The following is a 72,089-nucleotide window of genomic DNA, read 5'->3' on the forward strand; positions in this document are numbered from 1 at the left end:
TGAACTTTGATGAATTTGCAGAAAATTACACATTGGTGCATTTTTGACTTATTTCACTGAGAGAAAACTTTTTTCGTCTTAGTCTTATTTTTGACTTCTTTCACTAAGATCAACACTGGAATTGTTCAAAACACTAAAATATACTGCTTCTCAGTACTTCTATGCTGTTTCAAAGATTATGAAGCTGAACTTTCATGAATTTGCAGAAAATTACACATTGGTGCATTTTTGAATTTGTCTTACTTTTTGACTTCTTTCACTGAGATCAACACTGGAATTGTTCAAAACACTAAAATATACTGCTTCTCAGTACTTCTAGCTGTTTCAAAGATTATGAAGCTGAACTTTCATGAATTTGCAGAAAATTACACAGTGGTGCATTTTTGACTTATTTCACTGAGAGAAAGTTTTTCGTTTAGTCATATTTTTGACTTCTTTCACTGAGATCAACACTGGAATTGTTCAAAACACTAAAATATACTGCTTCTCAGTACTTCTATGCTGTTTCAAAGATTATAAAGCTGAACTTTCATGAATTTGCAGAAAATTACACATTGGTGCATTTTTGACTTATTTCACTGAGAGAAAGCTTTTTTCGTCTTAGTCTTATTTTTGACTTCTTTCACTGAGATCAACACTGGAATTGTTCAAAACACTAAAATATACTGCTTCTCAGTACTTCTAGCTGTTCAAAGATTATAAAGCTGAACTTTGATGAATTTGCAGAAAATTACACAGTGGTGCATTTTTGACTTATTTCACTGAGAGAAAGCTTTTTTTTCTTAGTCTTATTTTTGACTTCTTTCACTGAGATCAACACTGAATTGTTCAAAACACTAAAATATACTGCTTTCTCAGTACTTCTATGCTGTTTCAAAGATTATAAAGCTGAACTTTCAGATTTGCAGAAAATTACAAATTGGTGCATTTTTGACTTATTTCACTGAGAGAAAGCTTTTTTCGTCTTAGTCTTATTTTTGACTTCTTTCACTGAGATCAACACTGGAATTGTTCAAAACACTAAAATATACTGCTTCTCAGTACTTCTATGCTGTTTCAAAGATTATAAACCTGAACTTTGATGAATTTGCAGAAAATTACACATTGGTGCATTTTTGACTTACTTCACTGAGAGAAAACTTTTTTCGTCTTAGTCTTATTTTTGACTTCTTTCACTGAGATCAACACTGGAATTGTTCAAAACACTAAAATATACTGCTTCTCAGTACTTCTATGCTGTTTCAAAGATTATAAAGCTGAACTTTCATGAATTTGCAGAAAATTACACAGTGGTGCATTTTTGACTTATTTCACTGAGAGAAAGCTTTTTTCGTCTTAGTCTTATTTTTGACTTCTTTCACTGAGATCAACACTGGAATTGTTCAAAACACTAAAATATACTGCTTCTCAGTACTTCTATGCTGTTTCAAAGATTATAAAGCTGAACTTTCATGAATTTGCAGAAAATTACACATTGGTGCATTTTTGACTTATTTCACTGAGAGAAAGCTTTTTTCGTCTTAGTCTTATTTTTGACTTCTTTCACTGAGATCAACACTGGAATTGTTCAAAACACTAAAATATACTGCTTCTCAGTACTTCTATGCTGTTTCAAAGATTATAAAGCTGAACTTTGATGAATTTGCAGAAAATTACACAGTGGTGCATTTTTGACTTATTTCACTGAGAGAAAGCTTTTTTCGTCTTAGTCTTATTTTTGACTTCTTTCACTGAGATCAACACTGGAATTGTTCAAAACACTAAAATATACTGCTTCTCAGTACTTCAGCTGTTTCAAAGATTATAAAGCTGAACTTTGATGAATTTGCAGAAAATTACACAGTGGTGCATTTTTGACTTATTTCACTGAGAGAAAGCTTTTTTCGTCTTAGTCTTATTTTTGACTTCTTTCACTGAGATCAAACTGAATTGTTCAAAACACTAAAATATACTGCTTCTCAGTACTTCTATGCTGTTTCAAAGATTATAAAGCTGAACTTTCATGAATTTGCAGAAAATTACACAGTGGTGCATTTTTGACTTATTTCACTGAGAGAAAGCTTTTTTCGTCTTAGTCTTATTTTTGACTTCTTTCACTGAGATCAACACTGGAATTGTTCAAAACACTAAAATATACTGCTTCTCAGTACTTCTAAGCTGTTTCAAAGATTATGAAGCTGAACTTTCATGAATTTGCAGAAAATTACACAGTGGTGCATTTTTGACTTATTTTCTTACTTTTTGACTTCTTTCACTGAGATCAACACTGGAATTGTTCAAAACACTAAAACATACTGCTTCTCAGTACTTCTATGCTGTTTGAAAGATTATAAATCTGAACTTTGATGAATATGCAGAAAATTACACAGTGGTGCATTTTTGACTTATTTCACTGAGAGAAAGCTTTTTTCGTCTTAGTCTTATTTTTGACTTCTTTCACTGAGATCAACACATGAATTGTTCAAAACACTAAAATATACTGCTTCTCAGTACTTCTATGCTGTTTCAAAGATTATAACGATGAACTTTCATGAATTTGCAGAAAATTACACATTGGTGCATTTTTGACTTATTTCACTGAGAGAAAGCTTTTTTCGTCTTAGTCTTATTTTTGACTTCTTTCACTGAGATCAACACTGGAATTGTTCAAAACACTAAAATATACTGCTTCTCAGTACTTCTATGCTGTTTCAAAGATTATAAAGCTAAACTTTGATGAATTTGCAGAAAATTACACATTGGTGCATTTTTGACTTATTTCACTGAGAGAAAGCTTTTTTCGTATTAGTCTTATTTTTGACTTCTTTCACTGAGATCAACACTGGAATTGTTCAAAACACTAAAATATACTGCTTCTCAGTACTTCTATGCTGTTTCAAAGATTATAAAGCTGAACTTTCATGAATTTGCAGAAAATTACACATTGGTGCATTTTGACTTATTTCACTGAGAGAAAACTTTTTTCGTCTTAGTCTTATTTTTGACTTCTTTCACTGAGATCAACACTGGAATTGTTCAAAACACTAAAATATACTGCTTCTCAGTACTTCTATGCTGTTTCAAAGATTATAAACTGAACTTTCATGAATTTGCAGAAAATTACACAGTGGTGCATTTTTGACTTATTTCACTGAGAGAAAGTTTTTCGTCTTAGTCTTATTTTTGACTTCTTTCACTGAGATCAACACTGGAATTGTTCAAAACACTAAAATATACTGCTTCTCAGTACTTCTATGCTGTTTCAAAGATTATAAAGCTGAACTTTCATGAATTTGCAGAAAATTACACAGTGGTGCATTTTTGACTTATTTCACTGAGAGAAAGTTTTTCGTCTTAGTCTTATTTTTGACTTCTTTCACTGAGATCAACACTGGAATTGTTCAAAACACTAAAATATACTGCTTCTCAGTACTTCTATGCTGTTTCAAAGATTATAAAGCTGAACTTTCATGAATTTGCAGAAAATTACACAGTGGTGCATTTTTGACTTATTTCACTGAGAAAGGTTTTTCGTCTTAGTCTTATTTTTGACTTCTTTCACTAAGATCAACACTGAATTGTTCAAAACACTAAAATATACTGCTCTCAGTACTTCTATGCTGTTTCAAAGATTATAAAGCTGAACTTTCATGAATTTGCAGAAATTACACAGTGGTGCATTTTTGACTTATTTCACTGAGAGAAAGCTTTTTTCGTCTTAGTCTTATTTTTGACTTCTTTCACTGAGATCAACACTGGAATTGTTCAAAACACTAAAATATACTGCTTCTCAGTACTTCTATGCTGTTTAAAGATTATAAAGCTGAACTTTCATGAATTTGCAGAAAATTACACAGTGGTGCATTTTTGACTTTTCACTGAGAGAAAGCTTTTTTCGTCTTAGTTTTATTTTGACTTCTTTCACTGAGATCAACACTGGAATTGTTCAAAACACTAAAATATACTGCTTCTCATACTTCTATGCTGTTTCAAAGATTATAAAGCTGAACTTTCATGAATTTGCAGAAAATTACACATTGGTGCATTTTTGACTTATTTCACTGAGAGAAAGCTTTTTTTGTCTTAGTCTTATTTTGACTTCTTTCACTGAGATCAACACTGGAATTGTTCAAAACACTAAAATATACTGCTGTCAGTACTTCTATGCTGTTTCAAAGATTATAAAGCTGAACTTTCATGAATTTGCAGAAAATTACACAGTGGTGCATTTTTGACTTATTTCACTGAGAGAAAGTTTTTCGTTTTAGTCATATTTTGACTTCTTTCACTGAGATCAACACTGGAATTGTTCAAAACACTAAAATATACTGCTTCTCAGTACTTCTATGCTGTTTCAAAGATTATAAAGCTGAACTTTCATGAATTTGCAGAAAATTACACATTGGTGCATTTTTGACTTATTTCACTGAGAGAAAGCTTTTTTCGTCTTAGTCTTATTTTTGACTTCTTTCACTGAGATCAACACTGGAAATGTTCAAAACACTAAAATATACTGCTTCTCAGTACTTCTAAGCTGTTTCAAAGATTATAAAGCTGAACTTTGATGAATTTGCAGAAAATTACACAGTGGTGCATTTTTGACTTATTTCACTGAGAGAAAGCTTTTTTTGTCTTAGTCTTATTTTTGACTTCTTTCACTGAGATCAACACTGAATTGTTCAAAACACTAAAATACACTGCTTTTAGTACTTCTATGCTGTTTCAAAGATTATAAAGCTGAACTTTCAAGATTTGCAGAAAATTACAAAATTGGTGCATTTTTGACTTATTTCACTGAGAGAAAGCTTTTTTCGTCTTAGTCTTATTTTTTACTTCTTTCACTGAGATCAACACTGGAATTGTTCAAAACACTAAAATATACTGCTTCTCAGTACTTCTATGCTGTTTCAAAGATTATAAAGCTGAACTTTGATGAATTTGCAGAAAATTACACATTGGTGCATTTTTGACTTATTTCACTGAGAGAAACTTTTTTCGTCTTAGTCTTATTTTTGACTTCTTTCACTGAGATCAACACTGGAATTGTTCAAACACTAAAATATACTGCTTGTCAGTACTTCTATGCTGTTTCAAAGATTATAAAGCTGAACTTTCATGAATTTGCAGAAAATTACACAGTGGTGCATTTTGACTTATTTCACTGAGAGAAAGCTTTTTTCGTCTTAGTCTTATTTTTGACTTCTTTCACTGAGATCAACACTGGAATTGTTCAAAACACTAAAATATACTGCTTCTCAGTACTTCTATGCTGTTTCAAAGATTATAAAGCTGAACTTTCATGAATTTGCAGAAAATTACACATTGGTGCATTTTTGACTTATTTCACTGAGAGAAAGCTTTTTTCGTCTTAGTCTTATTTTTGACTTCTTTCACTGAGATCAACACTGGAATTGTTCAAAACACTAAAATATACTGCTTCTCAGTACTTCTATGCTGTTTCAAAGATTATAAAGCTGAACTTTGATGAATTTGCAGAAAATTACACAGTGGTGCATTTTTGACTTATTTCACTGAGAGAAAGCTTTTTTCGTCTTAGTCTTATTTTTGACTTCTTTCACTGAGATCAACACTGGAATTGTTCAAAACACTAAAATATACTGCTTCTCAGTACTTCTAGCTGTTTCAAAGATTATAAAGCTGAACTTTGATGAATTTGCAGAAAATTACACAGTGGTGCATTTTTGACTTATTTCACTGAGAGAAAGCTTTTTTCGTCTTAGTCTTATTTTTGACTTCTTTCACTGAGATCAACACTGGAATTGTTCAAAACACTAAAATATACTGCTTCTCAGTACTTCTATGCTGTTTCAAAGATTATAAAGCTGAACTTTCATGAATTTGCAGAAAATTACACATTGGTGCATTTTTGACTTATTTCACTGAGAGAAAACTTTTTTCGTCTTAGTTTTATTTTTGACTTCTTTCACTGAGATCAACACTGGAATTGTTCAAAACACTAAAATATACTGCTTCTCAGTACTTCTATGCTGTTTCAAAGATTATAAAGCTGAACTTTCATGAATTTGCAGAAAATTACACATTGGTGCATTTTTGTATTTCACTGAGAGAAAGCTTTTTTCGTCTTAGTCTTATTTTTGACTTCTTTCACTGAGATCAACACTGGAATTGTTCAAAACACTAAAATATACTGCTTCTCAGTACTTCTATGCTGTTTCAAAGATTATAAAGCTGAACTTTCATGAATTTGCAGAAAATTACACAGTGGTGCATTTTTGACTTATTCTGAGAGAAAGCTTTTTTCGTCTTAGTCTTATTTTTGACTTCTTTCACTGAGATCAACACTGGAATTGTTCAAAACACTAAAATATACTGCTTCTCAGTACTTCTATGCTGTTTCAAAGATTATAAAGCTGAACTTTCATGAATTTGCAGAAAATTACACAGTGGTGCATTTTTGACTTATTTCACTGAGAGAAGTTTTTTCGTCTTAGTCTTATTTTTGACTTCTTTCACTGAGATCAACACTGAATTGTTCAAAACACTAAAATATACTGCTTCTCAGTACTTCTATGCTGTTTCAAAGATTATAAAGCTGAACTTTCATGAATTTGCAGAAAATTACACATGGTGCATTTTTGACTTATTTCACTGAGAGAAAACTTTTTTCGTCTTAGTCTTATTTTTGACTTCTTTCACTGAGATCAACACTGGAATTGTTCAAAAACACTAAAATATACTGCTTTCAGTACTTCTATGCTGTTTCAAAGATTATAAAGCTGAACTTTCATGAATTTGCAGAAAATTACACAGTGGTGCATTTTTGACTTATTTCACTGAGAGAAAGCTTTTTTCGTCTTAGTCTTATTTTTGACTTCTTTCACTGAGATCAACACTGGAATTGTTCAAAACACTAAAATATACTGCTTCAGTACTTCTATGCTGTTTCAAAGATTATAAAGCTGAACTTTGATGAATTTGCAGAAAATTACACATTGGTGCATTTTTGACTTATTTCACTGAGAGAAAGTTTTTTCGTCTTAGTCTTATTTTTGACTTCTTTCACTGAGATCAACACTGGAATTGTTCAAAACACTAAAATATACTGCTTCTCAGTACTTCTATGCTGTTTCAAAGATTATAAAGCTGAACTTTCATGAATTTGCAGAAAATTACACATTGGTGCATTTTTGACTTATTTCACTGAGAGAAAGCTTTTTTTGTCTTAGTCTTATTTTTGACTTCTTTCACTGAGATCAACACTGGAATTGTTCAAAACACTAAAATATACTGCTTCTCAGTACTTCTAAGCTGTTTCAAAGATTATGAAGCTGAACTTTCATGAATTTGCAGAAAATTACACATTGGTGCATTTTTGACTTATTTCACTGAGAGAAAGCTTTTTCGTCTTAGTCTTATTTTTGACTTCTTTCACTGAGATCAACACTGGAATTGTTCAAAACACTAAAATATACTGCTTCTCAGTACTTCTATGCTGTTTGAAAGATTATAAAGCTGAACTTTGATGAATATGCAGAAAATTACAAATTGGTGCATTTTTGACTTATTTCACTGAGAGTAAGCTTTTTTCGTCTTAGTCTTATTTTTGACTTCTTTCACTGAGATCAACACTGGAATTGTTCAAAACACTAAAATATACTGCTTCTCAGTACTTCTATGCTGTTTCAAAGATTATGAAGCTGAACTTTCATGAATTTGCAGAAAATTACACATTGGTGCATTTTTGACTTATTTCACTGAGAGAAAGCTTTTTTCGTCTTAGTCTTATTTTTGACTTCTTTCACTGAGATCAACACTGGAATTGTTCAAAACACTAAAATATACTGCTTTCAGTACTTCTATGCTGTTTCAAAGATTATAAAGCTGAATTTTCATGAATTTGCAGAAAATTACACAGTGGTGCATTTTTGACTTATTTCACTGAGAGAAAGCTTTTTCGTCTTAGTCTTATTTTTGACTTCTTTCACTGAGATCAACACTGGAATTGTTCAAAACACTAAATATACTGCTTCTCAGTACTTCTATGCTGTTTCAAAGATTATAAAGCTGAACTTTCATGAATTTGCAGAAAATTACACATTGGTGCATTTTTGACTTATTTCACTGAGAGAAAGCTTTTTTCGTCTTAGTCTTATTTTTGACTTCTTTCACTGAGATCAACTGGAATTGTTCAAAACACTAAAATATACTGCTTCTCAGTACTTCTAATGCTGTTTCAAAGATTATAAGCTGAACTTTCATGAATTTGCAGAAAATTACACATGGTGCATTTTTGACTTATTTCACTGAGAGAAAGTTTTTTTCGTCTTAGTCTTATTTTTGACTTCTTTCACTGAGATCAACACTGGAATTGTTCAAAACACTAAAATATACTGCTTCTCAGTACTTCTATGCTGTTTCAAAGATTATAAAGCTGAACTTTCATGAATTTGCAGAAAATTACACAGTGGTGCATTTTTGACTTATTTCACTGAGAGAAAGCTTTTTTCGTCTTAGTCTTATTTTTGACTTCTTTCACTGAGATCAACACTGGAATTGTTCAAAACACTAAAATATACTGCTTCTCAGTACTTCTATGCTGTTTCAAAGATTATAAAGCTGAACTTTCATGAATTTGCAGAAAATTACACATTGGTGCATTTTTGACTTATTTCACTGAGAGAAAGCTTTTTTTGTCTTAGTCTTATTTTTGACTTCTTTCACTGAGATCAACACTGGAATTGTTCAAAACACTAAAATATACTGCTTCTCAGTACTTCTATGCTGTTTCAAAGATTATAAAGATGAACTTTCATGAATTTGCAGAAAATTACAAATTGGTGCATTTTTGACTTATTTCACTGAGAGAAAGCTTTTTTCGTCTTAGTCTTATTTTTGACTTCTTTCACTGAGATCAACATTGGAATTGTTCAAAACACTAAAATATACTGCTTCTCAGTACTTCTATGCTGTTTCAAAGATTATAAAGCTGAACTTTCATGAATTTGCAGAAAAATACACATTGGTGCATTTTTGACTTATTTCACTGAGAGAAAGTTTTTTTGTCTTAGTCTTATTTTTGACTTCTTTCACTGAGATCAAATTGGAATTGTTCAAAACACTAAAATATACTGTTCTCAGTACTTCTATGCTGTTTCAAAGATTATAAACTGAACTTTCATGAATTTGCAGAAAATTACACAGTGGTGCATTTTTGACTTATTTCACTGAGAGAAAGCTTTTTTCGTCTTAGTCTTATTTTTGACTTCTTTCACTGAGATCAACACTGGAATTGTTCAAAACACTAAAATATACTGTTCTCAGTACTTCTATGCTGTTTCAAAGATTATAAAGCTGAACTTTCATGAATTTGCAGAAAATTACACAGTGGTGCATTTTTGACTTATTTCACTGAGAGAAAGCTTTTTTCGTCTTAGTCTTATTTTTGACTTCTTTCACTGAGATCAACACTGGAATTGTTCAAAACACTAAAATATACTGCTTCTCAGTACTTCTAAGCTGTTTCAAAGATTATAAAGCTGAACTTTCATGAATTTGCAGAAAATTACACAGTGGTGCATTTTTGACTTATTTCACTGAGAGAAAGCTTTTTTCGTCTTAGTCTTATTTTTGACTTCTTTCACTGAGATCAACACTGGAATTGTTCAAAACACTAAAATATACTGCTTCTCAGTACTTCTATGCTGTTTAAAGATTATAAAGCTGAACTTTCATGAATTTGCAGAAAATTACACAGTGGTGCATTTTTGACTTATTTCACTGAGAGAAAGCTTTTTTCGTCTTAGTCTTATTTTTGACTTCTTTCACTGAGATCAACACTGGAATTGTTCAAAACACTAAAATATACTGCTTCTCAGTACTTCTATGCTGTTTCAAAGATTATAAAGCTGAACTTTGATGAATTTGCAGAAAATTACACATTGGTGCATTTTTGACTTATTTCACTGAGAAAAGCTTTTTTCGTCTTAGTCTTATTTTTGACTTCTTTCACTGAGATCAACACTGGAATTGTTCAAAACACTAAAATATACTGCTTCTCAGTACTTCTAAGCTGTTTCAAAGATTATAAAGCTGAACTTTGATGAATTTGCAGAAAATTACACAGTGGTGCATTTTTGACTTATTTCACTGAGAGAAAGTTTTTTCGTCTTAGTCTTATTTTTGACTTCTTTCACTGAGATCAACACTGAATTGTTCAAAACACTAAAATATACTGCTTCTCAGTACTTCTATGCTGTTTCAAAGATTATAAAGCTGAACTTTCATGAATTTGCAGAAAATTACACAGTGGTGCATTTTTGACTTATTTCACTGAGAGAAAGCTTTTTTCGTCTTAGTCTTATTTTTGACTTCTTTCACTGAGATCAACACTGGAATTGTTCAAAACACTAAAATATACTGCTTCTCAGTACTTCTATGCTGTTTCAAAGATTATAAAGCTGAACTTTCATGAATTTGCAGAAAATTACACAGTGGTGCATTTTTGACTTATTTCACTGAGAGAAAGCTTTTTTCGTCTTAGTCTTATTTTTGACTTCTTTCACTGAGATCAACACTGGAATTGTTCAAAACACTAAAATATACTGCTTCTCAGTACTTCTATGCTGTTTCAAAGATTATAAAGCTGAACTTTCATGAATTTGCAGAAAATTACACATTGGTGCATTTTGAATATTTCACTGAGAGAAAGCTTTTTTTGTCTTAGCTTATTTTGACTTCTTTCACTGAGATCAACACTGGAATTGTTCAAAACACTAAAATATACTGCTTCTCAGTACTTCTATGCTGTTTCAAAGATTATAAAGCTGAACTTTCATGAATTTGCAGAAAATTACACAGTGGTGCATTTTTGACTTATTTCACTGAGAGGCAGTATATTTTAGTGTTTTTGACTTCTTTCACTGAGATCAACACTGGAATTGTTCAAAACACTAAAATATACTGCTTCTCAGTACTTCTATGCTGTTTCAAAGATTATAAAGCTGAACTTTCATGAATTTGCAGAAAATTACACATTGGTGCATTTTTGACTTATTTCACTGAGAGAAAGCTTTTTTCGTCTTAGTCTTATTTTTGACTTCTTTCACTGAGATCAACACTGGAAATTGTTCAAAACACTAAAATATACTGCTTCTCAGTACTTCTAGCTGTTTCAAAGATTATAAAGCTGAACTTTGATGAATTTGCAGAAAATTACACAGTGGTGCATTTTTGACTTATTTCACTGAGAGAAAGCTTTTTTTGTCTTAGTCTTATTTTTGACTTCTTTCACTGAGATCAACACTGGAATTGTTCAAAACACTAAAATATACTGCTTCTCAGTACTTCTATGCTGTTTCAAAGATTATAAAGCTGAACTTTCATGAATTTGCAGAAAATTACAAATTGGTGCATTTTTGACTTATTTCACTGAGAGAAAGCTTTTTCGTCTTAGTCTTATTTTTGACTTCTTTCACTGAGATCAACACTGGAATTGTTCAAAACACTAAAATATACTGCTTCTCAGTACTTCTATGCTGTTTCAAAGATTATAAAGCTGAACTTTCATGAATTTGCAGAAAATTACACATTGGTGCATTTTTGACTTATTTCACTGAGAGAAAACTTTTTTCGTCTTAGTCTTATTTTTGACTTCTTTCACTGAGATCAACACTGGAATTGTTCAAAACACTAAAATATACTGCTTGTCAGTACTTCTATGCTGTTTCAAAGATTATAAAGCTGAACTTTCATGAATTTGCAGAAAATTACACAGTGGTGCATTTTTGACTTATTTCACTGAGAGAAAGCTTTTTTCGTCTTAGTTTATTTTTGACTTCTTTCACTGAGATCAACACTGGAATTGTTCAAAACACTAAAATATACTGCTTGTCAGTACTTCTATGCTGTTTCAAAGATTATAAAGCTGAACTTTCATGAATTTGCAGAAAATTACACATTGGTGCATTTTTGACTTATTTCACTGAGAGAAAGCTTTTTTCGTCTTAGTCTTATTTTTGACTTCTTTCACTGAGATCAACACTGAATTGTTCAAAACACTAAAATATACTGCTTCTCAGTACTTCTATGCTGTTTCAAAGATTATAAAGCTGAACTTTGATGAATTTGCAGAAAATTACACAGTGGTGCATTTTTGACTTATTTCACTGAGAGAAAGCTTTTTTCGTCTTAGTCTTATTTTTGACTTCTTTCACTGAGATCAACACTGAATTGTTCAAAACACTAAAATATACTGCTTCTCAGTACTTCTAGCTGTTTCAAAGATTATAAAGCTGAACTTTCATGAATTTGCAGAAAATTACACAGTGGTGCATTTTTGACTTATTTCACTGAGAGAAAGCTTTTTTCGTCTTAGTCTTATTTTTGACTTCTTTCACTGAGATCAAACTGAAATTGTTCAAAACACTAAAATATACTGCTTCTCAGTACTTCTATGCTGTTTCAAAGATTATAAAGCTGAACTTTCATGAATTTGCAGAAAATTACACAGTGGTGCATTTTTGACTTATTTCACTGAGAGAAAGCTTTTTTCGTCTTAGTCTTATTTTTGACTTCTTTCACTGAGATCAACACTGGAATTGTTCAAAACACTAAAATATACTGCTTCTCAGTACTTCTATGCTGTTTCAAAGATTATAAAGCTGAACTTTGATGAATTTGCAGAAAATTACACATTGGTGCATTTTTGACTTATTTCACTGAGAGAAAGCTTTTTTCGTCTTAGTCTTATTTTTGACTTCTTTCACTAAGATCAACACTGGAATTGTTCAAAACACTAAATATACTGCTTCTCAGTACTTCTATGCTGTTTCAAAGATTATAAAGCTGAACTTTGATGAATTTGCAGAAAATTACACAGTGGTGCATTTTTGACTTATTTCACTGAGAGAAAGCTTTTTTCGTCTTAGTCTTATTTTTGACTTCTTTCACTGAGATCAAAACTGAATTGTTCAAAACACTAAAATATACTGCTTCTCAGTACTTCTATGCTGTTTCAAAGATTATAAAGCTGAACTTTGATGAATTTGCAGAAAATTACACAGTGGTGCATTTTTGACTTATTTCACTGAGAGAAAGCTTTTTTCGTCTTAGTCTTATTTTTGACTTCTTTCACTGAGATCAACACTGGAATTGTTCAAAACACTAAAATATACTGCTTCTCAGTACTTCTATGCTGTTTCAAAGATTATAAAGCTGAACTTTCATGAATTTGCAGAAAATTACACATTGGTGCATTTTTGACTTATTTCACTGAGAGAAAGCTTTTTTCGTCTTAGTCTTATTTTTGACTTCTTTCACTGAGATCAACACTGGAATTGTTCAAAACACTAAAATATACTGCTTCTCAGTACTTCTATGCTGTTTCAAAGATTATAAAGCTGAACTTTCATGAATTTGCAGAAAATTACACATTGGTGCATTTTTGACTTATTTCACTGAGAGAAAGCTTTTTTCGTCTTAGTCTTATTTTTGACTTCTTTCACTGAGATCAACACTGGAATTGTTCAAAACACTAAAATATACTGCTTCTCAGTACTTCTATGCTGTTTCAAAGATTATAAAGCTGAACTTTCATGAATTTGCAGAAAATTACACAGTGGTGCATTTTTGACTTATTTCACTGAGAGAAAGCTTTTTTGTCTTAGTCTTATTTTTGACTTCTTTCACTGAGATCAACACTGGAATTGTTCAAAACACTAAAATATACTGCTTCTCAGTACTTCTAGCTGTTTCAAAGATTATAAAGCTGAACTTTGATGAATTTGCAGAAAATTACACAGTGGTGCATTTTTGACTTATTTCACTGAGAGAAAGCTTTTTTCGTCTTAGTCTTATTTTTGACTTCTTTCACTGAGATCAAACTGAATTGTTCAAAACACTAAAATATACTGCTTCTCAGTACTTCTATGCTGTTTCAAAGATTATAAAGCTGAACTTTCATGAATTTGCAGAAAATTACACAGTGGTGCATTTTTGACTTATTTCACTGAGAGAAAGCTTTTTTCGTCTTAGTCTTATTTTTGACTTCTTTCACTAAGATCAACACTGGAATTGTTCAAAACACTAAAATATACTGCTTCTCAGTACTTCTATGCTGTTTCAAAGATTATAAAGCTGAACTTTGATGAATTTGCAGAAAATTACACATGGTGCATTTTTGACTTATTCACTGAGAGAAAGCTTTTTTCGTCTTAGTCTTATTTTTGACTTCTTTCACTGAGATCACTGGAATTGTTCAAAACACTAAAATATACTGCTTCTCAGTACTTCTATGCTGTTTCAAAGATTATAAAGCTGAACTTTCATGAATTTGCAGAAAATTACACAGTGGTGCATTTTTGACTTATTTCACTGAGAGAAAGCTTTTTTCGTCTTAGTCTTATTTTTGACTTCTTTCACTGAGATCAACACTGGAATTGTTCAAAACACTAAAATATACTGCTTCTCAGTACTTCTATGCTGTTTCAAAGATTATAAAGCTGAACTTTGATGAATTTGCAGAAAATTACACATTGGTGCATTTTTGACTTATTTCACTGAGAGAAAGCTTTTTTCGTCTTAGTCTTATTTTTGACTTCTTTCACTAAGATCAACACTGGAATTGTTCAAAACACTAAAATATACTGCTTCTCAGTACTTCTATGCTGTTTCAAAGATTATAAAGCTGAACTTTGATGAATTTGCGGAAAATTACAGTGGTGCATTTTTGACTTATTTCACTGAGAGAAAGCTTTTTTCGTCTTAGTCTTATTTTTGACTTCTTTCACTGAGATCAACACTGGAATTGTTCAAAACACTAAAATATACTGCTTCTCAGTACTTCTATGCTGTTTCAAAGATTATGAAGCTGAACTTTGATGAATTTGCAGAAAATTACACATTGGTGCATTTTTGACTTATTTCACTGAGAGAAAGCTTTTTTCGTCTTAGTCTTATTTTTGACTTCTTTCACTAAGATCAACACTGGAATTGTTCAAAACACTAAAATATACTGCTTCTCAGTACTTCTATGCTGTTTCAAAGATTATGAAGCTGAACTTTCATGAATTTGCAGAAAATTACACATTGGTGCATTTTTGAATTTGTCTTACTTTTTGACTTCTTTCACTGAGATCAACACTGAATTGTTCAAAACACTAAAATATACTGCTTCTCAGTACTTCAAAGCTGTTTCAAAGATTATAAAGCTGAACTTTCATGAATTTGCAGAAAATTACACAGTGGTGCATTTTTGACTTATTTCACTGAGAGAAAGCTTTTTTCGTCTTAGTCTTATTTTTGACTTCTTTCACTGAGATCAACACTGGAATTGTTCAAAACACTAAAATATACTGCTTCTCAGTACTTCTATGCTGTTTCAAAGATTATAAAGCTGAACTTTCATGAATTTGCAGAAAATTACACAGTGGTGCATTTTTGACTTATTTCACTGAGAGAAAGCTTTTTTCGTCTTAGTCTTATTTTTCACTTCTTTCACTGAGATCAACACTGGAATTGTTCAAAACACTAAAATATACTGCTTCTCAGTACTTCTATGCTGTTTCAAAGATTATAAAGCTGAACTTTGATGAATTTGCAGAAAATTACACATTGGTGCATTTTTGACTTATTTGACTGAGAGAAAGCTTTTTTCGTATTAGTCTTATTTTTGACTTCTTTCACTGAGATCAACACATGAATTGTTCAAAACACTAAAATATACTGCTTCTCAGTACTTCTATGCTGTTTCAAAGATTATAAAGCTGAACTTTCATGAATTTGCAGAAAATTACACATTGGTGCATTTTTGACTTATTTCACTGAGAAAACTTTTTTCGTCTTAGTCTTATTTTTGACTTCTTTCACTGAGATCAACACTGGAATTGTTCAAAACACTAAAATATACTGCTTCTCAGTACTTCTATGCTGTTTCAAAGATTATAAAGATGAACTTTCATGAATTTGCAGAAAATTACACAGTGGTGCATTTTTGACTTATTTCACTGAGAGAAAGTTTTTCGTCTTAGTCTTATTTTTGACTTCTTTCACTGAGATCAACACTGGAATTGTTCAAAACACTAAAATATACTGCTTCTCAGTACTTCTATGCTGTTTCAAAGATTATAAAGCTGAACTTTCATGAATTTGCAGAAAATTACACATTGTTGCATTTTTGACTTATTTCACTGAGAGAAGGTTTTTTCGTCTTAGTCTTATTTTTGACTTCTTTCACTAAGATCAACACTGAAATTGTTCAAAACTAAAATATACTGCGTGTCAGTACTTCTATGCTGTTTCAAAGATTATAAAGCTGAACTTTCATGAATTTGCAGAAAATTACAAATTGGTGCATTTTTGACTTATTTCACTGAGAGAAAGCTTTTTCGTCTTAGTCTTATTTTTGACTTCTTTCACTGAGATCAACACTGGAATTGTTCAAAACACTAAAATATACTGCTTCTCAGTACTTCTATGCTGTTTAAAGATTATAAAGCTGAACTTTCATGAATTTGCAGAAAATTACACAGTGGTGCATTTTTGACTTATTTCACTGAGAGAAAGCTTTTTTCGTCTTAGTCTTATTTTTGACTTCTTTCACTGAGATCAACACTGGAATTGTTCAAAACACTAAAATATACTGCTTCTCAGTACTTCTATCTGTTTCAAAGATTATAAAGCTGAACTTTCATGAATTTGCAGAAAATTACACATTGGTGCATTTTTGAATATTTCACTGAGAGAAAACTTTTTTCGTCTTAGTCTTATTTTTGACTTCTTTCACTGAGATCAACACTGGAATTGTTCAAAACACTAAAATATACTGCTTCTCAGTACTTCTATGCTGTTTAAAGATTATAAAGCTGAACTTTCATGAATTTGCAGAAAATTACACAGTGGTGCATTTTTGACTTATTTCACTGAGAGAAAGCTTTTTTCGTCTTAGTCTTATTTTTGACTTCTTTCACTGAGATCAACACTGGAATTGTTCAAAACACTAAAATATACTGCTTCTCAGTACTTCTATGCTGTTTCAAAGATTATAAAGCTGAACTTTCATGAATTTGCAGAAAATTACACAGTGGTGCATTTTTGACTTATTTCACTGAGAGAAAGCTTTTTTCGTCTTAGTTTATTTTTGAATTCTTTCACTGAGATCAACACTGGAATTGTTCAAAACACTAAAATATACTGCTTCTCAGTACTTCTATGCTGTTTCAAAGATTATAAAGCTGAACTTTCATGAATTTGCAGAAAATTACACATTGGTGCATTTTTGAATATTTCACTGAGAGAAAGCTTTTTTGTCTTAGTCTTATTTTTGACTTCTTTCACTGAGATCAACACTGGAATTGTTCAAAACACTAAAATATACTGCTTCTCAGTACTTCTAGCTGTTTCAAAGATTATAAGCTGAACTTTCATGAATTTGCAGAAAATTACACATTGGTGCATTTTTGACTTATTTCACTGAGAGAAAGCTTTTTTCGTCTTAGTCTTATTTTTGACTTCTTTCACTGAGATCAACACTGTAATTGTTCAAAACACTAAAATATACTGCTTCTCAGTACTTCTATGCTGTTTGAAAGATTATAAAGCTGAACTTTGATGAATATGCAGAAAATTACAAATTGGTGCATTTTTGACTTATTTCACTGAGAGAAAGCTTTTTCGTCTTAGTCTTATTTTTGACTTCTTTCACTGAGATCAACACTGGAATTGTTCAAAACACTAAAATATACTGCTTCTCAGTACTTCTATGCTGTTTCAAAGATATGAAGCTGAACTTTCATGAATTTGCAGAAAATTACACATTGGTGCATTTTTGACTTATTTCACTGAGAGAAAGCTTTTTTCGTCTTAGTCTTATTTTTGACTTCTTTCACTGAGATCAACACTGGAATTGTTCAAAACACTAAAATATACTGCTTCTCAGTACTTCTATGCTGTTTCAAAGATATGAAGCTGAACTTTCATGAATTTGCAGAAAATTACACATTGGTGCATTTTTGACTTATTTCACTGAGAGAAAGCTTTTTTCGTCTTAGTCTTATTTTTGACTTCTTTCACTGAGATCAACACTGTAATTGTTCAAAACACTAAAATATACTGCTTGTCAGTACTTCTATGCTGTTTCAAAGATTATAAAGCTGAACTTTCATGAATTTGCAGAAAATTACACATTGGTGCATTTTTGACTTATTTCACTGAGAGAAAGCTTTTTTCGTCTTAGTCTTATTTTTGACTTCTTTCACTGAGATCAACACTGGAATTGTTCAAAACACTAAAATATACTGCTTCTCAGTACTTCTATGCTGTTTCAAAGATTATAAAGCTGAACTTTCATGAATTTGCAGAAAATTACACAGTGGTGCATTTTTGACTTATTTCACTGAGAGAAAGCTTTTTTCGTCTTAGTCTTATTTTTGACTTCTTTCACTGAGATCAACACTGGAATTGTTCAAAACACTAAAATATACTGCTTCTCAGTACTTTATGCTGTTTCAAAGATTATAAGATGAACTTTCATGAATTTGCAGAAAATTACACATTGGTGCATTTTTGACTTATTTCACTGAGAGAAAGCTTTTTTCGTCTTAGTCTTATTTTTGACTTCTTTCACTGAGATCAACATTGGAATTGTTCAAAACACTAAAATATACTGCTTCTCAGTACTTATATGCTGTTTCAAAGATTATAAAGCTGAACTTTCATGAATTTGCAGAAAATACACATTGGTGCATTTTTGACTTATTTCACTGAGAGAAAGTTTTTTTCGTCTTAGTCTTATTTTTGACTTCTTTCACTGAGATCAACACTGGAATTGTTCAAAACACTAAAATATACTGCTTCTCAGTACTTCTATGCTGTTTCAAAGATTATGAAGCTGAACTTTCATGAATTTGCAGAAAATTACACAGTGGTGCATTTTTGACTTATTTCACTGAGAGAAAGCTTTTTTCGTCTTAGTCTTATTTTTGACTTCTTTCACTGAGATCAACACTGGAATTGTTCAAAACACTAAAATATACTGCTTCTCAGTACTTCTATGCTGTTTCAAAGATTATAAAGCTGAACTTTCATGAATTTGCAGAAAAATACACATTGGTGCATTTTTGACTTATTTCACTGAGAGAAAGTTTTTTTGTCTTAGTCTTATTTTTGACTTCTTTCACTGAGATCAACATTGGAATTGTTCAAAACACTAAAATATACTTTCTCAGTACTTCTATGCTGTTTCAAAGATTATAAAGATGAACTTTCAGATTTTGCAGAAAATTACAAATTGGTGCATTTTTGACTTATTTCACTGAGAGAAAGCTTTTTTCGTCTTAGTCTTATTTTTGACTTCTTTCACTGAGATCAACATTGAATTGTTCAAAACACTAAAATATACTGCTTCTCAGTACTTCTATGCTGTTTCAAAGATTATAAAGCTGAACTTTCATGAATTTGCAGAAAAATACACATTGGTGCATTTTTGACTTATTTCACTGAGAGAAAGTTTTTTTGTCTTAGTCTTATTTTTGACTTCTTTCACTGAGATCAATTGGAATTGTTCAAAACACTAAAATATACTGTTTCTCAGTACTTCTATGCTGTTTCAAAGATTATAAAGATGAACTTTCAAGATTTTGCAGAAAATTACAAATTGGTGCATTTTTGACTTATTTCACTGAGAGAAAGCTTTTTTCGTCTTAGTCTTATTTTTGACTTCTTTCACTGAGATCAACATTGGAATTGTTCAAAACACTAAAATATACTGTTTCTCAGTACTTCTAAGCTGTTTCAAAGATTATAAAGCTGAACTTTATGAATTTGCAGAAAATTAGACAGTGGTGCATTTTTGACTTATTTCACTGAGAGAAAGCTTTTTTCGTCTTAGTCTTATTTTTGACTTCTTTCACTGAGATCAACACTGGAATTGTTCAAAACACTAAAATATACTGCTTCTCAGTACTTCTAAGCTGTTTCAAAGATTAAAGCTGAACTTTCATGAATTTGCAGAAAATTACACAGTGGTGCATTTTTGACTTATTTCACTGAGAGAAAGTTTTTTCGTCTTAGTCTTATTTTTGACTTCTTTCACTGAGATCAACACTGGAATTGTTCAAAACACTAAAATATACTGTTTCTCAGTACTTCTATGCTGTTTCAAAGATTATAAAGCTGAACATTGATAAATTTGCAGAAAATTACACAGTGGTGCATTTTTGACTTATTTCACTGAGAGAAAGCTTTTTTTCGTCTTAGTCTTATTTTTGACTTCTTTCACTGAGATCACACTGTAATTGTTCAAAACACTAAAATATACTGCTTCTCAGTACTTCTATGCTGTTTCAAAGATTATAAAGCTGAACTTTCATGAATTTGCAGAAAATTACACATTGGTGCATTTTTGAATATTTCACTGAGAGAAAGCTTTTTTGTCTTAGTCTTACTTTTTGACTTCTTTCACTGAGATCAACACTGGAATTGTTCAAAACACTAAAATATACTGCTTCTCAGTACTTCTAAGCTGTTTCAAAGATTAAAGCTGAACTTTCATGAATTTGCAGAAAATTACACATTGGTGCATTTTTGACTTATTTCACTGAGAGAAAGCTTTTTTCGTCTTAGTCTTATTTTTGACTTCTTTCACTGAGATCAACACTGTAATTGTTCAAAACACTAAAATATACTGCTTGTCAGTACTTCTATGCTGTTTCAAAGATTATAAAGCTGAACTTTGATGAATTTGCAGAAAATTACAAATTGGTGCATTTTTGACTTATTTCACTGAGAGAAAGCTTTTTTCGTCTTAGTCTTACTTTTTGACTTCTTTCACTGAGATCAACACTGGAATTGTTCAAAACACTAAAATATACTGCTTCTCAGTACTTCTATGCTGTTTCAAAGATATGAAGCTGAACTTTCATGAATTTGCAGAAAATTACACATTGGTGCATTTTTGACTTATTTCACTGAGAGAAAGCTTTTTTCGTCTTAGTCTTATTTTTGACTTCTTTCACTGAGATCAACACTGAATTGTTCAAAACACTAAAATATACTGCTTCTCAGTACTTCTATGCTGTTTCAAAGATATGAAGCTGAACTTTCATGAATTTGCAGAAAATTACACATTGGTGCATTTTTGACTTATTTCACTGAGAGAAAGCTTTTTTCGTCTTAGTCTTATTTTTGACTTCTTTCACTGAGATCAACACTGTAATTGTTCAAAACACTAAAATATACTGCTTGTCAGTACTTCTATGCTGTTTCAAAGATTATAAAGCTGAACTTTCATGAATTTGCAGAAAATTACACATTGGTGCATTTTTGACTTATTTCACTGAGAGAAAGTTTTTTCGTCTTAGTCTTATTTTTGACTTCTTTCACTGAGATCAACACTGGAATTGTTCAAAACACTAAAATATACTGCTTCCCAGTACTTCTATGCTGTTTCAAAGATTATAAAGCTGAACTTTCATGAATTTGCAGAAAATTACACAGTGGTGCATTTTTGACTTATTTCACTGAGAGAAAGCTTTTTTCGTCTTAGTCTTATTTTTGACTTCTTTCACTGAGATCAACACTGAAATTGTTCAAAACACTAAAATATACTGCTTCTCAGTACTTTATGCTGTTTCAAAGATTATAACGATGAACTTTCATGAATTTGCAGAAAATTACACATTGGTGCATTTTTGACTTATTTCACTGAGAGAAAGCTTTTTTCGTCTTAGTCTTATTTTTGACTTCTTTCACTGAGATCAACATTGGAATTGTTCAAAACACTAAAATATACTGCTTCTCAGTACTTCTATGCTGTTTCAAAGATTATAAAGCTGAACTTTCATGAATTTGCAGAAAATACACATTGGTGCATTTTTGACTTATTTCACTGAGAGAAAGTTTTTTCGTCTTAGTTTATTTTTGATTTCTTTCACTGAGATCAACACTGGAATTGTTCAAAACACTAAAATATACTGCTTCTCAGTACTTCTATGCTGTTTCAAAGATTATGAAGCTGAACTTTCATGAATTTGCAGAAAATTACACAGTGGTGCATTTTTGACTTATTTCACTGAGAGAAAGCTTTTTTCGTCTTAGTCTTATTTTTGACTTCTTTCACTGAGATCAACACTGGAATTGTTCAAAACACTAAAATATACTGCTTCTCAGTACTTCTATGCTGTTTCAAAGATTATAAAGCTGAACTTTCATGAATTTGCAGAAATACACATTGGTGCATTTTTGACTTATTTCACTGAGAGAAAGTTTTTTTGTCTTAGTCTTATTTTGACTTCTTTCACTGAGATCAACACTGAATTGTTCAAAACACTAAAATATACTGTTTCTCAGTACTTCTATGCTGTTTCAAAGATTATAAAGATGAACTTTCAAGATTTGCAGAAAATTACAAATTGGTGCATTTTTGACTTATTTCACTGAGAGAAAGCTTTTTTCGTCTTAGTCTTATTTTTGACTTCTTTCACTGAGATCAACATTGAATTGTTCAAAACACTAAAATATACTGCTTCTCAGTACTTCTATGCTGTTTCAAAGATTATAAAGCTGAACTTTCATGAATTTGCAGAAAATACACATTGGTGCATTTTTGACTTATTTCACTGAGAGAAAGTTTTTTTGTCTTAGTCTTATTTTTGACTTCTTTCACTGAGATCAAATTGGAATTGTTCAAAACACTAAAATATACTGTTTCTCAGTACTTCTATGCTGTTTCAAAGATTATAAAGATGAACTTTCAGATTTGCAGAAAATTACAAATTGGTGCATTTTGACTTATTTCACTGAGAGAAAGCTTTTTTCGTCTTAGTCTTATTTTTGACTTCTTTCACTGAGATCAACATTGGAATTGTTCAAAACACTAAAATATACTGTTTCTCAGTACTTCTAGCTGTTTCAAAGATTATAAAGCTGAACTTTATGAATTTGCAGAAAATAGACAGTGGTGCATTTTTGACTTATTTCACTGAGAGAAAGCTTTTTTCGTCTTAGTCTTATTTTTGACTTCTTTCACTGAGATCAACACTGGAATTGTTCAAAACACTAAAATATACTGCTTCTCAGTACTTCTAAGCTGTTTCAAAGATTATGAAGCTGAACTTTCATGAATTTGCAGAAAATTACACAGTGGTGCATTTTTGACTTATTTCACTGAGAGAAAGTTTTTTCGTCTTAGTCTTATTTTTGACTTCTTTCACTGAGATCAACACTGGAATTGTTCAAAACACTAAAATACTGTTTTCAGTACTTCTATGCTGTTTCAAAGATTATAAAAGCTGAACATTGATAAATTTTGCAGAAAATTACACATTGGTGCATTTTTGACTTCTTTCACTGAGAGAAAGCTTTTTTTCGTCTTAGTCTTATTTTTTGACTTCTTTCACTGAGATCACACTGTAATTGTTCAAAACACTAAAATATACTGCTTCTCAGTACTTCTATGCTGTTTCAAAGATTATAAAGCTGAACTTTGATGAATTTGCAGAAAATTACACAGTGGTGCATTTTTGACTTATTTCACTGAGAGAAAGCTTTTTTCGTCTTAGTCTTATTTTTGACTTCTTTCACTGAGATCAACACTGGAATTGTTCAAAACACTAAAATATACTGCTTCTCAGTACTTCTATGCTGTTTGAAAGATTATAAAGCTGAACTTTGATGAATATGCAGAAAATTACAAATTGGTGCATTTTTGACTTATTTCACTGAGAGAAAGCTTTTTTCGTCTTAGTCTTATTTTTGTCTTCTTTCACTGAGATCAACACTGGAATTGTTCAAAACACTAAAATATACTGCTTGTCAGTACTTCTATGCTGTTTCAAAGATCATAACGATGAACTTTCACGAATTTGCAGAAAATTACACAGTGGTGCATTTTTGACTTATTTCACTGAGAGAAAGCTTTTTTCGTCTTAGTCTTATTTTTGACTTCTTTCAATGATATCAACACTGGATTTGTTCAAAACACTAAAATATACTGCTTCTATGCTGTTTCAAAGATTATAAAGCTGAACTTTGATGAATTTGCAGAAAATTACAGTGGTGCATTTTTGACTTATTTCACTGAGAGAAAGCTTTTTTCGTCTTAGTCTTATTTTTGACTTCGTTCACTGAGATCAACACTGTAATTGTTCAAAACACTAAAATACACTGCTTATTAGTACTTCTATGCTGTTTCAAAGATTATAAAGCTGAACTTTGATGAATTTGCGGAAAATTACAGTGGTGCATTTTTGACTTATTTCACTGAGAGAAAGCTTTTTTCATCTTAGTTTTATTTTTGACTTATTTCACTGAGATCAACACTGGAATTGTTCAAAACACCGTCCGATCCTTCTATGACCGGTGTCGGAGTCTGGTCTGCATTGCTGGCAATAAGCCTGGTATTTTTGAAGTTCACATCGAGCTGCGCGATCAGAGCAAATGCGGTGGATTTAAGATTGAGTCTTACCTTGACAAATTCCACAAATAAATATGGATCTTCACTCTCACAGGATTTTGATATAAATGTTCATATGGGTGAGCCAATATGAGTGATCCGTGCTGAGGTAAACAGTATGCAGAGGCGCCAGCGACCTGATTTGTGTGCACTTCCTCTTCAATGCATTAACTATTATAAACTATAAAAACTATAAATCCATCTTTCTTTCAGGAAGAATTCTGCCCTGCCAGTAAAATGTTCATCACAAAAGAGATGCTTGCGGTCCGACTTATTAAAAATAAATAAATTAAAATATATATATTTTCCTTTGAATAAAAACAAAAACACAACGCTTACCCTGGCGGGTGGGAGGCAGTGGAGGGCACAGAGAGCTTTTAGCTGGGGGAAACCCTGTTTAAATTTTGAATATTTTGACATGTAATTTTTTAGCACTTAAACTATGTTCCATCATTCTGAAAAATCCAAGAAATGGATTGCAATGGAGTCTCTGAACTTGACTTCAGTGTTTGAGCTACTAAATTTTTAGTAGCTCAAACACTAAAAAATAACTTTTTTAGTGAGAATGGCTCTATGTATGTGTAGAGGTGACTTGTTAATAAAACGTGTTGGAAAGGCTGTGGCAGAATTACTTGGTCTATTTTGTCATCTACATAGGTATTTAATGTAAGTCAACACAAAGCCAGAAACAGAGTACAGATGAACAGCCTGGACCTGCAACTGATATTCAGTTTTCTATTTTATAAAGCCGACAGAATTTTGCCAATCACATAAACTAACTGAACTGTGATTTAAATCATTTGAAATAATCCTAAAAATGTGTAACATTCTGTAACACAGAAAGAATGGATTAACTGTAAAAATAAATCATTTTTATTCTTGGACAACTGAGGTGATTAGGGATCACTGTTTTACTTAAACAGGATGTTTGAAAAATAAAAATGTATTAGGTTAAATATCAAGAAATATAAGGTTAAAATAAAGAAAAAGAGCAAACAGTTGCAAAAAACAGAGGGGAAAGAATTTCTTGAAGAAGTTCCTTCTGAGTTCCTTAGTTAAGTAGGATGGATAGAACAGTCATTCAAATAAATTTTACATAAATTATTGTAATTCTGACCATCATTTCATACCAATAATATATATTAGCAATGGGAGCTTTTCTCAGCTGACCACCTGTTTTCCACCTGCTGGAGGAAAACCAAACAGTAACCCTGCAGAAACATCAAACACTTTTCAAAGCTTCCAGACTCCATGATCTCACAGTACTTCAGTTATGAAAATTAAACGGCTTCTTGGAAAATTGATGAGTAGTCCATGTCCAAATGAGGTGTCTTCATGATGTTCTGCTCCAGTCAGCAGAAGATGAGCGTCTTCCCTCATTTACACTATTATAAAACCCTGAAAAGTCGGGAGTCTCCTGGAAATTGTGCTTTGCTTCCTGAGGGTTATAGCAGTCAGATCATAAGGTCTTCTCGCTTCAGGAACCGCATAGCATCAGTGTGACCTTCCTCACATATGGCATACATGGTGCTGAGGGACGGAGGGAACAAAGCCTGGTTCAGACGTTTAATGTTGTCAATGGAAAACTGTGGAAAGCAAGCAAGAGATTGCGTTTAGGGTGCTTTCAAACCTGACAGACTTAGGGTTAGGGTTAAATTTTATATATATATATATATATATATATATATATATATATATATATATATATATATATATATATATATATATATATATATATATATATATATATACACTCCTGATCAAAATCTTAAGACCAGTCAAAAAATTGCAAGAATTTGCATTTAGAACTATTGAATCTTAAGAAGGTTCTAAGTAGAGCTTCACAATGTTAAAAGAAGAAATCAGCGTAAAAGACAAAACTTTTGAGCGGGGAATTAATTGAAAACTGCATTTATTCTAAAACATGATTTTTTCCACCTGATCAAAAGTTTAAGACCATATCTCAAAAAACCCCGAAAACCCCCCAAAAGAGAAATCTTTTGGGGGGTCAAAAAAAAGGACTCAGTAATGAGTAGCTCCACCATTCTTGTTGATGACTTCAAACAATCGTTTAGGCATGCTTGATGCCAGTGTTTCCAGGAGACTAGTGGGAACGTTGCTCCAAGTGTTGAAGATGGCTTCACGAAGGGCATCCACTGTCTGGAACTGATGTCCATTTTTGTAAACTTCCCTTGCCATCCATCCCCAAATGTTCTCAATTGGGTTTAGATCCGGGGAACATGCAGGATGGTCCAAAAGAGTGATGCTATTCTCTTGGAAGAACTCCTTTGTCAGGCGGGCATTGTGAACTGCAGCATTGTCCTGTTGAAAAGGGTTAGGGTTATATATATATATATATATATATATATATATATATATATATATATATATATATATATATATATATATATATATATATATATATACACATATATATATATATATATATATATATATATATATATATATATATATATATATATATATATATATATATATACATATATATATATATATATATATATATATATATATATATATATATATATATATATGCTGACTGGATAACTCAATACATAAGGCATCAGTATATCACCCGAGAGGGCGGGGTTCGAATCCAGTCTGGGTCCTTAGGCAAGACCCTTCAAGCTACTGCCTACCTCATACCATGAGAGATACTAAGTTGCGTAACATGCCGGCTCAGACGTCACCCGGCCAAACAAGGTCTGCGTCAGGTGTTGGGGAACCAGAGCACCTTGATGACAAATGGGCTACTGGAACAAGACGGAAATGGGCGAGAGATGAAAATGTGGATCTGTTGGAATGCTACTACTCAAGTAACCCTAGTGAGAGAGGTTACATGCAAAGACTGGGGAAGGAATGGTCACTTCGACATCCCCAGTCAACACTAAACGCCAAACAACTGGTAGCTCAGTGTTCCAACATCCGCAAACGGCAACTGCTATCACAACTTGAGATTGACGAGATACAACACAAATGCTACGGCAAAAAGGAAGAACCCGGATGTGGGGTCTGTGGGGACTTAACTACAAGTCCCCACCCAGTGAGGGGATACACGGCCCCAATGAGCGAAACAGAGCTGAACGAGACAGCTGCTGACCTGAGAGAGAGAATCATGACCCGAATGACAACCAGACCTCCTCGGCGCCAATTACAACGGCTGAGTGAAGTACCATCAGAAAGTCTCATAGAGAATGTGAATGCAGCATTGAGAACGATCCCTACCAACACCATAACAGAAACCAAAGAGCTGATCTACAACTCAGCATCAGTGATCCTTGAGAGACTTGGCTATAAGAGCAACCATGAGACCCAATACCCACCATGAAAAAGACGGTTAGAGGCTAAAATCAAGGTAACAAGGAGGGAAGTGAGCCAACTGTCAGAGCTCCACAAGGGTACAATGAAAAGACCAGTACCCAGAAAGTACAGTCAGATGCCCATACCTGAAGCACTTGAAACTGCCAAACAGAGGCTCCAAGCCTTGGCCAGCCGCCTAAAGAGATACACAAGGAGAATGAATCCAGAAGGATTAACCGGCTCTTCTCCACTCAACCAGCTAAGGTGTACTCTCAATGGCAGGGTAATAACAACAGAGCAGACCCACCCAGGCTGGAGACTGAACAATACTGGAAAGGCATATGGGAAAGGGAGGCGTCCCACAACAGCAATGCACAGTGGCTGATCTCTCTACGAGAGGACCACAGCAACCTCCCTGAGCAAGCCCCGGTAACCATCACTGTGACAGATGTTCAAGAAAGAGTCTCAGGTATGAAAAACTGGACAGCACCAGGCCTGACATGATCCATGCCTACTGGCTAAAGAAACTCACTGCTCTCCATGAGCGACTGGCAGGCCAAATGAACCAGCTGCTGCAAAGTGGACTCACCCTGAATGGTTAACTGAAGGGCGAACAATCCTAATCCAGAAGGATCCATCAAAGGGTCCAGTCCCACCCAACTACTGACCAATAACCTGCCTCTCCACAACCTGGAAGCTCATGTCAGGCATCATAGCGGCCAAGATAAGCAAACACATGGATAAACACATGAGCATGGCACAGAAAGGTATCGGTGTAAACAGCAGAGGAGCCAAACACCAACTCCTCGTAGACCGCACAGTTGCCAGAGACTGCAAAACCCGACACACCAACCTGTGCATGGCTTGGATTGATTACAAGAAAGCCTATGACTCAATGCCGCATACTTGGATCATTGAATGCCTAGAGATGTATAACATCAACAGGATCTGAGAGCCTTCATTGCAAACTCGATGAGGCTGTGGAAAACCACCCTTGAAGCCAACTGCAAACCACTTGCACAAGTGTCCATCAAATGTGGCATATACCAAGGAGATGCTCTGTCCCCGCTACTGTTCTGCATAGGCCTGAACCCCCTCAGCCAAGTTATCAACAAGACTGGCTACGGATACCGACTCAAAAATGGGGCCAACATAAGTCACCTCCTCTACATGGATGACATCAAGCTGTACGCCAAGAGTGAGCGAGACATCGACTCACTGATCCACACCACCAGGATCTACAGCACTGACATGGGATGTCATTCGGACTAGAGAAGTGTGGTCGGCTGATCACAAAGAGGGGGAAGGTGATCCGCACAGAAGGAGTTTCACTCCCACAAGGAACAATAGCAGACATAGAGGACAGTTACAAGTACCTAGGTATACCACAAGCAAATGGCAACCTCGATGAGGCCACAAGGAAAGGAGCCACAGCTAAATACCTCCAACGAATAAGGCAAGTCCTGAGAAGCCAGCTCAATGGCAAGAACAAAATCCGTGCGATAAACAGCTATGCCCTGCCAGTAATCAGATACCCTGCTGGAATAATTAGCTGGCCAAAGGAGGAGATAAAAGCCACAGATATTAAGACTAGAAAGCTACTAACCATGCATGGAGGGTTCCATCCCAAATCCAGCACCCTGAGACTGTACATATATGAGACTGTATATATATATATATATATATATATATATATATATATATATATATATATATATATATATATATATATATATATATATATATATATATATATATATATATATATATATTTCCTTTGAATAAAAACAAAAACACAACGCTTACTCTGGCGGGTAAGTCATATGAAAAAGTTTGGGCACTCCCATTAATCTTAATTATTTTTATTTCTAAATATTTGGGTGTTTGCAACAGCTATCTCAGTTTGATATATCTAATAACTGATGTACACAGTGATATTTCAGAATTGAAATTAGGTTTATTGTACTAACAGAAAATGGGCAATAATGCATAAAAACAAAATTTGACAGGTGTAAAAATTTGGGTACCCTTATTTAATTGATTTGAATACTCCTAACTACTTTTCATTGACTTACTGAAACACAAAATTGGTTTGGTAACCTAATTAAGCTTTGAACTTCATAGCCAGCTGTATCCAATCATGAGAAAAGGTATTTAAGGTGGTCGATTGAAAATTGTTCTCCAACCTGGATCTCTTATGAAGAGTGGCATCATGGGCACATCATAACAACTCTCAAAAGATCCGAAAACAAAGATTGTTCAACATAGTTGTTTAGGGCAAGGATACAAAAAGTTATCTCAGAGATTTAAACTGTCAGTTTCCACTGTGAGGAACATATTAAGGAAATGGAACACTACAGGGACAGTACATGTTAAACCCAGTAGTGGCAGGCCAAGAAAAATATCAGAGAGGCAGAGAAGAAGAATGGTGAGAACTGTGAAGGACAACCCACAGACCACCTCCAAACCATGTTCCCTCTAAGCTGCACGCCTGCGCAATCGCGCACTGCTCACATATTCTCAGCGCACAAGAAAATCTATGTAGCGCATAAAATAAAGTCCAACGTAAAGTGGACATTGAGCTCAGACATCAGTTTTGACTATGGACCAATAAATTTTTTTTTCTGTACTACTTTGTGATCGAACTCAGTGAGTGACAGGAATCCAGCCAATGATACGATACGGTTCACTTTCGCTACGCAGCCAATCAGCGCTGATTGGCTGCGTGTACGTGGGTTACGTACCTTGGTCATATGCGCCGTGCAAGTGAGAATAGTGCGGCAGAGTTAAGAAACGTGAAAGCCAACACCTTATCATGTCTACATGGGACATCCACTCACCAAGCCAAAGTAAAAAAAAGGAAGGAGGCAGCTCGTGTATCCCTACATGGGATGTACACACCAGCAAATAACCGAAGTTGCTGATATCAGTAAGTCTTACCAATGGCTGGAAAAAGCTGGACGCAAGGACAGCACAGAGTCCCTCATCCTGGCCACCGAGGAACAGGCCCTAAACACCAGAGCAATAGAGGCCCAGATCTACCACACCAGACAAGACCCAAGGTGTAGGTTGTGCAAGGAGGCCCCTGAGACAGTCCAGCACATAACAGCAGGGTGCAAGATACTGGCAGGGAAAGCGTACATGGAATGACATAACCAAGTGGCAGGCATAGTGTACAGAAACATCTGTGCAGAATATGGACTGGAAACCCCGAGATCAAAGTGGGAAACAATCCCAAAGCTGGTGGAGAATGCCAGAGCTAAGATCCTGTGGGACTTCCAGATCCAGACAGACAAAATGGTAAAGGCGAACCAACCAGACATTGTCATAGTGGATAAACAACAGAGGAAAGCCGTTGTAGTAGATGTAGCAATACCAAGTGACTGCAACATCAGAAAAAAGGAGTACGAGAAACTGGAGAAATACCAGGGCCTCAGGGAGGAACTGGAGAGGGGCTGGAAGGTGAAGACCACAGTGGTGCCTGTGGTCATCGGGGCCCTCTGGGCAGTCACCCCCAAACTGGAGGAATGGCTACAACAGATTCCAGGAACAACATCAGACATCTCAGTCCAGAAATGTGCCGTCCTAGGCACAGCCAAGATACTGCAGGACCCTCAAGCTCCCAGGCCTCTGGTAGATGACCCGAGCTCAGAGGATAATAATAAGAACCACCCGTGGTGGGTTAGAAAGTATTAGATATATATATATATATATATATATATATATATATATATATATATATATATATATATATATATATATATATATATATATATATATATATATATATATATATATATATATATATATATATATATATATTATATATATATATATATATATATATATATATATGTATGTATATCCTGCTGGAATAATTAGCTGGCCAAAGGAGGAGATAAAAGCCACAGATATTAAGACTAGAAAGCTACTAACCATGCATGGAGGGTTCCATCCCAAATCCAGCACCCTGAGACTGTACACGAGCCGCAAGGAAGGAGGCAGAGGTCTAGTGAGTGTGAGAACCACTGTCCAGGACGAAACAACTAAGATCCATAAATACATCAGGGACAAAGCCTCAACAGACAAAGCCTCAACAGTGAATGTCTCAGACAACAGGGAACGGAGGTTGAGGTGCCAGAGATACCATCATGGGAGGACAGGCCCCTACATGGGATGTACCACCAGCAAATAACCCAAGTGGCTGATATCAGTAAATCCTATCAATGGCTGGAAAAAGCTGGACTCAAGGACAGCACAGAGGCCCTCATCCTGGCCGCCCAGGAACAGGCCCTAAACACCAGAGCAATAGAGGCCCAGATCTACCACACCAGACAAGACCCAAGGTGTAGGTTGTGCAAGGAGGCCCGTGAGACAGTCCAGCACATCACAGCAGCCACCTGATTGACCCTCCCACTATATGATTGCTCACCTGGGCTCTCCGGACGTTAATGCCAAACTAACAACACCTAAGTGCTGAAGAACTGTTAAGATAACCTTAAAAAAAAATCTAAGACATGAATGTTGTGATAGTTTGGCAGGGAAAGCGTACATGGAACGACATAACCAAGTGGCAGGCATAGTGTACAGAAACATCTGTGCAGAATATGGACTGGAAACCCTGAGATCAAAGTGGGAAACACCCCCAAAGGTGGTGGAGAACGCCAGAGCTAAGATCCTGTGGGACTTCCAGATCCAAACAGACAAAATGGTAATGGCGAACCAACCAGACATTGTCGTAGTGGATAAACAACAGAGGAAAGCTGTTGTGGTAGATGTAGCAATACCAAGTGATTGCAACATCAGGAAAAAGGAGCATGAGAAACTGGAGAAATACCAGGGCCTCAGGGAAGAACTGGAGAGGGCCTGGAAGGTGAAGACCACAGTGGTCATCAGGGCCCTCGGGGCAGTAACCCCCAAACTGGAGCAGTGGCTACAACAGATCCCAGGAACAACATCACACATCTCAATCCAGAAATGTGCAGTCCTTGGCACAGCCAAGATACTGCACAGGACCCTCAAGCTCCCAGGCCTCTGGTAGAGGACCCAAGCTCAGAGGATAAGAACCACCCGCGGTGGGTGAGAAGGGAATTTTTCTATATATAATGACATTTCCAGTCATTCACTGCCTCCATGCATTGCTATGTGCAGGCCCCAATTACGGGAAAATCATTTTGAGAAACTTTTTTTAAAGAAAAAGATGTGAATAAGGTCCTAATATTAGTCGAATAAAGTTTCGCAAGTCAGTCCACTGTTCTTCTTATGCATTGCTATGGGCAGGCCCCAATTAAGATAAAAAAATAAACCTTTGTCAAGCAATATGTTTTACGCAAACTCTTCAATTCTTAACATTGAAAGCATTCAATTTGAATCAGGAGTGTTCTGACCACAGGTATGCAATTTTATCTCAGGCAAGATTTTTTTTAAAATTTGTATTATAAGTGAAACAACTTCTTTCATCTCAGTTGTGCACCAGCAGCCTAACACCTTCTGTTGCACAACATTAGTTGAAACAGAAAGGCATCCCACATCAGTGTTTGATTAGCATTTTTTCATCACTGCAAAGAAATAATGACATTTCCAAACTCTTTAAGCCAAATATAAATATTTTAATGTCATTTACTCACCATAATTTTCATGTTAACAAGGCTGAGCTGAGTGTTGAAGCGCCCCCTGTGGACAGGACACACATCCTGCAGTCCAGCAAAGGGAGACACAGTGATGGTTCTCCCCACAGGCAGGATGGGCAGGCTGTCCGTAAACCCCCCATCAATCCATTTCTAATAAAAGTCAGTGAGTGTCTCAGAATAAAAACCAGTGCTAGATTTTAGACAGTATTAGAGGCAGAAACGGAGCTACCTGTCCATTGAACTCCACCGGTCTGAGCCCGGCATAGAGAGGCACAAAGCTGCTGGCAAGCAGAGTCTGTAGATATTAAACACAAGACAGCAAACGATTTTTCTGTACCTAAACAGACAATGAGCTATGGAAGTGTGTGTGTGTGTGTGTGTGCGTTTGGTGGACTCTGACCATTATGAGCTCATCCCTGGAGGGAAACCTGGAAACGATGTGGTTCTTCCCACTCCTACAGTGAGTTATAGAGATATAAAGTCGGTTGCTGGCCAGATTGTGAGCTTCACTTGGCAGAATCTCCTCTAGTGCTTCCCTGCAGATGATTCACACACATTGGTCACAAGCTATCACATTTATCTGCACCTTCTGGGTTTTGACTTGAGGTCTCCCATTTGAACAAGGCATCCTCTTTCATGCCATACTTGTTTTAGATTGTCATTAGAGAGGCACAGATCCAGTATTAATATCTGTATTGGAGCCGATATTGAAAAAATTCAATATTGTGAAAATGTGGTTGATTCAAGACGGCAGGTATATTCAGTTTAATTCTATGCTCCATTATTTTTTAAAAAATTACATTTTAATCTATACTGCTCAAAAAAATAAAGGGAACACTCAAACAACATGATATAACTCCAAGTAAATCAAGCTTCTGTGAAATGAAATCACTTAGAAAGCAACACTGATTGACAATCAATATCACCTGCTGTTGTGCAAATGGAATAGATAACAGGTGGAAATTATTTTCATATTTATTTCATTCATTCAGATCTAGGATGTGTTATTTGAGTGTTCCCTTTATTTTTTTAAGCAGTGTATTTTGTTTCTACATGTTTGTTAGCTTATGAAGCTATTGGTGTATTTCAGCATACTGTATTGGTGCAGACTTATCAGTACATTTATGTATTTAACAAAGGAAACGTTTAAGTCAATAGTATTTCTTTATTGGATCAGTGTCGGTCCATACTAAACTTCAGATATGAGTCAGAAGCAAAAAAGTGGATTATGTATTTCTAATTTTTATTAAGACTTTGATTGATTGATTCATGTGTGATTTTTGTAACAGGGTAAATAAGATTATGCATAGCTAAACTACAAATCAGTTACTTCAACAATGCAGCTGCCATTTGGCATTTAACTTTAGCATTTACCGTAGAATGAGCATGAAGTTGAATCCTGTGTGATGGCTCCAAACCTCTGTTGTCTCACACTTCAGCAAACTTGTAGGTGAACTTTTTGCAGTGCTGAAGAAAGAAAACAGACGTATCATGTTGAAATTGTCTGACATCAGTCATCCATTTATATCCTCTAACTGCAGCCATCCGACCTCCAGCTTATCTGGAGCTGTGATGAGGACAGCAGCCACCAGCGCTCCACCTGACGCTCCTGCACAGGCCCTCATGGAGCTCAGCAGCTTATCTCCATGATGAAGAAAGGCCTCCACCGCACCCAGGTGGTAGATCCCCATAAAACCACAGGCAGCAAAGGACAGGTTCAGAATGGTCATTGTTATGCCTGCAGAAACAAAACAATATGACAACTTCCAGAAAAACCATTTGCTCTATAAAAGGTGTAAGCCTTCACCTATCATTGCTCTGAAGGAACTGAAAGAACAGTTTTCTGAGATGGCCAGGTGCAAGAAACAGGAAAAGACAAAATTAATCAAACCATAAAGCAAGTTTTTCTACATAGTCACACAAAATACCACTTTTAATGACTGCTCATGTAGTCTCAAAGACATTCAACTCCTTCAGAGCAAGCATCTTTAATACTTATTAGAGAATCCTTAATCCACTCTTTTGGTCAATGCTCTCCAGTCCTATGATATTCTCCAGATTTTATGCTCCAATCAGCATCAGTCTTCAGTCAGAGGGCCCTTCAGATTTACTGCAAGACAGAAAGCTAGTGTATACTTACTGCCCACAGTAACACCATCCACAATAACTCTGAAGATAATTAGATGATAATTAGATGATATTAGTTACAGCAACATTTCATTTCCTTTGAGATAAATAGAATGTTTTTTATTGAATTATTGGCAGAAATGAATGAATTTCTTTAACCTTCCATGCTTAAGTTTGAATCTCTGTGGATCAGATAGATGTTTCCCATAAAACCACAGCAGCAAAGGACAGATTCAGAATGGTCATTGTTATGCAGCATTCAGCATCTATGCACCACAAATTTGGAGCAAACTTTCAGAAAACTCCAAAACAGCTGAGTGTTGAATCTCGACTAAAACCCACCTGTTCAGAATTGTATTTGAAATGTAATCATACTATTTAATGATGGAACTTGACTTAATGTAATGTTTTGATTGTTGATTCTACGTTGCAATTGCACAAAAATCCGAGAGGGACGGCGGAGTCCCTAAGCGAAATTCTGTGCAAAGAGGTGTACGGAGCCTCATGCCGGAAGAAAAATGGCAAATGGCTGAGGGTCATTGCGCGAAACAGAAACCCTGTAAATTCATGGGTGCTCACAATTTTTCACCATGTGAGCTACTTATAAAACAACCAAGTCAAAAAGATCTACCAACCCACGACGACAAAAATGCTAAACATAACTATTTTCAAATTTATTATGTATTCTTTGTATGTACGTTTATGTACCTTGCATTACTGAATAAGCCAATAAAAAATTATTTAAATTTTTTATAATTACCCAAGTTTACTTTGATGACCTGCACTGATTTGAAACAGCCAGGGATGCATAGTCCGGACAGTAGCTGCTGACAGTCAGCCTCAAGCACATTTCCAAATGTGCATCAGTCATGGAGGAACGATATCTGGATTTAATGATCTTCATGTAGGAAAAGGCTGATTCGCATAAATAAGTGGAGCCAAATAATGCAGTCAAGGGTCGCACATTTCCTCATGTTGGGGTATTTTTCCTCTGTGAGTAAGTTCCAGAACTCAGCATCTTCCTGGAAAGGATAGCACATGAATGTAGCAATTGGCTCAAGCAAAGAAAAGTCTTGAAAGCGTTTGTCAAACTCTGACAGACAATTCCTCATCTGCTCCAAGTAGCGTGCACTTTCAAGCTGTTCGTGGGCCTTCCCTTGCATCTCCAGCTTTGACGCCAAGTTCTGAAAATTTGCCAAATCATGGCACTGCAGCTTTGAGGCAAAATGTTGCATCTTTTGTTTGAAAGCATTAACTGAGCTATTCATACTGGTCACTGTTTTGTCTTTTTCTTGCAGCTCAAAGTTAAGCTCATTCAACAAGTTTGTCAGATCAGTTAAAAATGCCAAGTCCACTAGCCATTCACCATCATTTAGTTGCTTGTATTCTCCATGTCCAGATACACGGAAAAACTTCTCCGGACAGAGTTCTCGAATCTTTGGAGGAATTTCCCACGACTAAGCCATCTCACATCAGTATGTAGTAACAAATCAGAGTGGTTGCAGTCAGCCGTCTCCAGATGTGCACGGAATAACCATCTTTGAAGAGATCTGGCTCAGACAGAACAGGTGATCTTTTTTGCCACATCCATAATCTCTTTCATGTTGAGCATTTTAGCGCATAACGCTTGTTGGTGGTTTATACAACGGTAATTCAAGAAGACTGGGAATACATCATCCTGCCTGCACTTTGCAATAAATCCATTCACACGTCCAACCATTGCAGGTGCTCCATCTGCGGTAATGGACACCAATTTGTACACTGGGAGCTGAGTTTTCTCGCTAAGGTTTTTAAATGTCTGAAAAATGTCCTCTCCTCACGTTTGTTCTTTCATGGGAAGTGCTGTCAATAGCTCCTCTTTTTCACTAAGATCACTAAACACCATACAAATGAAAATGCACATCTGGGCTGTGTCATTCATATCTGTAGATTCGTCAAACTGCAGGGAGAAACACTCACAATCTCCGATGTCCTTCCACATTTGCTGGGTTAAATCCTCAGCCATGGCTTCACATTGCCGGGTAACTGTATTTCTTGACAGTTGCAGAGCTTTGATTGAAGATAATATCTCTGCCTTATTTTTAAAGTCTAGGAACAATGAGTCAGCTGCTTCAGCGAATGCTTCTTTTACCATCTCTCCGACTTGGAAGGACTTATTGTTTTTAACGATGGGGTGACTCCACATGCTTTCCCCAGGTGTCAGAATACACCACCACGTCATCCAAATAGACCGCACAACCAGTCATGTCACCAACCACTCTGTTCATTAGTCTTTGGAACGTGGCTGGCGCATTTCTCAGACCAAATGGCATGACTGTATAAGAATACAAGCCTGTAGGCGTAACAAATGCAGACACTTCACGTGCACGTTTAGTCAGTGGTACCTGCCAGTAACCCTTTAAAAGGTCAAATTTACTAACAAAGTTAGTAGAATCCACTTGATCGATGCAATCATCCATTCTCGGCAGCGGGAAACAATCTGGTTTAGTAACAGCGTTAAGCTTACGAAAATCTGAGCAGAAACGCAGCGTATTGTTCGACTTAGGGACCAAAATACACGGCGATGCCCAACTGGACTTACTCGGTTCTGCAATCCCAGTACAAAGCATATAATCTACTTCTGCATCCAAGTGCTTACGCTTCTCCAGATTCACTCTGTAAAACCGTTGCTTGATTGGTTTAGCGTCTCCCACATCCACATCGTGTTCAATCAAATGTGTGCGACCTGGCGTGTCCGAAAATAGACATGGAAATTCACTTATCAACTCTGCCAACTGCTTAGCACAACCTGCAGGTAAGTGAGCCAACAACGTGTCCAGCTCACCCAAAGTTTCAGAGTTTTTAAGACGCCCATGAATCAGAGCGCTGTCCAACCCATCCGTACTGCCGTCATCTTCGACAGGTAATAGTGCGCTGTCCGTGGTGCTGAAAGTCTCGCTCCCCCCAGCAAGGCTGTTTACGGCACATGCAGGCGTGGCATCAGTACCCTGTGGCTGAAATAAATCATCACGAGCATAATATGGTTTTAATGTGTTGACATGACACAACTGAGTTTTCTTTCTCTGCTCCGGCATCGATATTAAATAGTTCTGATCGGAAACCCGCTTCAGAACTGTATATGGGCCAGTAAATTTCGCCTGAAAAGGAGAAGTCGTGACCGGACACAAAGCCAAGACTTGATTACCAGACAAAATGAGCGCGCCTCAGCACAACGATAAAACAAACTTTTCATTTTTTTCCTGCACCACAGTCAGTTTCTCTTTAACAAGTTCCCGTGCCAGATATAAACGTCTTCTAAAACCATTTACGTAATTCACCAAGTTTTTCGGCGGAGCAGACTCTTTCAGCCCGTCCGCCACCACAGCCAACGGACCCTTCACGTTGTGTGCAAAAACCAATTCATTTGGGCTAAACCCAGTGCTTTCTTGTGTTACGTCCCTGGCGGCCAAGGCAGCCAAGGCAAACCTTCAGCCAAGGCAAACCTTCTGAGTCGTTTGCCTTCTGTACAGTAAGCGCGTAAGAAAGACTTCAGAGACTGGTGGAAGCGCTCTAATGCCCCCTGACTCTCTGGATGATATGCTGTCGCTTTACTGTGTTGCACCCACAGCTGTTTCAAAACCTGACTGAACAAATGTGATGAAAGATTGTTCCTTGGTCAGACTGTATTACTTTAGGGATGCCAAACACCGAAAAGAACTGAGTAAGAACTGCTGGATAACGTGTAGTTTGACACATCACAGTGAGTAGATATGAAGACCCAGCCTTTGAGCGAGGCAACGGACCCCGCAATCTATGATCAAATGTTCAAATGGCTCAGATGCAGCGATAATTGGGCTTAAAGGGAACGGTTTTCAAAACCTGATTGGGCTTAGCAATGAGCTGACAGACATGACACATCTTAATATAAGACAAACGTCCTTTTTAAGACGGGGCCAGAAAAAATGTCGCAAAACTCGATCATACGTCTTACGTACACCAGAATGGCCAGATTCATCATGAGCAACTTTCAACACTGCGGAGCGTAGCTTGATGGGAACCACTATTTGTAATACTGGCTCACCCACAACGTCAGCATGTGGTAACCATTTCCTCACCAACAATGAATCCTGCAGGAAATATCCACAAGCACAATCAGTTATTTCACTTAATGGGCGAACCTGATCGAAAAGAGTCTTCAGTGAAACATCAGCTTGTTGTTCCGTCACGAACTCACTGCGAGACAGAGACATGGAAAACTAGACAAAGGCAAATTAATTTTCACACATTTCTCGTCTCTCACACTCTGACCGCGCCATGGCCCGAGTAACTGCGCATGCGGTAAGCACATCTGCAAATTCCCCGTTCCCCTAAGTCTGAGGAATGAACTTGCTCAACTGGCTCTGACGTAACCAGGCCGTCTAATGGCGCAGCGTCCGCCCACAAACGTTCCTGCTAAAACCGTTACCCAAAATCACAGAGACGCCATCAATTGTCAAAGCAGGGCGCACGGGCAATTGCATGTCACCAACAAACAGTTCGCAATCAAGAAACACAGAAACATCATGTTTTAATCCCATTCCCAGAATTGGAACACAGGCATCTGTCTCAGACTCAGCCGAGAACGGCAACACGTCAGCTCTAATAAAAGAGTCAAACGCCCCAGTGTCTCTCAGAATCTTAACTCGAACCTTTCCCTCGCCATTTGACAGTGACACATACCCCTCACGAATGAAAGGTAGTATGAAACACCTACTTCAGAAGACGGAGTGTTCTTCGTGTCCTCTAAAGGACTCCGCACTGGCGCAGCCAAACCAACTCCTTTAGGAGCAGTTTGAATTTTTTTTGTTTCACCCTTAGCTGATGACAATCTTCTTTAATATGTCCGCGTCTGTGACAGTATGACAAACCCGATCATCATCCGAACACCGGATTTTTAAACTGCCTCGTCTCCATTTGCTTAGTGACACCACCAACCCGATCACTGCGGCTCACATCTCGCCAAATAGCGTTTAAAAACCCCACAGAAACCCAATAATCTTATGAGTCAGCACGTACTCGTCCGCCAACCCCGCGGTCACAGAAATGTTTTTTAGCTTTCTGTTCATTAATGTAAGTTGCAATGTCTTCCGGTAAGCAGTTTTTAAATTCCTCCAACAACATCAGATCGCGGAGCTGATCACAATTCTTAACATCTTGTGCAGCACACCACCGATCAAATAAAGCAGTTTTAACACGACCTAACTCAGTATAACTCTGATGATCGGCTTTTTTATAGCGGCGAAATTTCTGCCTATATGCCACCGCATGAGCTCATAAGCTTTTTCCACTGCACTCTTCACTTTATCATAATTTTAAACTGTCACTAGGTGACAGCGAGGCATAGGGCTTCCTGTGCTTTACCAGTGAACACACACTGCAGAAGCAGCGGCCAAACATCCTGAGGACACCTCAGTGTTTTTGCCACACGTTCAACAGGATGAAATATTTATCCACATCCAATTCGGTAAAAGGTGAACCAAGCAAATACATTTGTTGATATCAAACTCTGCCCCTGCAGAACTGCCATCTTGATCAACTGAAACGCGCGCCGAGTCGCGCCTCGCAGCTGCCTCCAATTCTAATTTGCGCATCTCCACCTGATGCTGCAGCTCTTTCTCTCGGAGCTCCAAACGACGCATCTCTAACTCCAATTCCATTTTGCGCACCTCACTCGGAGATGCCCCAACGTCACCCTGGGTGTTGATTCGGGAGGTGGCAAAACGTTTTGCTCAATCAATGAGCAAAAATAACCTCCTTTTTCTCTTGTTTAATCACAGGTATTTCAAACTGAGCAGCAATGGCTACGAGATCACTTTTACGAGCAGCATGAAACTTCTCCAAAGAAGGTTTAGCTACAAAGTCGTCCAGATCAAACTCCATATTTTTAAGAAAAACCGCAATCATACACTACAGGAGAAAAACACAAACTAAACGACAAATACAGCTTAAAGTGAAAGAATGCGTAATGGTTCCAAAGCAATCATGTCCCCACTATACTTTACCTGCCTGTCAGAACTCACCTGTTTAACTGATTCCTGGCTCTTCACGTGGATCGGTGGCGGGTTTATTAAGCACCAAACCAGTGAGAATTAATCTCACGGATTGCCCCAGAGATCACTGCTTGCACAGTGAAACGCCAACCGCAAACCCCCACAACACTACTAAAACAACAAACAGGTGAAGTCTAAAGCAACAGCACCTCTTAGCCTGTCAGGAGACACAATCACAAAAAGAGAACCACTCTGACACACACAAACCCCACAATATTTCACTCACCTGTCGTTTTAACCAACCAACAAAACGCACCACAGCTGCCTACAACAAACAAACTGGTTAACAAAGCCATGTCCCACCCCCCCAACGGTGTTGTCACTGCTCACTCCTACAAACAGGAAAAAGGTGAATGAAAACGTCACACACTCAAACCAAGAATTTTCCAAATTGCAAAAGTCTTGTGTTTGACGAGCCCCATTTGTTAAGCCCCAACAAAATTAGGGGGACACGGCAACCAGTTGATATTAAGCCCATGAAAGGCGTTATTATTAAAAGAATTGAATTGTCTAGGAGACATCACTCCTGGGCCCCTTCAGCCTGGTTTCAGCCTGGATCTTCGGGTCGTCTGCGCGTGGTGGCTTCTGCAGTCACCCCCATGAATGGAACGGTGCTCCTTATATACCATCCAGGTGATGGAAGCGCCTCCCACATTGAGGACCTTAATTGATAGTTAGTAAATCACATGACACGCACAGGACTGTGACAACAGGGCCATCACACAGCTGCTTCAACGAATGCTCTTTTACCATCTCTCCGACTTGGAAGGACTTATTGTTTTTAACGATGGGGGTGACTCACCCGGAACAATGCTTCGGTGGCGGCTTTCGCTTTTGAAGTTTGTTGAGGGAACAACTTGTGAATTTAGTTCCTCCACCTTCTCTTTCTCAGCTGGCTTTTTGGCGGAAAGTCATTGCCGTATTTTCCATAAACCGTCCGAAAATGCCGCTCCACATTTCCCTTCTTTGGTATTGCGATGACAGCCGGGCAGATGAGGCAAAACACACTTCGAAAAAGACATTGTGAAAAAAAAGGTCCACCTCCCATTCCGTATAAAGTGATATGTTTTTGCCTTCTTACTTGGTCCAACTTTCTCACTCATTTTGATCAGCATATGTTTTAGCAAGGGCTTAAAATCGTAATTTATTTTGCTGCGCTAGCAACGTCTTCATTTTTTTATGGGCGGTTGGCAAACAACTTATGATGATGGCATTAATCCCCATCTACTGGAAAGGATTGTGGATCGGGATGCTACATATATATTCTCCCTCCCAAAAATTCAGCTGTCATCTGAATGGTTGCTGTATGTCAATCAAGTAATATGATGTTTGATAGGCTGACAATTTTTTTTTTTTTTTTTTAACATCAGCTGCGATTGATCAGTTTCTGCCTCGAGCTTATGAGCACCCCTGTTCTAGACACTAACAGGTACCATAAAATTGTACAAAATCTGTGAGGGACGACGGAGTCCCTGCTGGAAATGCCATGAAAGAGGTGTATGGAGCCTCGTGCTGGAAGCCCGTTGAAAGGCTGTTAACATCGTTTTAACTGGGTGACTGGGAATAAAAATACCAGTAGCTATTTTTTTCCATATAACACAGTAGAGTGTAACTAGTAAACCTTTTGTGGATACAAAGGCAAGAACCCCCGCTTGATGTCTTTGTGTTTTTTGTCTTTGTTATGATGTAAAGCACTTTTAAATTGAATTGAAGGGGGAATAACATTTCATAGATATCATAGCATACAACCCAGGTGATAGAATAAAAAAATATCTCCTCACAGTCAGTTCCATTCACCTAACATAACCACTCAACTGTATTCACCTCTGGAAAAACAGAAGCTTTTGAAAAATGTGGATTACTTGAACATTCTTCCCTATTACACATCACTTAGCCTGGCTTTGGCTGGATTCAAGGCTAGCCCCAAACCCATCTTGCAGAAGGGGACACATTAATGAGGCAAACACCAGGGAGTTCTGCAACAAAACAAGTCCAACATCCCCACTGAGCCTCTGGTCATCTGGCTGCCTTTAAACTTTAAGAGGCAATTATGCTAAGTGGAGTCACAGAGGCGATAACCTGAGGCTGCTGACTGACTGTGAACGTGAAAGATACGGTCAACAGCCATTATTTTTTATTAGAGCTCCCCACATACAGGTGGCAATGGGCCAGACACTGATGCGCCACAGCTCAGAACCTTGAACAGCGTCCACAGAGAAAAAAAAAAAGAGTAAGAAAATACATAATTCTGTTTCAATCTGCTTTCAGGGTGGGCTCTGTTCTGCTTTCACAGAAGGAAAGGCTAATTGTTGAGGTCAGGAACATTTTGAGCCAAGCAGCATAAAAGAAGTTATATCTCTATATGCTCTGCACAGTAGAGATGTCTACTACAGATTCAACGTGAAGAAACATTTGAACCTGCCTCAGTATTTCTGATATATATAACCACAAGTTTACACAATGAAGTAACCAATTTCATTGTGTTAACCTGAAACTAATTTAATGTCAGTCCTGCAGTAATACCATCATGGAGAACCACTGTATGTGACATGAGATGACAAATGTATGAATGAGTCAGCAGAGCAGAAACTGAGAAAAAAGACAAAAACCACCAATTTCTTAGAAAAGTTTTTTTTTTTTTTTGCCAAATATACTTGCTGAAGTCATGACGGAATCACTGCATGCTTTAAATGTCAATTTTGGATATTTAAAACAATAAACTTTGTGTTTAAATCAGCTTGCTTACAGAATAAATCTGAGCCGTTTCATAAATGTGAAACTTTTGATTTGGTTTTGGCAAATCAACTTCAAAGCCAGAACCACTGCTGTATCCAAACAAAACAAATACAGAAAAAATGACCCATTTTCAACTACTTCATTATACAACCCTAGAAAAAATTATAAGTCAATTAAGTTCAAGCTCCTGCTGTCTGAATGTCCTACCCCACATTTCTTTCAGAAAGTCCTGCCTGTTATTGCTACTGAGCTGATCCAAATAGTAAACTCATCGCTTACATCAGGTGTTTTCCCCCAGGCTTTGAAAACAGCAGTCATCAAACCACTGTTAAAAAAGAACAACCTGGACAAATCACTATTGCAGAATTACAGGCCGACCTCTGACCTCCCATTCATCAGCAAAGTTATTGAAAAAACTGTGTGTAAACAATTAAATAGTTTCCTCATGATGACAAACTGCTTTGACTCTTTCCAATCTGGTTTTCGTGTTCACCACAGCACGGAGACTGCCGTCGTAAAAGTATTCAATGATATCCATATAAATACGGACTGTGGGAGAACCACAGTGCTGGTTCTGTTGGACCTCAGTGCAGCTTTTGACACTGTCGACCATGATATATTACTGAATCGACTTGAAAGTTGGGTCGGACTCTCCAGTTCGGTGCTCGACTGGTTTGAATCTTACTTAAAGAACAGGGATTTCTTTGTTTCAATTGGAAACTTCTCATCAAAGAGGGCAAAGGTCACATGTGGGGTACCCCAAGGTTCAATCTTAGGACCCCTCTTATTTAATATTTATATTCTCCCACTAGCTCAGGTTATAACAGGAAATAATATTAGCTACCATAACTATGTGGATGACACACAGCTCTACACTATGATGTCACCAGTTGACTCTGAACCCATCCAATCACTGAATAAATGTTTAGAACAGATAAATGTGTGGATGTGTCAAAACTTTCTCCAGCTGAACAAAATCAAAACTGAAGTCATTATTTTTGGACCTAAAGAGGAACGATCTAGAGTCAATGCACAGCTTCAGTTATTACAACTAAAACTAGCGATCAGGCCTGAAACCTGGGAGTAGTGATGGACTCGGACTTGAACCTTGCGAGGCACATAAAGACAATTACAAAGTCGGCCTTCTATCACCTGAAGAACATCTCCAGGATTAGAGGACTAATGTCTCAGCCAGATCTAGAGAAACTCATCCATGCATTTATTTTTAGTCGCATTGATTATTACAACAGCGTTAGGCCTGTCGTGATAAACGATAAGTCAATTAATCGCACGATAAGTTAAAACTATCGACCTCATTTTTAATTAAGGCTATATCGTGTCATCTCTTACTGTTGATGACACTGAATGAAAAAAGGCTCAACTCCGGTGCTCTCCACTGACCCTCCCTTCCTTATTTCCTTAGTGTAATGCCCAGCGCGCGCTGCACCATCTGATGTCGCGGATTGTCGGCTCATTATCAAAACCTGAGAGACACATTAGCCGACAGAAATCCTAGCTATAACGGTTCGATCGAACCGCGTTGTGTCCAACAATGGACACAAAATAATAAGCCTAGTTCACTAATATTGAAACGAGGCATTAATCAATTCCTTACTACAATCTACCTGCAATGCATGTGGCTAGTGTCAGTACTGACAGAATGACAATCATTATAACCTATTTATGTCACGTTAACGAAGAACTGCTGAAAAGTTACCGGGTTTTCTGGTAGAAATTTCGCTCCAACTCCTCCCCTAGTTATTTATATTTTCTTTGCACGAACTGTTGAATAAACATTCATGTTTGTGTCCGATGTCTGCTGGACTTCGGGTTGCGCCGTGTCAACTGTTTCGGGATTCCCCCCGTATTTCCCTCAGAAAGCACGAGGAGAATCCTGCTTGATCCAAAACACATCAACTGCTTTAGAGTTACACCGTCGAGGAGTTTTGCAGGTATTAACATTTTACCGCTCAGCGGTAACCGCTGTTACCTTCCTAATGAGAGGCGGCACTTGTCATACATTTCTAAAAAGAAAAAAAAAGGTTGTGTACCGCTGCATAGTGCCTCGTTTATTATATTAGCCATGTTAGTGCTGGTAGATCGTGTTTTAGACAGATTCTTTTAACATATGTTTTAGTGACATGCTGCCCTGTAATGTTTTATATCTCCCAGCTCTTGCTTGAAATGTGTGGTAAGAATATGTGAAAAACCATTAAGTTTTATAATGACTGAAATGTAAGTAGGCTATGTCAAATGAAAGCTTTGAATTATAACCTCACTAGTTATTTTAATTAATTTTAATTAATGTATTTTTTAATTTAGTATTTTAGCTAGCTACAGAAAACTAAAAACTATAGTTTAAATAATAGTTAAAATATTGTTGTCTCTGCCAAACAGTCATGGAGTCTAAATACCAGGCTCTTATTTTGTGTAGAGCCAAAATGAAGAGAAAAGGGAAAATCTCCCAGTTCTTCTTAAAGAGGCAAAAACCAGGACCAGACAGAACCCTGCAGCAGTGACCAGGACCAGACAGAACCCTGCAGCAGTGACCAGGACCAGACAGAACCCTGCAGCAGTGACCAGGACCAGACAGAACCCTGCAGCAGTGACCAGGACCAGACAGAACCCTGCAGCAGTGACCAGGACCAGACAGAACCATGCAGCAGTGACCAGGACCAGACAGAACCCTGCAGCAGTGACCAGGACCAGACAGAACTCTGCAGCAGTGACCAACCTGAAGAATCCAGCCAGGAGACTCCAGGCCCAAGTGTATCACCAGCGGGTTAGAGGCTGTGACAGAGAGTTATTAAGTATTAAAATCCAATAAGCCTAATTCTAAAGGTTAGCATGATGCTTTTTGCATTTTTTTATTGTGTCTGTTTATGCATTTCCAATTAAGTTCCAGAGAGAGATGAGGGTGATAGAGATTCAGAGTCAGACTCTGGGGAGGAAGACAGTGAAGCAGGAGGAAATGGCACTGAACTGCCCCCACCCAGCACAACCTATTGCACACCAGAAGCACCAGTTTATTTATTTATTTTTGAGAATTTGTTTTTGGTGATATTCTGGGCTCTGAATTTACATTTACATGTTCACTGTTCCATAGTGCCATTTAACGTCTTGTTTGGTCATGGCAAATCTTAGTTAAATAAACCATTTTAATTTGAGTGTGTGTGAGAAAATATTTGTTTCCTTTTGTTCATCATTTGTATATGGACCCCTCTGATAAAGCCTTGCTCACCCTTTGGCCACCCCTTGAAAAAAAGTCTAGCTCCGCCACTGACCGTAACACACAAGTGACAATCTCAGAACGAAGAACGTTCTAAGATTGTCGTTCGGGGTAAAAAAATCCTGTAGTTTGAACTATTGCATCAGGCAGTCGGATTCTTCTCTATTTAAATCTAATTATCACTGAAGGGCAATAAACTGACTTCATAATCTGCACTCTTTTGGTTGAATGAAGTGTTTATTTCCACTTTGGCTTTATGTTGTTTAATTTTTATTCAAGTACATTTATTGTTAATGGAGACTAAGAATCTATTTTATTTTTGGTTGTTTTTATTTATTTTGTGTATCAGTGCCAGTGTTAAGTGTCTTTTGAAAGTAAAGTGTTTCCTGCCTCTTGGCAGGAAATCGCATGTATTATTATGTAATTTCCATTAAATCAATGTAAAAAGGTCTTCAAACAATATTATCGTTTATTGCAATAATTTTGAGACAATTTATCGGCCAGCAAAATCTGTTATCGTGACAGGCCTAAAAAGCGTCTTCACAGGCCTGTCCAACAAATCAATCCTCCAGCTGCAGCTGATCCAGAACGCTGCTGCTCGCATTCTCACTAAAACCAGGAAGATAGAGCACATAACACCTCTTTTAAAGTCCCTCCACTGGCTCCCTGTAGCTCAAAGAATAGATTTTAAAATACTGTTGTTAATTTATAAATCACTGAACGGTTTAGCACCACAATACATCAAAGATCTGCGGTTGTTGTATCAACCTTCCAGACCTCTCAGGTCTTCTGGTTCTGGACTGCTTTGCATCTCCAGAACCAGAACCAAGAGAGGAGAAGCAGCTTTCAGCATCTATGCACCAAAAATTTGGAACAAACTTCCAGAAAACTGTAAAACAGCAGAAACCCTGACTTCCTTCAAATCTCAACTAAAAACACACCTGTTTAGAATTGTTGAAATGTAATATGTAACAAATTTATTATATGCATGACTTTGTGTTCTTGTTTTTATGATGTAAAGCACTCTGAAATGCCTTGCTGCTGAAATGTGCTATACAAATAAAATTTGATTTGATTTGAAATAAGTTGCACATTGAAAGTAAACAGAAGGCTTATTAATATGATTCAATACACACCGATAACAGATGCTACAAAGAAAGATACTTTGGAGATGACAATATCCAGCATAAAGATATTGGTGAAAAGAAAACAACAGCAGGACTACTTATATGATCAGTTTCGCTAAGTGAGTTGCAGAGCTTTTAGCATGCCTCTGGCACAACGAGCGAGGTCTGCCTGGCCTTGGACTGCACTAGTGTGGCTCTGCTTAAAGTGTGATATGATGGTGATGAGATGGTGAGCACCATGCCTTCACCTACTAACTGCATCAATAACACCTAAAATAAAATTATTATTTACGTTGGGTTTCCTTAGGGCTGAAAGAAAACATTGTTGAACATATTACATTTATTGTTTTCTTCCTCTTATTTGAGGGAATATCATGCCGTTTTCAGGACTGCTGAGAAACCCTCCAGTGTGTTCCATGGAGTATTCCCACAAGAGTTCAGGGTTCTTAGATGACTCCATTACAAAACAGAAGCTCCCAGCCTATTTGGAAAATGGATCAAAATCTGAATATCTATAAAAATATATATTTTTAGATAAGTCAAGTACCTGCTGACAGTATTGATGTGACATTCATGAACAATCCGATTTTGAATGACTCGATTTTTTTTGTGTGTGTGTGTGACTTAGCTTGGTTATGATGCTCTGCACACAATTTTAATAATTCATTTGGAAAATAAATACAGTACAAAATACAACTAATAGAAATTAGTAGATAATTTTTATGTTAAATGGTACAGTATAGGATTTTTGTTTCTACCCAAGCAACTTAAGTCTATCTTTTTTTAAAATTATGATTCTAAATTACAAATAGTCCCAACATGTTATTAATGGACACAACACTTGCAGTTAAGAACAATATAGGTATTTGACATTTATATTTTAAAATGTTGCATTTTATGAAAATACATAACTATTCTTTCTGCAAGAAAATACATTGTAGTTACATTTTTAATTTTAATTTACTAAGTAATGTAAATGAATATTCCCAAGAACAAGTTAGAGGAGAAAAGATGAGTAAGAATTTTCAGAACTGGTTTCTTTTACAATCTCGTTTTCTGAGCGCCAACATTCAAATGTCCATATCTTTACTTATTAATTATTTATTTTTTGATGTCCAGATTTCGCTTAGAATCCAAATCGGCAAGTAACTCAAAACATCTCCGAGTAGACTTGGAGGTGTGCCATACACGCAAATACACCACTGAACGAAGAAAAATTATGGTATTCGTCGTTCAAACTGCAGTGAGTGTTTTTTTTTTTTTTTTTTTCATAGGGAAGCTAAAGGAGCAGTCAGTAAAATGTCTCCAAGGACAACCTACCGTGTTTCAGTCCCACCTCGGTGAACAGGAAGCGGTTAGAGGACTGCTAGATGTCTATTATGTAAACTGGAACTACATTTTGACAGACAGGGCTCCGTGTTATTCAGCCACCCTCTAAATACCGGAAGTAACTAAGGCAGCTCTGGGCCCTGCTAAAGAATTTCAAAATAAAACTGTGAAAGTTCCTTAGAGAGACCCAGACATAAAAAAAGACATCCAGACTGTTGGTCTTAGTAGGTGTCAAAGAAATAACATTTATTCTAACTGCACATGATTAAAGATTTTCACCACTAAATTAGATTTAAAAGCTATTTTAGTTGCTGCAGATATACATAGGCCTTTTGGTACTTCTAAAATACTTTATTACAGAAATTAACAGTCACATCCTCTTGTCTTGACAATACTTTACCAAGAATAGGATGAGCTGCTGATCAATAAAAACCTGGAAAAAATAGACTAAATTTTAAATTTTGTCTATTTGATCGATCTAAGACAAAATGAAGGTTCAAGTTTTATGAATGACACAGTGTAGAACTGACCATTACCCCATCTACTACTTTAAGCCCAAAATTTACAATGGAACCAAAGTCCCTGAACATTGCAAAGTCTCAAGATTTAATAACACAAATAATAAAGCTGTGTGCACTTTTATTACTAGCCCTACTTTATCATTTTCTCTCCTAAAGCAGGATCCCTGGGGTACAGTTCTTCCTCTTCTGTCAGCATTTATTTCCCGTGGACCTTCCACCATCGGAATTCTCTGCATTTTGCTTTTGCCTGGGTTTCCTAGTATTTCAGCACAAATTTACAGCTTCTTTACCATAGCCTGTATTCTTCTACAGCCTAAAGTAGATTAGGTGTTTTGCACACTGTGAGAAATTAGCAGAGATAAAGTTAAACACAGAGGAAAAACGACCGGTGTTAGTTAGCTTCTGAAATAATGGAGAGAGGATAATGTATTTTGATCTGTGACAGTACCTGCTGTGGATTACAAGTTTAAACGAAAAAAAAAAAAAAAAAAAAAAAAACTTCCTTAATCTGCAGTAAGGAAGTTTAATGGCTTTTGTTTTTAATGCAGATAATTTGTTTCTATGGAATAATCTGGTCATTCATGGATGCATTTCTTTCTATTTATAGTAGGAGCAAAATGTTAATATGTAACTGTGGGAAATTCTTCTGATGTTTGGGATATTCTGCAAAATATGTTTGGTTATATTATGATCATTAAGCAGAGAAATGAATTACCAGTAATGACCACTTCATCATGGCTCCTTTTAGTGTCTTGTCTTGAGAAAGGAGTATATATAACACAACTAGATCTGTCACACAACTGGATCTGAACCAAGTTGTAAGCTGAGTTATTGGATGTATAATAAAAGAAACAGGCATAAGACCATAGACCTTTAAAGAGCCCCCAAAACAAAACAAAAATTTATATTTTCTTTCATAATCTTCTTTGCCTTTGTGACAAAGTGGTTCAGTTTGTGTTCACCACTTGTCCCTTATTCTCATTTCTGATTAATTTAGTTTCTGTAGCTGGTCATAATGCTTAAATGTAAACATTACTTTGCAACTTTGCTTCACTTACTATCCCGGGTTTGCTTGTGTTAGCATTATGTTGGAGTTTCCATCTATTTATATGTTTAGGTTAAAATTACTACTTCTGGATTTTTGGTTAAATTTGATTATTTAGTTTCAAAGTATATTCATGGTATTTGGTTTCCTTTTTACATGATGTGACCACTGCCGAGGCTTCAAAGCGTCTGTCGAGTAATGGAGGGGGCGTTTCCGTAAAGCGCGTATCGAAGCTTGCTTCATTTAGGGGAGGAGCTGAAAACGACGACATCCGAAGCCTCGCTGCCCGGCTGTACAGGTGACTGCTTCGGGAAGTGATTCAGATTTTGGCGCGGGGTTTGACAGCTCTATGAACCCCACAGGCTCCATTCAAAATGTGGGTTGTTGTAGGCGAGTTGCGGTCAGTTGAGAGAGTGGATAGAGGTTGATAGTTTGGATAGCAGAGTTTGGAGAGTGGTTATTTAGTTTTGAGACAGTTAGTTTGGTGTTTGGAGAGCTAAGGACAGAGAGAGAGAGATAGGAGATTTAGGAGCGTGTGCGTGTCTTTTCAAAGGCTGGAGAAGTAGTGTCAAAAAAAAAAATAATAATAATTTGAAACCAAAAACTGTGGAGAAGTTGTTGTTTCTTAATAAAAATGCATGTAATCATCCAAGTTACACAAGCATTAGCCTATTCACTACCCCCTCCCGAGTTCCACCAGCACTTAACTGTCCTCTGCTTGATTAAGCCCAGGCAATTTTTCTAGAGTCACAGAAAAGCATTTTTACACAACATGCCATATCACATGACACTACTATTTTGGGAAAAAATACACACAGAGAATACATTCAAACAATATTTTGTTATACACATATGTATATGACATAATTTATGTAGACAAAAGATTTCGTCCTACACCTTTTGTGACGTCATTCCCAGAGCCATAATAGACAAAAATTCAATGCGTCACACATGTTAAGATACAACTGGCTGTGATTATACACCTGGCCAGTAGGCGGTTTCGTGTGCACATGAAGCTTCAAGAAATGAACCCTTTCTCAAACCATTTGGCTCAAGTGGTTCAATGCCTCATGATCATCTCACCATCACTACTTTTTACTCACCATTGTTTATCCCTTGTAGATCGGCAGCAGTGCAGGAATATGGGAGGGGGCGGCCCAGTATTTTCTGCTTAAATGGCTGGATGATGTCATTAATTACCTTTCTGGGTTCGACCAATTAGAGGGTTTTCTTTGAAAGAGTGCTTTTTTTTTTCTTTGAAGTAACTTTTTGAGTTATCTTCTATAACATGGTTTATTTTTCAGACCATTTCATTATGTGGATGAGTTTGTAAATTAGATTAATAATGTTCTTGTTTTTCTGTTTAGATTTGTTTGTTGATTCTTTCCTGTTTAATTGTGGATTGGTCTGGTCAACTGCAGGTGTGTTGCCAATTGGCTAAAAAAACACTGAGCTCTTGGAAGCAGGGAAGGGATGTCTGAGGCAAATGTATTGAATAAAAGGCATCAGAAGAATCTGAAACTGGTGGCTAAGGACACAAGGAAAGTTATCCCCAAAAGAGTATATTTCAACCTTGTCAAGAAAAAGTAAAGAATAAGAAAATAAATAGTTGTGGTTGGATTATTAATAAAGAAATAAATGAAGCAGATATAAATTATTGTTTAATTAGTCCTATGGTAAATGTTTCTTGTACTCCACCTTGGTTAAATGGGAAAATTGAAGTTGATTTAAGTTTATTGGAAAGAGGCAGACAAATAGGAAAGGAAGAGGTCGAAGGATATATAAGGAAAGAATATAGAGATTATATACAAATGTATACAGATGCTTCTAAAATATTAAATGACAAAATTGGAATAGCATTCATAATTCCTGATTTAAATATTAAGACAAATAAAAGGATGACAGATAGACTGACAGTATATACAGGTGAATTAATGGCTATAGAATGGAGTGAGGAATCAGGAAAGAAGAAGATATTGATTTGCTCAGATTCAAATAGTGCATTGATAAGCATTGTAGAGCAAACTTCAGAAACAAGACAAGATATTGTATTGGATATAAATCAAAAAAATGTTTAAATGAAAAAATATGGATCCAATGTTAAATTAATTTGGATTCCTGTTCACATTGGAATAATAGGAAATGAGTTGGAAGAGAAATTTGCTAAAAATGCAGTAAAAAGAGATAATGTTGAACTAAATACTAAAATTAGCAGAAACGAGGTCAAAAATATAAGTAAAACATATAGTAAAAGGAAATGGCAGGAACAATGGGATAGAGAAGAAAATGGAACATTTTATTATAATATTCAAAAAAAAGTTGGGGAATGTAGGAAAGGTAATAGGAATAAAAAAGAGGAGGATATTATATCCAGATTCAGATTTGGGCATACGGGTTTAAAAAAGTACTTTGAAAATAATTAACAAACATAGTACAGGTATGTGTACATATTGTGAAAAGTCAGAAACAATACAGCATATTTTTTTAGAATGTAATAAATATACTCAAGAAAGAGAGATGTTAGTCAGAGAGTTAAATAGGAATGAAACTAAATTGGATATTAGAAATTTGTTACAAAAATCGTCTGAAGATGTGGTATTTAACAGCATATTTAGCTTTCTTGGGAGGACAGGTATTATGGAAAGATTATAGAGGTTATACATCTGGTCCATACTCCAGTCTGGAAGGTGGCGGTAATGCACCTAAAAGTTGTTTGCCAACCGCCATAAAGCAAAAAGAAGAAGAAGAAGAAGAAGAAGATTTTTTTTTTTTTTTGATTTTTACCAAAAACATTTATTTACAATAATAATAAAACAATTTCCTTTTTTTGTTGTTTTACAATAATTTACAAAAACAAATACATTATAATAAAACATCAGTATAAATTAGTTCATTATTTTCTGAAATGATGCACAACACTTTGTCACATCCCCATAACTCTAAAAACCCCTGCACATTCCCAGTGGCTCTGTGGAAAGCAAACTCCAACTTCAGCCTCGCCTTGATGTTTACCTTCCACAGAGCCACAACATCAACTTGAGGTCCATCCTGCATCTTGTCTCTTCGAGTTATATATATAGCTAATTTTGCCTCGGCTAATAAATAATTTAAAAGCCTTGACTTAAAACTAGTCGCTTTACTATGACGTACTCCGTTAATAAATAGTGCATCGGTAAAAATCATTTTAAAAAGACTAAAAACAGTCGATAAAAAACTAAAAAAGACTATCAAACGTGTGCAATCTATAAAAACATGAAAAACACTCTCTGACAACCTACAAAATGGACACTCATTTATAAAACCAGGACTAATCGCCGATAAAAACGCGTTGGTGGCTATAGCGCCATGGAGTATCCTCCACTGGAGGTCGCCAATCTTTTTTCTAATCGGCGGTTTGTACATTGTCCTCCAGTGGATTGGTTGTCCTTTCAGTCTTTCAACCCACACGCTGACGTCCCTCTTTCGAAGCGTTCTCTTGTTTAGAATTTTCACACAGTTTTTATATAAAGTCTTTGGTGCCACTTTGCACAAATCCATTTCTGAGTCCATGGTCTTTAGCAGAGGACCGCTGTCCTCTTCAAAGCTTGGACTCAGAAGAACCTTAGGAAAAGGATCTGTTTCTTTTGGCAGGCATTCTCCATCCTTGTATGCCTGCAATAAACTCTTCTCTTTTCCAGTCAATCTTTCTCTTATTCTCATCAGGACACGTTCCATCATTCTTGTAGACCTTACTTTCAGTGCGGCAGCGACCTTCTGGGCATCGCCAAAGTCTGCTCCTGACGCTCGAATCAGCCTCTTAAGGTCACCATTCCGGCTCTAGACAGCGTCTCTGTTAGCCCCAGGAACGTGTCCTCTTCAACATCCAGTCTTGCTCCGTACACCAAGGGTTCTTCTAATAGCCAATGCAGAGAATCAGTCATTTCCGCTCTACGCAATCTAAAAAGAGCACATGATTTAAAAACGCTCTGATAAAATTGCGGAGTTCCTTTAAACCTTAGAAGACTAAAATTTGTTAAAAACAGAGCAGCATCCAATCCCAAGGAATTCACGCGTCTTAGAATGCAACTGGCTACATCCTTCCACACAGGAGATCCTATCAGGTACTTTTGTAAAAACTGTATCCTAAACACAGTGACTCTACTGGCCAGGTGGACAAGGCCCTGGCCCCCCTCTTCTCTGGATAAAAACAACACCGACTGTGGCACCCAGTGACGATTGTTCCAGAAAAAATTAACCATTTCCGTCTGTATTCTTGCCAGCAGCCCTGACGGTGGATCTAGTACAATGAGCTTGTGCCAGAGTTGTGATGCGACCAGGTTATTAAGCACTAACACTCTTCCTCTGTACGACATTTTTTCATGCAACCATTTCCATTTCGCAAGTTTGTTTGATATTTTTTGTTCTAGGTTTTCCCAGTTTTTTTCAACAAAACTTTTCTCGCCTAAATACACGCCTAGATATTTTAGGCCATCTTTTCTCCAGGTCATGCCTTTGGGGAGAGCCGGGAATCCGTCGGGCCACTCGCCAACAGCCAGGGCTTCACTTTTTCCCCAATTTACTTTGGCGGCAGACAGCATGGAGAACTTTCTTATGATTTCTGTTAAAACGCTGACGTCTTTTTGATCTTTAATAAAAACCACGAGATCGTCAGCATAGGCAGATAAAACCAATTTGTCTTTAAAACCGGGTAAAACCAAGCCGTGAATGTCTGATCGCATCTTCTTTAAAAGGGGTTCCAGGGAGAGTGCATAGAGCATTCCCGAGAGCGCGCAGCCCTGTCGAACGCCTCTACACACTCTAAAAGGAGCACACAGGCTGCCATTGATCTTCAGCACACTCTCAATGTCACCGTACAACACCTGGATCTTGGCGATAAGACCCTCGCTGAACCCAAACCTCCTCATTACTTTCCAGAGGAAGTCGTGTTCAACGCGGTCAAAAGCCTTTTCTTGATCTAATGAAATCAAGCCTGTCTGTAGACCCAATGAACCGGAGACTTCCAAAATATCCCGAATTAGGTAGACATTGTCCACCATGGACCTGCCGGGGACGCAATAGGTCTGATCCTGGTGGATGACCTGCTCCATGGCTTTCCCTAGCCTAGTGGCCAGGGCCTTGGAGAGGATTTTATAATCTGTACAAAGGAGGGACACGGGGCACCAGTTCTTAATCTCTTGCAAGTTTCCCTTCTTAGGCAGCAGGGTGATAACTGCCCTGCGGCAAGACAAGGGGAGCGAACCGGTAGACAGACTCTCGTTGAATACGTCGAGCACGTCTTGGGCCAGAAGCTCCCAATAGGCCTTGTAGAACTCGACCGTGAGCCCGTCAACGCCTGGAGACTTCCGACCCTTCATGCCAAGGAGGGCTGTGTGTAGTTCCTGCAGGCTCAGAGGCCGTTCCAACTCCAGGTTGGTCTCCGCAGAGACCTGAGGTAGTTCCTCACAGAACTCCTCCAACAGTTCGTCGTTCTCTCTGTGTTCGCTGCGGAACAGAGAACGGTAAAATTCCACAGCCCTCCTCCTTATCTGCCCCGGTTCGCTCAAATGCTGCCCCGTGTCCGACAGCAAGGAGTGGATCATTTTCCTCTGTCCGTGTTTCCTCTCCAGGCTGAAGAAAAAGCCAGAGGGAGCATCCATCTCTGTGATGTCCTGTATCCGGGATCTGACCAATGCGCCTTGGACTTTATTTTCCAGCAGGTTTGCTAAAGTTAGCTTTTTAGATTTGAGAGCTTCAAAATACTCTCGATTTCCTGTGGAGTCACTAAGTCGTTCTAATTCCACTATACTCATCTCCAGATCTCTGATAGATCCGGCAATGTCACGAGTGACATTGACAGTGTGCTGTTGACTCAGCAGTTTTATTTGAACCTTTCCATAGTCCCACCACTGTCTAAGAGAGCTAAAATCAGCTTTCCTTTCCCTAAAACCAGTCCAAAAATAAGTTAAAACCTCTTTAAAGCTCTGATCATAAGTTAAAGCAGAATTAAAATGCCAGTACGCGCTTCTAGGTAAAATGTTTCTGATAAAAACACTACCTAAAAGCAACGAATGGTCTGTAAAAGCCACTGGTAAAATCTGGCATGTTTTAAACACGTTAAAATGGTGTTTAAAACAATAAAAACGATCTAAACGAGCTAAAGAGATTTTACTATCAACAATGTGGGACCATGTATACTGCCTGGCGCCTGCATGCATCCTCCTCCATACGTCCACCAGGCCATGAGACGAGACCAGTTGCTTCAAGACCCGTTGGGCCGCCGGATGTGGCTCTGTGTGATTGCGATCTAAAAACTCGTTCTCAGTACAATTAAAATCCCCACCTATAAAAACATAATTCTCGGTCCCGCAATCACCCAGCCTCTCCCCAATTTTCTCATAAAAACATTTCTTCTCTGCATTGGCTATCGGAGCATAGATATTAATAAAAAACATGTTAAAACAATCAAATTTTGTCTTTACTAAAAGACATCTCCCTTGCACTACATGTTCAATTTCTATAGAAAGTGGGGTGAAAGCTTTTGAAAAAAGAAAACCCACCCCTGCACTCTTGGAGGTGCCATGACTTAAAATCACCTCTCCCTCCCACTCCTTGCCCCAGTCTGTTTCTATTGTACAATCACTATGTGTCTCCTGTAGATAGACGATATCAATTTTCTTTTGTTTCATCATCTGATAAATCAATGCCCGTTTTTCAGCCTCCCTCCCCCCATTTAGATTCAAGGATGCTATTTTAAATGAATCCATCTTAGGTAAAAGGCTAAAACAAACACACCAAAACATTAAAATAGATATTAAAAAACTACTGTACATCATAAAAATTGTTTTCTGGCTTTAGACATTATTTTCTTTAACCTAAAAATTTCTGTGTCTGTAAAACCTGAGTCCTCTTTATGTCTAATGTGATGCCTTGCGGAAAAATAGAAAAGTCTTAAATTTGGGAAATAGCTCTCAAGCTTTATCCCTCTGAGACCTTTTGTTTGTTTTAAAAAGGTTCTAAATGTTTCAACCGGGTATCTGGGTTCTCTACTCGTCTGAGATACAGAAGCTTCACTGGTATCTGAGAAATAACTCTCTTCATCACTGCTGTCCGATACCTCCCTCTTCTCCACAACCGGCTTACTTTCCTTCTTACTGGCCTGCACAGCAGCCACCACATTTTTCCTCTTGCTGCGCCGTTTCACCGGGACACAAGCTTCCAGCTCCATTTCCTCCTCCACCTCACCTGTTTCTCCCTCCGCTCCAGCCACTATAAACGACTCCACACTGTCTTTTCTTTGTACCTGTCTCTCCCCCTGAACCTCTCTCCCCTCGCTCTGATCTCCACACACTCGATGCTCCTCATCACCCCTCACATCCTCCTTTCTTTCTGCACACCATCACTCTCCTTCCCTACACTTCCACCCACACCACCATTCACCCCATCACCACACACCACCGTGCTCTCATCCTCTCCTATACTCGCACCATTACCACCGTCCTCCACCGCCTCTTTCACAATGTTTCCTGTCACATCCTCCTCCACCACCGCTGGTTCCCCCGCAGCGGCAGCCGCGCCAGCAGCAGCAGCAGCGGCAGCAGCAGCAGCAGCGGCAGCAGCAGTGGCGGGTTCCCCCGCCGCCACGGCGGGTTCCCCCGCAGCAACATTAGCAGTGTCTCCCTCCACAACATTCACCTCACTATTTGTTTTTTTACCCTGTTCAGCGGCAACGGGCTGCTGCTGCTTTGCCGAGTCCGGCTTGGCCAGTTCTGCCTTATCAGGGCACATCTTTATGATGTGGCCCTCCTGCCCACAACCAAAACATTTCATCTGCCCTGATGTGGCAAACAAAACATAATCAAAATCATCCACTCTAACGTGGAAGCGCAAATTCATTTCCTCATCCTTTCTGTTCAGTATCATAAATAACTGTCTACGGTGAGAAACAACATGTTTCAATAGCGGTGATTTACACCCGGAAAGGACTTTTTTCACCGGCGACACCACCTTTCCGTGTCTCGACAGTTCTTTAATCAAAATTCATCACTGATGAAAGAAGGTACGTTTGACAACATTATCTTAGTGGCTGGTAACGTGAGCGGTGAAACTTGTAAAAACAACCCATTCACCGAAACACCCTTTTCCACCACCTGCTGTGCATGTTCCACCTTCTCCACAAACAACACCACTGCCCCATTCATACGTGCAGCCGACTTTATATTCCCGTGCCCAATGATCTCACCCACCGCCAAACAAACTTCCTCCACGCTGCACGGAGAACCAGCACCCACCTTGATGCCGTTCTTCCGTGTCAGCGTGGAGAAAGACCCACCACCGACAACACCCACCATTGTTGCCGTCAGACGCCGGCAAGCCAGGCACGCCCGACGGCCACACCCCAAACAAACGAACAAAAACCCCTTAAAACGTGATAAAACTAAACACAAGAAAAAACAATTAAACAAGTAAACTAAACACCCAGTAAAAACAGTAAGAAAAAGATAAAGAAAAGATATACAATCACTCTTGCTTTCACTCTTCCTCCGCTCCTCCTCACACACCCTTCTCTCACTCGAAGAAGAAGAAGAAGAAGAAATTGGTGGCTGATGCTGTTTCTTTTTTACCTTGATGACCCTTGACCACACTATTTTATAGCCATTCATCCTGAAAGGTGTGCAGTAGACTTTAGATCAGAAGAACGAAAAGGATGTTTTTCTCTTAAGACAAATTAAACAGGAAAAGAATCAAAGTCCTTCATCAGATAGGCTTTCCATATTTTGATGAAGCCTCTATCACTGTGTTGTTTTGAAATTGATACTTTTCAAAAACCAGCAGAAATCCAAATGGAAGGTGGTAAACTGACCTCTGGCTGAAAAAACAATGAAAATCACAATTATTAATCATTTTCCTTCTACTTTTCACTAATTTTCTGTTCTATGCTGGTCTGAAACATAAAATCAAAACAACACACAATAAATCATGAAAGTGGAACATCACAAAATTTGTAGAAATTGAAGGGGTTATTTTTTTTTGCAAGTGTGTATCTTTTAGCTTTGGTGTTTCTGATGCAAATGCATTTTGTAAAGCTGTCAGAGAGCTTACAAATTCACAGTCAAGTAAATTAAGTTTAATTAAAAATTTAAAAGTCAATATTTGGAGCAAAATTAGAAAGAAAAAAATATCAAAGTTTAGAGTCAGGAGTGAGCTACATGTTTATGTGTTGGAGTATAAACAAGGTGGAGAGAGATGTCACTGCTGTGAGTTTAGGCCTTGCAATTATAGCCTAATGGTAGAACAGAGGAGAAAGCAACCCCCAAATATGCTGTTGGAATGACTCGACAACTTAATAATAAATCTGCTGAAAGATTTATTACAAGTGTTAAAAAAAAAGAACCAGAGACAAGACAGAGAAAAGATTAGCATTAGGTTGGAAAAAAGACAATGTAGTTAGGTATGGAGTCAAAGAAAAGAGAGAGTGAATGTGATGACCTACTGAAAGACCTTTAGTGCAATCACATCAGCAAGGGACAAATCACACAGCGAAGCATTGCACCATCACATTACCACCACCATGTTTGACTGTGTCTATGATGTTCTTTTTAAGAAGTAGGTTTTTGGTAAATGTGAGACAAACCTTGGTAAATGTGAGACAAACCTTGTGTTTTTTTGAGTCAGCATTGGCTCTGACCTTTGAACTCAGTCATTTTTACACAGTCTGTCCTCATTGTGGAACCATGACTGCTGTAACCGTTTCCAGACTGATGTCAGTGATTTTAGTTCTCATCTGTTCTGAAATTCTTTTAGAATGGATTATGAGGCTTTTTGAGATCTTATAAATATACACTGTGCATTTAAAGAATTTACTTGTTTCCACAGATCAGGAATTAGACGTTTACAAAAAGGTTGCTAATAAAACTGTGAATTCATGATTTTTAAAGAGTATGGGAGGTCAGACAGGGTATATTTACAAATAGTTTTGATGCATTTTTAAGTGAAAATTTAAATTACCTTAATATTTGAAAAAATTGCATGTGACAAAATAGCACAAGGCAAACATTACCAACTCTGACAAGAGTCTCTCATAGAAATGTTGATTAAATGGCATTAGAGTAGTAGTAGTAGACTGAGGTTTGGTTGAAGAGTCACAGCAGTTTTCTAAAGCAGATGTGGAAAAGCACAACAGCGCCAAGCTTGCAGTCTCTGGCCAATTTTTCTAATTTCAGTGAGTCTCCTCTGGAAGATGGAGGGCAAACTATAGTATTTACAGAAGGTAAAACTGGATATCCTTCAGGAGGACAAAGAAGGAAAACAATAACTGTGATTCTTTTCCCGGCTGCTCAGACAGCAGGGAGAAAAAGAAGAGAACAAACTGTGTTGCGTATCGCATGTACACACAATAGAAACTTGATAGGTTTCTGCAGAGGGTGAAGAAATGGGCTGAAAGTTTTGTGGCGTCCTTGTAATTGGACAAGCTCCCATCAAACCAAAACACAGCAGAGCTCTGAACCGGAGCCTCTGGCTGGGTTCATCAGTACAAACTGTAAGATCCTCATCCATTCTTTCTCAGGGTCACAGAAACATTTCTGGAATAATGTTTGATTGTATTAATTTTAAGAATATTTATCTTATGTTTTTCCCATTCTTTTTTATAAAAAAAAAGAATGGGAAAAACATTCTTTTCCCAATACAGTTTTATTTAAAACTGTATTATTCACAGACACTCTGCATCAAACTGGATGCAGAGTGTCTGTGAATAATACAGTTTTAAATAATATCTGGAGCATTTTTATTTTTTTTGCCTAGTCATATTTAGGTTCCACTTTGTGTTGGTCTGTCACAGCATATTCATGTAAAATAAATTTAAGTTTGTGACTGAAATGTGGAAAAATATGAAAAAAGAATATATAAGAATGTAAAGCAGTGAATGTAGTATACATAGATAATGACTTTATTAGTTAGATCTTGAAATAACTCATAGCAGAAAGTCAGTTGGTAGATTTTTTTTTATCAAAAGACGCCAAAATAAAATCTTGATAACTCTCTTTCTAGAAAGATAAACTAACTATCTTTAACCCAATAACTGAAAAAAAGATAAAAGTAATAAAATATTCTCTCTTTCAGTAATAATATAACAAAACACCAGATGGTTTTCATTTCCAGTTGGTTTTCAATCTGTGCTCCAAGTTAAAAGGCTGCCTTCTGAATATATGGGTTGTTCAGATTATTTAAATATTCATGTGTGTTTCCAAAAATAAAATGGAGAATCCATCTTTGGTAAAGAAATTCAAAGTCTCTTTTGATCATCCTCAGCTTTGATGCATTTTCTAACTTGTCCATGTGCAGTGTACAGTTTGGACATTGCTGCCTATAAATCAAAATAAAGTCTAACCAAAGCATCAGTAAACACAACACAAATATATTTCATAAGGAATTTTCTCTGATTTCTTGCTTCATGTTTACCTACAAGAGACCAGACTCTTTAAAGCATGCAGCACTTTCCGCTATCTTCTTTGTCTTTTCTACCAGTGATAAAGTGTTGTTTGATCATGTGACTGGTATGATGGAGAAATTGTGTGTCTGTTGCAGTTTCGCAAAATACATTATGATACAGCCAAAAAACAATCTCATCCTATTGCAAAACCCTTTTACCAAAAAACGTGTTTTGCCAATATAGCTGTTTCCATCAAACAATTTATTTTGTATTTTGAATTTGCACAATTTTATGGTCAATGGAAACACAGCTAATGAAAAGACTGAAGTTCTATTAAAAATGTAATGGATCAGAGTTAAAAGCTCTCCCATACTTCAACCAAAGTGTTAAAATCGACTCTCATTGATGCATGAGGAAAATTTCATAGTTATGTTGCTTCAACTAGTCCACTACCACTATTTATTTAAATATATAAATTTGTTCTCAGTTGTCATGTAGCTTCAGTGAAAGATTTCTAATTATTTTAAACAAATTAACAAGAATCACATATTCTTGTGATGTTTGTATGTCCTGTATTTTGACAACATTCTCCTGTATTTTACAGGATACACAACTCTCAAAGCAGACACATGCCATGTTCTTTGTAATTTGCATGTCATACAAGCTGCTAACAAACAGGTTTTGTGCCTCTGTTTAAAAGCTCAATCACTGCATTAAATCACATTGCACGTCCCCTGACTGCAGCTCTAGTAAAGAATGATCAATAAAAAAAGAAGCACCCACAGACTGATTAGCTTTGCTCTTGTTTTGTTTGGGCCTCTGGTCAAAATGGAATGTTTTCTTGATAGTTCCATAGATCACAGCTGGCCTGAAATTGCAGAAATAGGAAGTCTGCACAATTATCGCCTGCATTTGTTAAAAGTTGTCTTGGACACAAAGAGAATACCCAAAGCCCTAACGCTTTCTAGAATACATAGATGGCTATGAAATATTATTTCTGCTTTGTAACTCATTTGACATTATACATGATATCAAAGGGATTATCTAAATTCATTGTAGCAATAATACTGATGAAATCATGTCTGTTCTGGTAAAGGTATGGCTTTATATTTCATTTCAGTGCATATGACTCTTTCTGCAATGCAGAAAAGCATCAGACATTTTCCAGAGAATTGATCAAACAAGAGGCAGCAGGTCCAAATTGCAGTCAGACCTAATCTGGATGAAAAAGAAGTAATTCAAGCTGCTAAAGTTGCAACACAAACTGTTGCAACACTCAGTAAGAAGAGATGCAGATATAATATTCCATCTGCTTTGTGTGTGTGTGTGTGGAAATTACAATGCACTATATGTTCCTCAATTGCTGTAAAATGAGAATACTGTTGCCTATAGAACTATAAAAAGTAAATAAAACTATATCTGTAATGTTATGAAGCTGCAGTCATATCTAATAAGTGTTTCTTTAGATGACATTCAAACATAATGAATGTTGCCATTGGTCTGTCAGATGGCAGCAGCTTCAGTCAAGCACACTGAGCACAATACAGATGGCATTTTTCTCACTTATTTCTATTCCTCTGTGGGTCTGACCTGAAAAGATTAGACCACTAAATTATGAAAGTCAAGCAGCTGGTCTTTTGCAGAAAAGAAATGTGGATATATTAGAAGTCTTTAAAACTGATTCATTTGGCTTTTATTTCTATGTATTCGGGTTGTAAAGACTCACTAGAAGAACCCGGAAAATCAGCCACGACACAGGAGTGAGTAGAAAACTCAGATATTTATTAAAAGACAGCGCAGACCGGGCTCACTGGAGCTGCAGCACTGGCGTGGCGATCAGGTCAGCTGCAGCACTGGCGTGGCGATCAGGTACTGGAGTGATCAGCTGAGGGACGAGCTGGAGAGCAGATGCTGCGCTGACTCAGGACTCAGAAGGAAGTGCCTGTGGAGGGGAACCCTTAATGCAGGGCAGCACATCAACTCTGTGAAGCAGCAGAAGTACCAAATCCAAATTCTTGGTCAGATGGGCTGAGGTCATGCACGATGGCGGCTGAGAGCAGACTCTGTGGGAGTGGACGAGAGCAGTGTAACCAAAACAGGCATGGGTAGAGATCCAGATGGGTGGTCAGCAAAAGTCTGACAAGGGCAAGACAAAAGGAGCAAATCCGGGGAATGACAACATGGTTGTAATAATGAGGGCGAGATAGGAGTGTTGGAAAACTACTTGCTGAAAGCATTCGATAATCTGGCAGTGTGGTTGTGACTGAGAGAGGCTTAAGAAGGGAAACAATCGGGGAGCAACACAGGTGCAAGAAATAACAAAAATTAGGAATATGACATGGTGGGCTCAAAACAGAAACCACAGAGCACCATGTGAACATCACCTCAAGGTCTGGCCCCTGAAGGATCACCTGGCTGATGAGAGCCTTGTCCATAATGTGGGGGCACAGAACCCATGAGCACTCCTCTGACCCATAACCTCCCAGTCAATTAGACAATAGGTGGCAACCTCCAAGTAAAACCTTGGAGGTTTTACTTGGAGGTTATGGTTTTACTTGGAGGTTGCCATAAAATGTTTATTCACATTTGAAACTTTGCATATTGACTTGATGTGTCCAAAAACCAAAGAAGGGATGTTCAAATGTTAAACTGTACATGTCAAAATACAGACTTGCTCTTCCATATATACACAAACATTGAATGTGTTGAAAATATCCTCTAGGACAAATGTGTTAGGATTGTAAAGGACCTGTTAAAGGGTAAAAGGCAGCCATGTTTAATTTGAGATATTGCCAGAGTAACAACATTGCTTTCATTTGGAAAAAGCTTTCCGCAAACTGCTGTGGGCTATTGTATCAACATCCATTCATCCAGCCACAGTTTGCCGGTGCTTTAGCCCTCAAGAAGGCCAGACAATAGTTATTAGAATGAGGGAGCCGACAGGAGGCTGCAACAATGTCTTTATTTTTACTATTGATGCCCATATTAGGAATAGAGAGAGGAAAAAAGGATGTATGTGTGAGGGAGTGTTTGTGTGTGTTGAGGTTGCCTGTTTTTACTGAGTGTGTAATGTGTGGGGATGTGAAGTACAGATTACATCTGATGATTAGATGTGTCTCCTTAAACCATCAGCAGTTCTAGGATATTTTGAAGCAAGCACTTGCAGTATTACCTCTGGTCAGGTGGGGGAGCTATTGTTCTGCAGTTTTCTTGTCTGCCCTCCTTGGTTCTACTTGATATTCAGCTCTCTAAGCGTTTCAAAAGAGCGGCACCCTGAAATAGATGTGCTTTACTCTCGTCAGCTGCCATAATACAATCACTTACCTGAGAGATGTTACTGATATCCATCCATGCCAGGAATAGCAGTCTGATTTTACGGCCAATATAGAAAAAATAAATAAAATAAAATCTCACAGTCACTGTTGCTATAGCGATCCCCCACATCACCAACCAAAGCCTACTGCAAAAACACATTTCGTCAAGGTGGATGGATTTGAAAACTGTGACAACAAAATGAATTTTGTAAGTGTAAGGGATGGTGGTGTCACAGCAGGGAGGGACGGCTGGGTTTGGGCTGATGCTGTGTCATGCACATGTTCCTGTGAAAGATCCTATCCCTTTCTTTTTGCTTCTCTTTCTTCTGTTTTCAGCTTCCCCCGGTGCATGCTGATGCGGATAGTTATCATCCAAAGAATATGCAGCAACTTGATCCATTATTCATGACTCAGCAAAAGTAATAATGCTTCCTCCCAAGGCTATCTACCACTTCTTTTCTTAGGGGTTTCTGATGTTCCCTATTAGAAGTTATGAGTCTTAAGACACAACAAAGTGTTTAAAGTGAGGCAATGCACACTCTGAGATAAACTGAGTTCCGGCTGCTGGGTTGCAGTTGTGAGCAGTCTGGTTAGCAGTCACTTCAGGCACACACAACTCACTCATTTGTTGTGCACTGTGGTGGGAAACAAGCTTTTACACCTTCAAGAATAATGTCCTGGTTCTCCCAGTGGATTTGAAGGAGTAAGAGAGGAATTCTCAAGACCCTGAGCAAAGAAAGTTTGACTCTTAAGAATGTTTAACCAGACTAATTTAACAAGCTTAGGGGGAATATTTGACATTCAGGTGTGAAGAAATTACACACTCTGTAATGCTCTGTTTCACTTTGGGTTCATTTCCCAAAATTGTGTGTCAGCCTATGAGTGTATTCATTATGTGGTTTTGCATGTACAGATGAAAATTAAAATGCACTTTAGGAATCTAAAGTCCTCATCCAACACATGGGGTGTGCTGTGGTGGCGCAGGGTGTGAGCACTCCCCATGTTTGGAAGCCTCAGTTGTCATCGCGGGTTTGACTCCCGGTCCCGGCGACCTTTGCTGCATGTCTTCCTCACTCTCTTTCCTGTCTATCTACTGTAAAAAAATACAAGCCACTAGTGCCACAAAAACTCTTTAGAGAAAAAAAAACATACATGTCTTATCAGAAATTGTGTTAAACTGACCCACCATAGTTTTTGTTGATGATGTGATGCTATTTGAAACCTTCAGAGATTTCTTGATTCTTCAGGTCTGGCAGAAATCAGACTTGGACATTATCAGTAAAATTGTACCATTGAGGTTAATCAAAAACATTCAAGATGTAAGAATATTATTGAGGTTGGTATTGATTATTTTCTATTAATAAATAAAATTATGATTTGAAAACATTATTTGTATTCCACTAGAATATCTTTGCCTGATAACAAAGTTCTATTGTATACTGTGACAATAATATAGGAGTTTGCCCTATAATAGGTAGGCTGCTGGTTCATTTTGGGAGAATAGCGACCACAGCTGCAAAAATCTAATTGCTCAAATCTACAAATATTTGAAATCCACTCTAAAATGTTAACTGCCTATTTTATTAGTTTAACACCAAACACACCTTAATGTGAATTAAGGGAAAACATTGGAAAACATCTTAATAGTCATGTTAAGATGTGTTAAGACCACTTTTATCTGCAACCTCCTTTATTTCTGTTCTTGGGGTTACAAACAATTAGCACCAAAGAAAAACAAATGGTGATCCAGGATTGGCTGCTTTGCCAACTCCAGCCAATAACATGTCAAACATGTTATTGGCTGGAGTACCTATGTTTTTCAGCTACCTAAGCTTTATATTCTTTTGAATATTTAGATATGCTTCCTGAAAAAAAATCATTTAATTTTTCACAAATATTTCAGAGTTACTCTCCACAAGAAAATCTGCAAATATAATAATCTGCAAATACTGAATAGGTGGAGGTCAACCAAAACCCATTTCCTCGTGGGACTCAATACCTGATATCAACAATATCAGGTATTGTTGTAGAAGTTGTAATTTTTCCTACAACTTCTACCACAACTACTACTTTTAATTACAATGTAAATGCTAATAATGACATCTATCCTGCAAGAAAACCATGAAATTTACACTCTCCACTTTGATCACATTTATTAGTTTTATTAAAAGAGCAATTTGTGCATATCATGTCATTCCTATTACTGTATGTCTAATAATAATAATGAATGATGATTTCAATCACTACCAGATCTGATGTGGAGATGGTTTATTTCAGGAGGCTCCCAGGAGACAACTCAAATTGGTTTTCTCCGTCTCAAACAAAAGTTGTGTTCAACCGATGGGCTGGAAAGTGAGCTGCTGTGGCAACCTGTCTGGCAACCCTGTTTGCTTGGGTGCTGCTGATGTCCAACTGTATTATTGCCTTTACTTTGAAACAAACTACTATGTTATTTCTGAGACAACCTTTCAAGCCATTAGTTTGTCAATGATGAGGAACAGTGAGTCAGAGGGGAGGGATAGTAAGGAAGTGAAAAAAAAAGTTTTTGTGCAGTATCAGATTCAAACTAGTGATCTGTTGCATTACAGTGTTAAGTCTTCTCCATGATCGTAATACCCACACACAGTGACTGTTAGCATCTAAATAGCTGAAACTACAAAAGGAGAAATTTTATATCAAAGCAGTCAGAACTGACATTGATTAGTTTAATCAATCAGTCATTGACACTTTTTCTTCAAAGTCTGTTACTTGTAAATGTGTCAACACCATATTGGATTTAAGCAAATCTAGATTTGTCTTAGCATTATCAGACCTATTGATTACTTTTGTGTATCCAACATGCTAAGATATTATAACGGATAACTTGAGCTTGGTGTTTGAAAAAAACATAAGAATTCCAGGTGTCTGTTTTAAAATGTCCTATGTCCTGTCTTCTGCACTCTGCTTCAGCATCTACGTAAAATTGCAATGTATCATAGGTTATCAATATACTCCATCTTTAAGGTTCTCAGGTGAAAAGAGTCTTAAAAGCTCTGCTTTCAAGAATCTCTGTACAGCCAGTTTCTCACTCATCCATTTACAGAGCAGCTTTTCTTCTAATTGCATATCTTATTTTCTCTAAGATGTATGCATTTATATACTTTCTGCAAAGTAGGTAATCATAGGGCAGAGTTATCAATGGAAGCTTCAGTTAGAGGACCGCCTTGTAGCTTAGCATTCCAAATTACATTCCTTATCTGCCAAATTGCTTATCAGCAATTTCATTTTTATGTCTCGGAGTTAAAAATGTCATTGTACCAATCTACTGACTTATCACCTTCGATCGCCATGAGAGTCGTGTGGAATGTGTGTGCTTTAGATGGATCAGTGGCAGATCATGAGCCCATGTTGAAACAAATTAGAGAGCAATGGAACGGCAATAGAAGAAAGATTCTAATAATGTTTGATCAAAACTAAGCAGATTTTGTTCACCACATTTTCCACTATTCTGGATGAGCATTGCACAAGACAGGCAAGATATATCTCACTTTATCAACTTTATGAAATATAACTAGTGCTCTGATGTGAAATGTCTGAATGACATTTTTCAGTCACATGAGACTCTGGCCTGCACTGATGAATATTCAGCCACCTCTGCATTAACAACCACAATGACTTTCTGATCAATATATGTTATAACTATTTGATCATTGAAGGGTACTAAGACTGTATATGGATTATTGGTAAACTCATCCCCAAAATATCTACAGGCTGGCTAATAATCTGATTATTGATAGGCTTGGACTAATGACTGAGAGGCCAGAACAGGCCTCTCTTTTGTGTTAGCACTGGAGAGGCTAATGACTAACATGATGAGGATGATCACTGATTGGACAGCTTCTTTTTTGCTGTCCATTAGCACAGATAGGATAGGTCTGGTATGCATCGTATCACAATACAAAAACCAGAGTGCTACACTTATGACCATTCAAAGGACAAAACCCCCAAACACACGCACAATGCAAATGTGTTGTTTTCCATCATCTCATCAGTGAAAGCGACTGATGAGATGTTTGCTCATCGGAACATCTGATAAGCGATCTGTCTCATGGAGAGTCTACAGAATCAGCTCCACAACACACTTCATGGCACAGGTAAGAGATTTGCATTTCCAATGTCTTTATTGCACAGATATTGCAGCATATCTCGCTAGTTGAAACCAGACAACCTTGGGGCACCCACTTGCCTCAAAGCTGTGCACTCAGACCACCCAGCATCAGCATCTATTGCGTTGTTTTACATGTGAAAGAAACTGGGAGTTGCCGAGGTATGCTAACAAGCGGGCAACCTAACAAGGCTAAGGAAAGCCAAATCGATTCTCTGGTGGAGTGGTTATTGGTTCTGGTGTCTTAGCAGGTAGCGAGTTACCTGCTTATAGGCCTGGAGCTCAGAACATAGAGTGTCATACATCCGGGCCGGCGAGAACCGTGTGAAAGAGACCGTGAGTTTATGAGGTGTGCTACTCTGGCTAACCTTGTAGTGCTAACAAGGAGTGTATGCCAAATCGATTCTCCGGTGGAGTGATTGTTGGTTCTGGTGTGTTAGCGAGTAGCTAGCAGGCTGTCTGTGACCAGTCTCCTGGATAGTCCACAGAAGCAGCTCCACAACACATTTCATGGTACAGGTAAGAGATTTATATTTTCTACTGTCCTCAATGTACAGATATTGTAGCATATCTCACCAGTTGTAGTAACAAGGTGAACTGCCCAGGCATTAACTGTGTCGTTTTTGCCTTGGCGACATCAACCGATTGCTTCAGTCTCGCACACACAAGGGTAAACAACTGGCATGCCTACTAGCGTGCCTAGGCACAAACAGGCAAACACACACTCACTGGAAACATGCTACACTTAGCATTCTGTTGATTGTACACATGATTTTCATGTCATAGTTGCAACTCCTCATATTCAAGCTGTTTGTTTTCTTTTTCTCACTGCTGATCACCCCCTGGTTCCTGTGTGTTTTCATTGTGCTTTTTTCCATTCACATCTCTTTGTCCTGGGAACATTAGGATCCGCAACAAATCAAATCCAAATTTTAGAATTTGGATGTGGAAGGACCTTGAGATCTTTAAACAGGAGTTTCTTAAAGAGGCAGAAGCCCAATTTCAATGCACTAAATCACAAAGTAAAATTTCTTTTATGCCATATTTGATATATATAGCATTTTTATAACTAATGAAGGTTAAAGAGTTACTTGATTGTGCTATTAAATAGAATTATGTGGCTGGAAAACACACACTGGTACTTTAATGACGTTACCAATCCATGGTGGCATGATTTTACAGCCAGTGGTTGGGACGATGTGAGTGATTCTATATTACATGGCTCAGAGAAACATCAAGAGCTTTCACTGAGCAATACTCTCATTAGTACAAGAGGCTTCACACCCACAATCACATTCTTCAGTCAGCGTTAAGGTGACACCAGCATGCTGATTAGAGAGGGGATTCTGCTCTTTAAACTATTATTGATGTTTGAGTAATCAAAACAGTGCTTTGATTTTCTCTTGCATAAAATGAAAAGTTTTTCTCTGCCTCTTTGAAAAGCAGTAACTGATGCAAGAAGTGCTAATTAATTCAACTAAGCAAAAGGCCTCCTTTATTTAAAGTTTTAGCAGTCAATAGACTTGTGTTTGTCATGCTTTTTCAGACATGTGAAGAAATTTGTTGCAAAGAAACGAATAGAGTGCAGGTTTCTTGCAGCAGAAGACAGATGCAGTCTCATATTCTCCTCTGTGAAGCTGCTATTCCCTCTGCATCATGCACATATCAACTGTAAAGAAAAGCTG

At 37.1% G+C, this 72,089-nt stretch overlaps 1 protein-coding gene across 1 annotated transcript; it reads right to left on the reverse strand.

Annotated features, from left to right (window-relative positions):
* Positions 1–25,256: 25,256 nt before the first annotated feature.
* On the reverse strand, positions 25,257–50,065 carry LOC129356811 (patatin-like phospholipase domain-containing protein 4). The gene is given in 10 exon segments (XM_055026358.1): positions 25,257–25,992; positions 33,355–33,507; positions 33,587–33,652; positions 33,758–33,893; positions 34,732–34,759; positions 34,762–34,791; positions 34,794–34,824; positions 34,908–35,095; positions 47,023–47,078; positions 49,965–50,065. Coding segments are annotated over 8 exon segments (756 nt in total). The 5' UTR covers positions 35,088–35,095; positions 47,023–47,078; positions 49,965–50,065; the 3' UTR covers positions 25,257–25,860.
* Positions 50,066–72,089: the final 22,024 nt, after the last annotated feature.

The sequence above is a fragment of the Poeciliopsis prolifica genome, unplaced genomic scaffold (assembly GCF_027474105.1).
Source record: "Poeciliopsis prolifica strain line A6 unplaced genomic scaffold, Auburn_PproV2 SCAFFOLD196, whole genome shotgun sequence".
Classification (NCBI taxonomy): Eukaryota; Metazoa; Chordata; class Actinopteri; order Cyprinodontiformes; family Poeciliidae; genus Poeciliopsis; species Poeciliopsis prolifica.